The sequence below is a fragment of the Cornus florida genome, unplaced genomic scaffold, assembly GCF_030987335.1.
Source record: "Cornus florida cultivar Cherokee Brave unplaced genomic scaffold, ASM3098733v1 CherokeeBrave_3.0.0_Hap2_Chr10, whole genome shotgun sequence".
Taxonomy (NCBI): domain Eukaryota; kingdom Viridiplantae; phylum Streptophyta; class Magnoliopsida; order Cornales; family Cornaceae; genus Cornus; species Cornus florida.
In genome coordinates this window covers 97445331-97517419 of record NW_026775580.1, presented here as the reverse complement: position 1 = coordinate 97517419, position 72089 = coordinate 97445331, and the positions used below count along the sequence as shown (strand labels likewise).

The window sequence follows — 72089 nt, the reverse complement described above, 5'->3', positions numbered from 1 at the left end:
GGCAAAGGCTTCAATTTGTTTGAATTCTCATTTCTTGTTTTGCAATTATCTTAGGAAGTAGAACCTTTAATTAATCTTCTTATATGAAAAAATCAAGCTGATGATTTCCCAGGAAGAAATGGGGATGTCATGCTTGATAATCTAAGACATGTTAAATGGACTCGGATATGTGAGTCAGGGACGGGTATGTATCCACATGTCAGACGTGTCAAATCCCAACCAAAAGGACACATGGACGCTACTAAATTTTTATTTTATTCTTTTAGAGAAAAATAATGTTTTCATATAGGCATTTCACTCATTTGAAGTTATAATATAATAAAATCAAACTATTGGACATATTATTTAGGTGCATGTCCAACCAAAAGTGTTGGACACATCCCATACCCATGTCCAAATAATGTCTCGGATACGGGTGCTTCACCTACTTTGGAAGAGTCCATGTAACATAGTATCTAAGATCTAAGGAAGTGCAAACTCTACTATTCTGATACTAAATTTAATTGTCTAATAAAAATTTTCCAAAAATACCTGTGGATTCTGAAGGAAATCAGAAATGTCATTTGAACAAGACGGGCATTTCATAATATTCTTCTGTGCTCGTAATGTCCGTCTCCCTTCACATGTCCTCTGTTTTATGAAAGTTTGACCAGAAAAAGCAGCCTCCAAACAGGCCTTGCAAAAATTATGAGCACAAGGGGTGGTGAGGGGGGAAGTCATCACATTTTGGCAGATAAGACAGCTGAACTCTGCATGATCAAGTACCTAGGTTACATAATCACATGTATTTGGATTTTTTCGCTACATATAAATAGATATCTTACTGAGAAAATAATCCAACAAAAGAACAAAATTTATTATGGTTATCAGAACAGATCAGGCATTAGAAAAGGTGAAGGAATTGCCTCTTATAAACAAGGTCAAATAAGTATAATAACCTTTCAAAAGCCTCTCCGTTATGGACATAGGTTGTGTTTGACGTCTAACTTTTGTTCTCTTTCCATCCTCTAGGTTTCCATTGTCTGCTCGTTTCCTACTTTCTGGTGGAGATTTTTTCCACATCCAGCAACCTTTTTCCTCCTGCATATCAAAAACTGGGCACGTGAGTACATAAGAAATTCGGTAATGAGTAACTTATGGTCTGACAGTACCACAAATGCCCAGGAAGGAAAGATAAAAAGAAGACAAAAATTGGATATTTCAAGTCTGACTAATTTCAATAGTATAGATCTTTCTTCTTTTTTCCCCATGAAGACGATTATAAGAAAATTGTCTCCCAAAAGGTGGGTGAAGCAGCAAAATCTGTACAGCAAATAAACAATTCTCTCCCAGTGTAAAAAGTTAAAAGTAGCTCACATCATAATCCCAGGAGGGAGTTCCCTTTCTTTCAGTAATATCTGTTGCATTCTTCAACTCCTTAATAATGGGCAAAGGTCTCGGAAGGTCCCCATGGTCATCACTTCAGATTTATATGCAAAAGGTTAAACACCAGCACATGACACACATAGGGAGATGAAAATGACGGTGCCAATAACAAACCTTGTCCATGGGGCAGGATCATTGTCACATCGCACAAAAAGATATCGGCACACCTTAAATCCCTAATACAGCAAAACAATTAGAGGTCATACTTTCTTTTTCTTTTTTGATAAGTAAAACAATTAGAGGTCATACTTGGCAAGAACTAGGCCTAAGCATCATCTCTATGCATATAACTACAATTTTTAGCAACTACCCTACTTGAATTCCAACTTTGCGCCAACACTTTTCAATCCTGTAAACCCCGTCGTATCGAACCCCTGTTTCTGGTGCATAAGAGGAACGTTTTTCCTTATGAGACCTGCCGATCAAAAAAGGGCTAGTTAAGAACAGAGAGTAATGTCCACATAGAAGCAAACAAAAAAACTTAAAATCCCTCCAAGGAACAATTAATAAGTTTTCACCCCAATTTATTCATCATTAAATCTTTGGCATATCTATAGCCAACACACAATATGACATTGTTCTAATTGCGAGTTATACTTCCCAGTAACCTATAAATATTTGGGGTGTCATTAGAAGGATGAAAGAAATAAATTGTTCATCACACATATATCAAGCATTACAATACCAACCTTGATCCTGAACATTATATAGAGGTCAAGGAAAGAAAGGAAAAGAGGAAGGAGAAATTCACTGAGCAATATTCTTTTTCATGATTGAGCAACTAAAGGATTCACTGTAGTATGTGCTACTTATTAAAAATACCTTCAATCTGAAGATTGATAAACCAGTTACAGGAAATGTAGCACTCCCACTTCGGGGATCTAACCCTGGTACTTACAACTTTTATCTTTCATAAACGAAAGAAAAAAGTAGGAGGAAAGGTGAAGAGTTTCCTTTTGTAAGGGAAACTATGTTAACATCCAACATCTCACATTGGAACATATAAGCCTCAATTTTGTGCCACACTCACTCAACAATATGAGATGAATTTTATAAAGCTTCACTAAAGATATTTAACATGTTGGCGCTTACCTAACAACGCGGACAGGATAACCTTTTCGACAACTAACTCGTAACGCCTCATTGAGTTTTTCAAACTTCTGATCATGTGATTGTGTCTTGTTTGTCCTTTTATTCCCACTGAGGTCTCTTCCACCACTGTCCATTACCAATCAAGAGGCAGAGTGAGAGAAGGCTAGAATAAGAACAAGGGATTAATCTGAACACATATAAGAGAAGACCAACAAACAATAAGTGTTATTTGTTGTGGGGAAGGTTGATCATAAGAATAAGTATAGTCGTGCTTAGCCATTCAAATTAGACTGACTCAAGGCAGACAATTTATGTGAAACAAAATTCGGGGTGAATCTTGTCACCAAGCATATGAACAAAATTCAGAAGATAAAAGAATTATGTAGAACAAAAATGCAAATAGAAAAATATCAGAGGCAGTGCACTGCACGATTAAATATCATGGAGACCTTAAAACAACAATTATTAATTAAAAAAAGAAGGATTTGAAACTTTTCTGATGATTGTACAAATGGTTGCAAATTTGCAATCCATGCAATCATTCATTTAGCTCCTACCAACAACTAGAAGGTTTACCAAAGATCAAGCTACTTTTCTTTTCATTTTCTTTTCTTCTCTTTTTTTTTTTTTTTTTTTAATCCTAGCAAACAAGGGGAAGGGGGGGACTTGACAGGGGCACACCCGCTCCCTGATCGAATGCTAAACCAACTAGGTCACTGGGTAATGCCCCAAAGATCAAGCTACCTTGAACTGCAACCTGTCAAGTTATTTTTCTTTTTCACTTTAAATTTTTCATTTTGGTAAGTTATTTCAGCCATCAATTCCCTTCATGAGGAACAAACCAAATCTGTTTAACTTTAGTCAAATTACTAACCAGTGCTTTTGTTTTACAGATTATAGAGAACAAGCCAAAGCTGCATTTTATAAATCCTCCTTCCATAACTATTTTAACTTTGGTTAAATAACTGAAAAAAAAAGAAAAAAAAAAACCCTACTATGATTCAAATCATGCAAATAATTATACAGAGTAACATCTTTAACCCAAATCAAATTAGCTTTGTTTCATGACGATGCTGGTGATAAGTAAAGACATTGCATGTTAAGGACATCACTCTAATGTATCAAAAACACACCTTCCTGTGTAGAGAAACCACTCGCCATGGTCTTCATCATCTTGATAGCCTCCAGAGAGCGCAACCGACTGGGCGCCATAATCACACTGCCCAGCAATCCCTGCAACATGAGGTAGGTGAGTCCCCCACTGCCTGCACTCCATCCGATCCTCCCAAGACTCCCCCACCAAAACACCCTGCTTTCTCTCTGGATCATTCTCTGCCAGAATCGGTCCAAAATGATCAGGCGGGACCGTGACAAAGATTTTTCCACTGCAAGCATTAGCCTTTCCAGCCTTCTTTGCCCGGTCAGTGGTATATGCTTTGTCAGGTCGGTTTTGGTTGTGAACAAAATGACAGACCTTTGGTGCGCCCCCAGTAGCAGCTGATTTTGATAACTTAGCCATTCTGATGGCAACGACAAGCGTAGAATTGATTCGAGGTTGGCTTGCCATCTTGGCTGGGATTGCAAAACGGCAATTTGCACAAGTGCGCTTCCCTTGCCCTATCCATTTCTGGAAGCACTTGAGGCAAAAATTATGACCGCATGGTGTCTGAAACAAGAACAACTAGATATTTTCAAGACTTGGCTAATTCAAAATCCCTTGAATTGAAATACCACTCTATTGAATTTACAAACACACCAAATCAAAACCCACAACCTGTAATAATCAACATATTTTTATGTTTCATTGTTATGCACAGATTAAAGTCTTTTTTACATCAACACATCAGAAGTAATAAGGCACAACGTGTATGCCTGGGCATAGCACTATAACAGTGCAACATGATTAACAATAAGAAATGGTTGAGAATACACAAAGATGAAAAATATGAACGCCTTCATGAGAACTTTAGGCATACTAAAAAAAGATACAAGTTTTAACAATAAGCTATGAATTTCTAGTTGAAGAATCATTGATACTGAGGCATTATAGAAGGCTTTTAGTCTTAGTGAAGTACCAAAACTGATAGATTAGGGCTAAACATGAAAAATAATATTAGCATATTATTATTTCAGCTTTCCATAAGCTTGTTGAAAAATTGAGGAAAGAGATGATAAAAATACCGTAACAGGTCTGTCCGGAAGCAGCATACAAAATGAGCAGTTCAAACTCTCATCAAGCAGATTCAGGACATCATTGTTATCGTCTTTCACCATCTTCTCCTTCTCCTCCATAACCGTTGACTTGGCGCCTCTGCTCATCAGGTCTTGGCGCCTCTTCGCCTTATCTTGCTCGGTCAGCGAATCGTCGGACTCGATCGCTCGAATCGCCGCTATCAGGTCGCCTGAAGACGATTCGGAACCCACCGGCTTTCCCGGCTGTGGATCCGAGCCGGCGACGGGAGAGCAGTCGGGACACTCCCATTGGACGGCGAGAGCTAGGGTTTTGGGACGAGAAGGAGCGGAGAGGCAAGTCACGTGCCACGGTGTGACGCAGGTCTTGCACGTGAGGGTTTCGTTGTCCGCCGGCTTCGTCTTGCAGACCATACAAATGCCCTCGCCGTCGCAGGGAAGATCGCTATCGTGCGCCATGGAATAGGATAAGATGGGATAGGTAACACCGTAACACTTTGACTGAATACTAATTCGGTGTGGAAGACGATTGAATATGAGAGATTTGAGTTGTGAGATTTTTTGGATAGAATAAATTGCAGTTGGAATTTGGAAGACAGAGAGACAGAGAGAGAGAGAGAGGCGGGGGTTGTTTGGAAACTAATTTTGGGGGAATTGATGAAATTTGAATTTTCCCTCCTCTTTCTTTCCACTGTCTAAAAATGGAAAATTTCCCGGCATGGTTTTAGGGTACCCAAAAACCTGAGACTGAGTCAAGACTTGGACACTACTCCAACAAAAGAGGCTATATTTCCAACGATTGCTACGCCACCAACCTCCAACATCCCCTGTACACACGTGTACGATGACAAATTGGAGTTCGTCTCAACCTAAAATTGATATTTTTACGATGAATATCCACGTTTTTCTTTAGATCATTTCGAACAAAGATTCTTAATTAGTGATGAATTATTATTAATTTTTTATTTTCAAAGGTGTTTAAAACGATACACTTGGCTGTTTGGCTAATGGGCTCGATTTGTGCCATTGACAAGCACTTTGATGTGTTTGAAAGGATGCTTGGCTTAGTTTTGAAATATGTTATGGTTTAAATTTTTATTAATAAGTATTTTTTATTCACAATCAAAATTTAGCCCTTACAATTTTCAGGTAAGACAATATGGAATATCACAATCTGTCAATCACAACGTTTTAAATGAAGAATTTTGTTTAAAAAATAAAAAATAATTCAGGTTAAGGTTTTTATATAGAAATGTGAAAAGTCACCTAGTTAATATTGAATTTATGTACCTGTTACCTTCTGTTTGTTTTAAGTAACCTCTTCAAGTGTGTGAAACGGATGGAGTCATTCATTTCAAATGGTGGAAAATGATTACAAATAAAGTAAATGGCATTAATAGTGTTAGGTAAAGCATTGGTCCATAAAAAATGATTTTGTGGTTGACTTTAAGCAGTTGATGGAGTGGACCAGTGACAAAAAGAATAAATGAAAATTGAATACATATCATGAATAAAATAATTCAAATTATTCAATAGTTTAATTGATAGAATATTCTAACTCTCCAACTAATATTGAATATATAAATTTCAAAACATTCATTCAAATTTATGTGTTTTATCACTTTAGGAATATTGCTCAGGAATCTTCTATAGTGAATTTTTTTTTTTTTATTTATAAAATAAAATAAAAAAATGAAAGAGATTAAGCAAATTGTGTAAAAATGTTAAGGGGCATGTACAAACAGGCCATTGGCCGAACAAGCCCACACAAATATTGGAATGACACAATGGGAATAAGCCCAACAAAAAGTAGGACCCTGGCCCAAAGAGTCATACCTAATTTTTAGGATCGAGGAGATGGTGGTGTCACAGTGTATAACTAGTAAATCTTTTCTTAATGGAGTTGTGGACATCGTCACAAACGACGACTTTATTTGTTTAAAGTTATGACTATAATTTCTTTTAATTTATCACCAAATTTTATTCTCATCAATTTTGATTTCAAACTTAATTAAAAATTATATCGGGTTTGAGATAAAATTTAATTAAATAAACCTAATTCTAAAGTAGTTTCGAAACCGAAGACACGACTTGTTTGTACCACAATTCTCGGCCAATTACTAAAAAATTGAAATTTTGCCGATTCCATTACTACCGGAAATGTGGCCCTGATTATCGGCAAAAATGTGGCCAGTCACGCTTAGTCAGAATATATCTCACATTGTCAGCACAATTAAAAAAGTCCTGAATCTAACAAGTAATGTAAAAGGGACAAATGGAGTTCTATTATTATTAGGAGGACTGTTAAACATAATTGTACTTGTGACCGTGAATTCACAGTCGCAACTCATATTCGTTAATTTTAAGGGGATTTGACTTCTTTTCTTTTTACAATTATTTCAAGTTAGGTGTTTACCGGCAACGTATTGGATTTCCACTTTTTAGGGACTCTTCATTAACTGCTGTTTTTTCTTATTATCTTTCTCTTATTACCTTACAGACTAAAATACTTTTAGAATCTGTTTTTATTTTATTTTATTTTATTTTATTTTTTCTTTTAAAGGGTTTTTCAACATGTAGTGCGTTGTTAGTATTTTTTACTTTTTTTTTATTCATCTTACTTTTTTTAATATCATGAGTTTTGTGTATATTAGTATTACAATTTTTTTTTTTTTTTTTTTTTTTTTTTTTTAATGGTGGATCAATAATATGGGCGGCTTAGGCCTCTCCAAACAAAGTCTAAAAGCATTCTAGTCGTTAAGGTAATGAGAGAAAGATACTGGGAAAAACAGCGGTTAATAAAGAGTCACTAAAAAAAATAGAAAACCAACAAGTTGGCTGTAAACATGTAACTTGAAACACTGAAACAAAACAAAAAAAAATGATTTCAAATCCATTTAAACAATGGTAAAAAAAAAAAGAGGAAATCAAATTTATTTAAAACTATCCAATAGAAGCTGCGATTCCACAATCGCAAGTGTGAGTGTGTTTAGCAGTCCTTTGATATTAGAATTCTTCGACTTGATCAATAACATATGCCACAAGTTTTAAGGAACAAAGGAAACTACTTCATTCTTTGTTTTTTGGATAGTTATTTTCAAAGATGAGGTGTTTAGGATTTGTTTGGTTAGTATCAAGTAATCAAAAAAGAAATGAAATGAAAATGGAAAGATTTAAATTTTTTGGAAGTTTAATTAGATCGAAAGTGAAAATTTTGCGAAAAATTATTTGGTTTGTAACTATGGAAACAGTTTTTTGTTATCGAAAAACTGAAAAACATAAAATTGTATAAAAAATTATATTTAGTTCAATTTTTTGAAAACTCAGTTGTAAAAATGTTTTTCATATAACAGCCTTTTATAATTTTTTTAAAAAAATTATCTATTTTCAAAGTTTCTGAGAAGTGTTTTCAGAGTTAGAAACCAAGCATTGTAATTCCAATATGCTATTTTATAATTTCAAAATTGTAGTTTTTTAAATTTCAAAATTTATATCTAACTACAACTTTCTCACTAACAAAATTAAAAGTTTGGACGGATTGTGTAGACTATTTAAAAATCAATTATAATTTATTTCAAAATATTGTTTGATGTTATGTATGAAACGAAATGTGTTAGGATAATGAAGACTAATTTTCACCTAACACTCTTGCTATTAACAAATAGTTATGTATACATATAATAACTCTTAATTATTATCAATTATAGGAAAAATGTATATATCTTACTTATTTCAGACCTTTCAAAGAAAAAAATGGAAAAAAATAATTCAATAATAAAAGAAAAAAATAAATAAATAAATAAATTTTGGATTTATACATAAAAATACAAACAATTAAATTAGTAATACATGATTGTATAGACAAGCAATTTACATAAGAAAGAGATTCTCATTTTCGATGAAGTATGCATAATTAATTGAAGAATAATAGAGACAACTAATATGGAATAATGGAAAAGTAATATATAAAGCGCATAACTTTTGCGGGAAAGTGAATTTTATGTGTTTTATGCATTCAGATGCGGGAATCCTATCTCTATCCACACATAGTTGCACTTGCTCCTATTGCCACTATTTGTGACTTAATTTTGCCGCTTTAGCGTTCCCGCTCTCGAATTCGCTCTCGCTCCCGTTCCCACTTTATCCCCGTCCCATATTAGTAGTCCACTATCTCATTTTTAGATGTCTCAAATTAGTTTTTCGCTTTAAAAAGTCAAATCAAATAAACTATCTTTCCATTATTATCTTTTATATTTAAAAAAAAAAATCAAACTTGGTAACTATACATATCTAAACTAAAAGGGATAAATTGATAATTTTCAAATGGGCCAATACATTAATTGCATGTCCCTTTAAAAACTCCAATTTATAAACATGGCATCTAATATGGGACAGATGAAGTAATTTTTTTTTAATTAATGCAATCCAGTTTACTTTTTTCTATTTTAAAGCACTTTAATTCTTCCACCATTTTCATAGTAAGTCCTTGAAAAACGCAAAAAAGAACATGCAGATGGTGGTTATTCCAAACCTTTTTTTGTAATTGTCAGATCACTATTACTGCTATCACAATGTCTGGAATATTGTTTAACACAAATTGAATTGGCAAGAGTACAATGACAATTCACTCCAACTCGGCAAGTTTTCGCCTCATCTCGCGCCCTAATGGGGCGGATTTTGATGGCTTTCTAATTTGTTTGAGATTGATATGATAAAATAATTGAAAATCCGAAGTGGGTTTGGAGCGAGGGCGGATTTAGTGATGAATCCGCAAGTCCCCACTTGATACTTATTATTTTTATCAATTAATATATTAATATTTGTTACTTAATTGTTTAAAAGATTGACCAATTTTATAACGACCCAAACCTGGGGGTCCGGAATGTTAACCGGGTCCTTACACGAATCCGTAGTCACACAAGGGTAAAATAGTTAATTTATATTAAGGGGGATAAAATGTTATTCTAAGTAATTCAAATGAAGTGTATACAATCTATTATAGTCACTCCATGACATTTTAAGAGGTTTTATGAGAGTTAGTCACGGTTTCCCTCAAATACCCCTTCTTAGTTTGAAGGATTTCCCTATACTACTCCACTAAATTAGCTATAACTCTCAGTGTAGATGGGATATGAGAATTATATAGATATCATTGGAAAGCTAACGAAAATACTTAACTTTGGGCTAAAGAATGACCCCATTTGGGTTTAAAATGAACAAGTTATGACTGATACAAGTTCGGGTTGCAAAATTGACTTTTGCATGAACAGGGGTTGGGACCGGTCGCCTAAAACCTAACATTCTGCCCAAGTATTAAAATTAAGCCTAAAACTTGAATTTTTGACCCCTATTTGGCATGGTCCCTACTTCTGGACATAAATAAGACCATTATGACCATTATAACCCCATCCCAACTCAAGGAGGCGTGCAATTACATAATCAAAACCATCACAAGTCAGGCATTAACATACTCACATCATTATCGTCGTTACATTTCAAAAGAATTACATAGGTGACCAAATGGGAACATTGTCCTCCTTACCATCATAAACATATCTGAATTATAGGGCAACCCAATGAGTTACAAATACATGGCTAAGGTCCTTGAGACCAATTTACAATACTTTTTACAAAAAGTAACTGGATTAAAACCCTTATACAAAAGTGATCATGTCACTGGCATTGATTATAAAAATGACCAAGAGATGGTTCAGTTATCCTTAATTACATTTGTGAGGGTCCATCATCAACTATATCCTTATCATGACCTGAAAAATATTAAAGGAAGGGGTAAGTACGGAAGTTCAGTAGAAGTTGCCTAAGGCATCAACTTTAAACTCTCTTGAGCCACGAAACACGTAATGGGAGTAAAACGGAATCGGGGTCATACATTGGGGTTTTAGTCGCATTTTCATCACAAATAACATTTCACCAATAGCAAGTATACATTGTAATAAGTTTGTGCATGGAATGAAATGCAATGCACTGTGTCCCCCGTCTTTGGTCTCTATTAACCCTAACTCACACCGAATACACTAATCAACTTTACCGAGGCGAGATTGATTAACTATTCCTGACCTCTAAACCGATGGCCATTTAGGGCATAGTAATCAACTTTACGCGTCCTAAACTGGCACGCGCTCCCTCTAGGTCAAATTAGCACCGAACTCGCGAAATCCGGTCGCTTTTTACAAAATCATTTTTAAACCCTTATTATCATTCCCTTTCTCACCACATCATACATATGCATCATTTTAGTCCCAATTCCATTAAATTAGTAACAATAATACATGCATGACATTTTTTACAATGTAAACATAACATAACATTTTCAATAAATGAGCATGAGCACGGTATTTACTTCTACAAAACGGTTCCAAGCATAGCACATAATCCACGTCATTATTCACAAGCATGTTTTTCAAACAATTATTAATATACAATCATGCTAGCATTTAATCTCAACACATGTGACACAATTCCATCTATACAAGCATGCTTGTAGTGACCCGAGTTTTTATTCAACCCGGTACGTCAGTGATGACTCGTTAACGGATCCAGATGCGGAAGCAAGAAACAAAATGATGGTATTCCAAGGCACAAAACACATTTAAGACCCTAGGATGACCCTCCATGAGTTCACGGAACTCAAAGAAAGTATGTGCGGAAGCAAAAGATAAACCAAAGTCTTAAGAGATATAGATCATCTCTCAGACGCAAATGTGACCTTCCATGAAGTCACGGAACCCAAGGAAATAACCGGAAGTGGAAACTAGGATAAAAAGGTAAAATGGTACCCCATGGTACCAATGACAACCAAAAGAACAAAGTCTAGTTCAAACTAGACCATGTAAGCCATTAAATGGCTTATACAAGATCAACGAGGTCAAGTAGGAACGAATGAAACAAAGTTAACCTGTCTAGACAACAAACCAAGCAAGACCCACAAGACAGCTCCATTTCAGTCGACCGAAATGGAGCTTCGGTCTGTCGAAATGAGCCAAGAAAAGAAGGGGAAATGAGCCTTCAGTTCGGTTGACTGAAATGACAAACCAGTCGACCGATTTGTGGCTCTGAGACAAAAAGGGTGCTTCGGTCGACCGAAGTAAAGAACCGATTGACCGAAATGAGCCTTAAACAGTTAAAATGCCTACTGGAATTGGAGTTTTTGCTGAACAATTGAAATCCAAAAAGGGGTTCGATCGACCGAAACAAGCCACCAGTCGACCGAAACTGGTCGAAAATGTGCATATGAACCTGTTATGCACCGAAAATGAAGAAAATACCCTAAGTCTTATATGAATCCCCTATGGCATGATCAATTTACATTATATGCTAATGTGTGATGATGTGAACATACACACAAGTGTAATATGATATTTTAAACATGCTACAATGGTCTACAGCCTCGTTACATTCCATTTATAAGATTTGACATGCCAAACCTCTAAGGTTAGAAAAGTTACATTTCAAAGGCAAAACTTGAAGTTTTAGATATATACACTTAAACTTGAAAGTTTGTGACCTTTGACCTCATGTCATACATATCAAATAGGTTCTAAATAGTGTATCTAAGTACACTTTATATGTCATTAGGCAAAAATGGCATATTGAACCTGACTAAGCATTACATTTTTAAAGGTAAAACTTAAACATGCTAACACTTGCATATGGACAAGAAAGCATTAAAAAAAACTCCATATCTGCAAATCACCCAAGGCAAGTGCAAATCTCCGAGTCTTGAATCCTGTACCTGAACAAATCCCCCAATAACTTCGGGGTGAGTAAACAAGTTTACTCGTAGAGAATGAGCATGCATCGACTCGATTTCTTTCAGATTTTTAGACTAACATGAAACAGTTCAAAATGGACATGACACCTAATGTCTATGTCCAAGGTTAGACTCAGAGAGCATCCTAAGCTACCATAGAGTATAAACATCAAGAATCATGATATACATATATATGTGAAACAAGTCAAGATTGGAATAATCCAAAGAACACGACAAGTCTATAGTTTAACATGAATCATAATATCAATGTAATTGAACTCTGTAGTAGTTCATACAACACGGTAAGAGGAATGCTATAATACAAGGATTTCATTATCAATACGATTGACATGATTCGGACATACCAATTAACACGACATGAATTATACATGAAATCAAGAATAAGGCATAATATCTATGCAATTAAACAAAGATGGAATATTCCATACAATATGAAAAGAATCTTAAATCTTCAAGGAATACAACATTTGAAATATAAGGTATAAAATCACGAATGAAGCATAAAATTTATGCAACGAAACAGGATTGGAGTATTTCACATACACGACAAGGTTTAAATCTTTAAGGAATAACAACTTGAAATTTAAAGAGTGAAATCAACCAATGTGGAAACTCGGATATTGCCAGGATTAAAACCGTACTCTTGAGATCACTTTAGGGCAACTAACCCATGGGTACCTTTCCCCTAGTGCGCACTATAGTTATAGAGGGATATTCCCCCGTACTATAACCAAGTCCTAGCCATGTCAATTCTTGATTGATATCCCAAGTCTCAAAATCAACAAGTTGTGCAAGTCAAGGTTGTATCAAAATACAATAAATGAACCACATTTCATACACAATCAAAATTTTGGAACACACGAGTCATGCCCTAAGTTCATCAACTATGATAGCATATGAAATGTCAAGAAATCATAGTGTGCATCTATATAGACTAGAACCAAGATATATAGTACAAGAAATCCATTGAAGTAAATATATCACAAGTATAAGATACATGATTCAATTACTTACAAAACAACACATGTGTAATTAAACTATTCCAAGACGAATGTACATGTTTATTAAGTACATTAATGAAACCAAGATACAAGGGGTCATGATTAAATCGATGAAAGCATAAAAAGGGAGATTTAATCTACTTAAAAGATTAAATTATCAAGATTACAAGGCAAGTCCTAATGTTTTACGAACAAGGCATGTCAAGGATCATGTCAAGGGCAAGTTCAATTTCAAGTTACAAGTTCATTTCATACAAGACACAACTGTGTGAATTAAATTCCATACAAACAAAATAAATAAACGTAAGCCTCAAAACTTATCCGATTATTCTCAAATTGATACACGTGAAGGAACTTGTCAAGAAAATCATGACTACCTAGTTAGAAACTTAATCAATCATTGAATGGATTTTAATTAATTCTTTTAATTAAAATCTTTAGATTTTGAAACTAATCTAAATGATCTCAAATTTATATATGTCATACAACATGTCAAGACTTGATTTAAGAACATAATATAAGTACATTTCGTGTAAGGTACGGCCATGAGTATTAAACCTTAATACTTGAAAAATAATAATTGAAAGGTTTCAAAACCTAATCAAATATTCTAGATTTAATATATGTGAAAGCACATGACATGCATATCAATAAAATCAAATCGGAATTCTGATGGAGTGAATAGTACACCCAGAATAAATTAATTAATCAAATTAATTAAATATTACTAGATTTCAAAACATCTCCAATTACTCTCAAATTTACCTATGTTGAAGAGCTTACTATGGCCTAATATAATACACTAACACGTATTGATTTCAAACTAGTTAAGGCCACATGAATTAAATATTTACTCAAGATAAATATTAAATAAAATCTTCGTTACTTTTTCAAATGCTCTCAATTTAATATATGTCAATGAACATATCAAGGGGTAATATTCTATCATGCCATATGTTTAAACCAAGTTATAATTCACCGGGAAAATCAAATTCATACAAGGAAAATAAATAATAAATTCTCTAAATTTGATATCAAAGCAAGTAAACAAGTTGTATATGCATCAATAGCATGCAATATAACAAGAAAATAAATTATAACACCCCCTACCTCAATTTGAGATGAAAATCTCAAAAGCCTACCGAAAGAAAAGTGTTCCGAATCCGACGATACCGAAGGGTTTTGTCGGGGACAACACGGTGAACAAAAATCCCAAGGAAGCCCCATGAAAATCACAATTTGACTTCAAACCCGAATTCAAGAAATTGTCAGAAATGGGTTCTAATAAGGGGGAAAGATGCGCGTCGTCAAGGCGATCAATAAACACTAAGGCACGACGATGTTTCGCTCGAGGGAAGTGGCCGGAAAAAGAAGAAGAAGCATGGCAGCCCCTTGGCTGCCATGACTGCCGGCCAAGAGAGAGGAGGGAGAGAGAAAAATCTGATATTTTCTCTTTAAGTCCTCCATTTATAGAAAAACCCTAAAAGTGCCTCAAAAGGGTCCCGCCGGGTCCGGAAAAGTGAAATTTGAGCAGACGCGCTCAAACGGAAAAACTCTGTGAACGAAAAAGATTCAAAATGAGAAAATATGAATAACAGAAGAAACAGCGTTGAAAACTGAGTCCCGAGTAGAGAGATATGCCCCAAACAAGTTCGCTGGCAACTAGTGTCAAAAATTCCTAAAACTGGGGAATACGTCCGGGAGGAAATTTTAAGAGTCCATGACTCGACGAAAAGTGAAAATAAATCCCGTACGAGGATCTAGGCTCAAAACAAGGTATTTTGCAATAACTTTTGTTAATTGCACAATGGCCCCTACAAAAAGGGTTAACTGCAAAACTGCCCCAGAATGAAAATATATTCCAAAAGATATTTTCTTAGATACCCCTGAAATAAAATATCTTCAAAAGATATTTATGAAAAACACTATAAGAAAAGAAAAAGATTTTGAAGAACTGTGCATCCACGCTCCTATGGACACCGGGAGTAACTAGAGTACTTTCTTACAAAAGTAAATATACGTATTTCATGGAAACCACTTAGGATGAAGGCACGTGAAGTCAAAAACTAACTCCGAGCATGAAAAGTGAGGCTATGCCGACAAAGTGACAAACGGGGAAATAACAGAATAGGGAAAATGACGAAATAGGGAAAAGGACGAAAAGTGAATAGTGCCCGGAAAGTGAAAATGCGGAAATGATTCGGTCTTTAAAGGAAGTTGTCAATCCGAACGAAAGAGTCTCAGAAACCATCTCTGAGCACTCGAGGTGACACCAAGTGACAAGAAACAGAGCTCAGAAAAGAAAATTAAACGGAAAAAATTTATTCGTAAAAATTTGAAAAAAAGGAAAGGAAGGAAAATGAACGGGTCATTACAATGCTTTGAACACTTGAATACCAAATCAACACTCACATAACAACAACTTCATAATATAGCCTTCAACTAGAAATTAATGAAATAACTATCCAATAAATCTCAACAAGAGCCAAAATTTGAGGCATTAGAAATAAAACCCCTACCTAAAAATGATTAGCCAAACAAGCCTTAAAGCTAAGTCAAATTCGAAATCCTCCCAAACCCTCCAAATATAGGTGCCAAATGGAAGCCCTCTCCAAACTCTCCAACTTCTCCTCCTAGGTCTTCTTCAAAATCTCCTTTTAAACCCTCCAAATCAAGGCTTGAACAATGGAAGACAAGGATTATGTATAGATATAGAGATGTAGGCCCTGTTTGGTTGGTGTTTTGTTTTTGGTGTTTATGTTGCAAGCCTGCTACAGTAGCCCAATTTTAACCCAAAACATATTTGGCTGGCCTGTTATATTTTAAACAGTTGTAAAAAGTGGCCCAAAATCTGAAACACCATTTAAGTGTTTTTACTTGTTTCGACACTATTTGGCCCATACTATTCACTGTAGCGGAGCAAACAAACCCCTTTATTTTACTGTAGCGGAAGCAACAACTGAAGCACATATAAAGGTGAATGTTCCATTTTATAAGGTTCGCGTTTGCTCTCCTCCTCTCCGGTGACTATTGGCGACTGCGTATGTTGGCTAAAAACGAACACCTATCGAAGCTCCTATTACTGTTTTCGATCGAAACCTTAAACGATCTTCATTCCTTTGTTGTTATCTTCGACGACCTCGACGGGTTTGACGAGTTTCTTCTAATATCTACAAATTGTGGGTGCGTTTGAGTTATTTATTTATTAATTTATTTTTTTACGGTTAAAAATCCACATATGGAGTTCGAATTTGGAGTTTCATTGGAAGTTCGAAGTTTTTGAAAACCCTAATATTTTCATTTTTTAGTTTTACCTTCTGATTTCTTCAACTTTTGTATTTCGGAATTGACATATTAGAGGAATATTAGCATTTATTCGGGCTTTCTTTAAACCGAAACCAGATTTTGTTGAAACCCTATATATATATATATATATATATAATTTTACCTTTTGTATACATGATGATTACTTTTTTCGAATTTATATTCAAAATGGACAGAATTGAGTATTATTTAAAAATCGATGGAATTGAGGAAACCCTAATTTTAATTTTGCATACTGTATTTATGTGTATGACAAATTACTTCCAATCTTGTGTTCAAAATCAATGGAATTGAGGAATATTACAAGTTTTTACGTACTGAATTTGCGTGTATGACAGATTACGTACTTTGCATACTGTATTTATGTGTGTGTTAATTTTGTATAATATGTTATCGGGCGTAATTTTTTTACAGATTTAATTTTGTATAGTTTTAGCTTCTGTAAAAATTATAGAGATGTAAAACTTTATAAATTTTTCTTAACAAAGGCTATCAAATTCTGACAGTAATACCTAAAGTTCTAGGTAGGAATATTTTGATTATGATAGTACCGAGAGCAATAGAGAAATACAAATAGAAACAAAATATGGTCTTTGACGAGCTTCTTCTCTTCCAGAAAATATTTTTCTAACCTTTCTTTATATTCTTTGATAATAAAAAGATTCTACGATTGGACATACAATGGGATACCGAACCAATAAAAAGTTGTCGTTCTATTGCAAGCTAAATACTAACACTAAATGAAGAAAGATAGTCCATACAAAAAAAAAAAAAAAAAAAAAGGCCTTTTAGAAACTTAGTTCCACTTGTTCTATTTGCAAAAGAAACCTCAGCCCTTTGTGCTGATTCTAAAATTATTAACCAAAAAGAAATTTGAAAATAAAAGTAAGGAAACTCCAAATCAACAAGACACTAAAGCAAAATATAAAATACTACCTTTCCTTCGAGATCGTTGGTACTTCACTGATTAAACGCCTCTGCTTGAGATTCCATGGCCATAACTATAAGGGAAAGGAACAAAATTTTTTGTCATCCATTACTATAGTAGTTGCAAATATTTCTTGGGACAACTTGAATGTAATTTCACTTGGTTTCGATCAATGCCAAAACTTTTAGTTTAGTAAACTGCTGTGTATTACTTCTACTTGAGTTGGGTAATGTTTTTATGTTGTTGTGTGCATATTTGGTATATTGGGTGATGTTGTGCTCATCTTTTGCATATGGTTGCTGCTGTATAATGGATTTATTATTTGGGATACATTTCGAGGCCATTTTCTAAATTTTTTTAAATGAGCTTGAAAAAAAGTAAGCATATTTCATACTTGGTAATTCATTTCTTGCTATTATATGTTTCTGTGTACAACTGGGTGATGTTACGTGCTCATCTTTTGCATATGGTTGCTGCTGTGTAATGGGACTGCTATGATGGAATTCATGTTGAGGTCATCTTCTCAAAATATTGAGAAAGCTTCCATATTGAAAGTTTCTTCAAAGATATCCATTTTGGTTGAAAAAAAGGCTTTGATGTTGCTGTGTCTCAAGGATGCTCTTTCACTTGTATTATCCTTGTATTTTCATTGCTATAAAAGTTAGAAATGGCATTCTGTACACTTGTAACATCCTTGTAATATTCAATCTGTATTTGTATTTCCATCCTTGTAACAAGGGAGGCTAACTTCCATTAATCTGCTATTATTTGTGTAACTTGTATCTTTTATGCAGTGGGAATTGATAGAAGGTTGACATTAGTTTTTTCCTTTGAAAATTTAATTGCAGTTTTGCTTTAATGTAACTTTTAGAGAATATTGATTGCAATACAAGTCTTTGTAGATATTAGAATTTATTTGTCTTGAATGCCTTTCGTTTGTGTTTTTTCTTTTCTTTTTGTAGGACGTTGTCTGAATTCAGGTTTTACTTAAATAGGTTATGTGACTGATTTAATGTAAGTGTTATATAGATGCTATGCAATTCAACAATGGACAATGGAGTAAAATCACTAATGAAAAATGGATTAATATCACTAGGTAGATGCAATTCACAATCACTAGGTATATGCAATTCACAATCACTAATGGGAAATGAGCAATATCAATTTTCAGTAGTTTTCAATTGCAAGCATTTATGAAAATGATGCTATTAATCACAATGATATATTCTTAAAAATAAGAATAAAATTTTTAAAGTCTTAAGTCATAATTTCTAATTTTATTCCAAATGTTTAAGGGAAAAAGAAGAAGAAGTATGTGTAACAAAATTTTCAAACCATATATAGAATATACTTTTATATAAAATATAAAATATACTCTTTTATATAAATATAATGTATTAATATATTTAAAATTTTTAAAAACAAATTAAAAACACTCTTTACCAAATATGTTTCTTATTTTTTATTCAACAATTTTGGTAACAGTTTGACTTCTGTCAAACATGTTTTGTTTTTAAATTTCTTGAAATGAAATACCTCGCCAAACATGTTATACATGTTTCTGTTTCCGAAATTCCCACTGCAAATTTTCATCCCAAACATGCTTCAATTTTCAACTCATAACACTTCATAACAAAACACTTGTTTTGTTTTAGGCTAAAACAAAACGCAAAAAACACAACGCATACCAAACAAGGCCATAGAGAGAGAAAATAATGAACTAGAGAGAGGGATGTGGTTGCCAAAAATGGGGGAGGAGGGTGTGATGGCTTGTCTTGCAACTTTGCTTCCAAGGCTAATAGTGTGCCACTTGTCACCATCCTATGGTTACCAACTTATGTTTAAGTTATTAACATGCCCTTTGTGACGACCTTGGATTTTTACAAACCCAGTGTATCCTATGATGACCCGAAACGGATTCAAAATGCGGAAACTAAACTTAAACAAGTCTAAAGTGAGTTATATGCAAATTACTATTAATTATTAATTTCTCAAATTAATATAAGACATGCATACAAGTTGTATAAGTTTCTAAAATCATCAATACAACTCAAAAATAAACATATGACATCCCCTACCTCACTAGAGAAGTGTCTCTTTAGAATCCAGGGCAAGCAAGCTCAAAAAGGTAAACCCTTCTAGGGTTATGAAGAGGAAGGTGATGCAAAGCTTTTGTATTCTAAGCTTTATAGTCAAAGGTAAGTGGAAGGGGACCAAAATGAAGCTTAAAGCTCTAGGCCAAGCTTTGCTTCAACGGTGGCTAGGTTAGGGTTTGAGAGGAAATAGATGAAATGAAATTAAAATGAAAACCCTAAACTAATTTTGGTGAATTCCTCCACTCATTATGTGCTCTTACATTACCTTTCACACATATACTAATGCAAGACTAAATTTGGAGCCTACACTTGTCACTCATCCAAGTATCCATTGTAGGGTTAATCCTAAACCTACACTTGTCAACCATCCAAACCAACAAGTGCACTTATCCTAGATCAACAAGTGGGTGAATCTCCACCCTCCACATGTCATCATCCAAGGTATTAAAGTGTCTCCACACAAATGTCAACAAGTGGACCAATGAGAGTATGATTTTCTACAAAAGTAAAAATACATATAGCATGGAATTTAAATATCGTGAATGCATACAAAACCGGAATCAAATCCGAACACGAAAAGTGAGGTTGTGCCAACAAAGTGACAAACGGGAAAAAGACGAAAAGTAAATAATGCCTAAAAAGTGAAAATGTGAAAATGACTCGGTCCTTAAGGGAAATTGTCAATCTTAAGGAAAGAGTTTTGGAAACCATTTTCGAGCACTCGAGACAACACTAAGTGATAAGAAACCATACACATGAAATAAAAGACAATGGAAAAAATTTATTCGTAAAATATGAGGAAAAAGGAAATGAAGGAAAATAACCGGGTCATTACAATTTTCCCATCTTAAAGGGATTTCGCCCTCGAAATCCAGCCTCGACAAAACAAAAGGCAAAGTCAGGGTAACTACGGAGTACATATCGAGTATCCCACACAACATGCTATAAAAATAATCCCAAAATTAAAGGAGAACCTATAAACCAGTGTTATTTGCACCACGTGCTCATGACGACCACTCTCAAATGAATGATGACCACACGGCCACACAATAAGTCGAAACTCACACACGGAACTCAAGGTCAGACAAAGGAACGAAAGACCACAACCGTAAGTATCCCTCATGACGAATCATCATACTGATCCAAAAACAACCACCAAAAGAACTCCAAGATAACCACGTATCTATTGGCCTAATCTAAGCACATTGGGCTAATAATTTTTTTACTAAATAATAAAAGTGGCATAACTCATTCGCATTACAATTAAACGAAGTACGCAGGGTGAAGTCAGTACTAGTGGCATAATATATTAATATTCACCACTTGGTAATTTATAAGCTGGACCAGTTTATTTATCAGCCCAATTTGAGCACATTGGACTAAATTTTTTTTTACTAAATAACCCGTCCCGACTCACAATTAAACGAAGTATGCGAGACGGAGTCGGTACTACGTCTTCTGAAATAGAGGCAAAAATTGTATACAAATTACAAACCTATCCCAAAATAGGTGCAAAATTAATATGACAATTAGTCAAAACCCCCCAACTCCGTTTCGTTACCAAAATAAATTATTTTTGGCCAAACAAGACTAGCTAAATGGTGACAATTTGAATTCAGGAGTAGTTTGGAAATGGAATGCTCCACTCATGTTAAGCTTAATTGGATTACAGTTAAATGGTGACATATAATTTAGTTTAACCAATATTTTAAAACTTTATCAAGGTGAACAATCTAAGATTGATATTAAATTTTAAAATAAAAATAAAATTACCTAGTTTGTAATAAGGCATACTAGAATTTGTTTGAATTTAGAACCAACTTTTCTCTATATCAATTTTAATTTCTAACTTTACCATCTAAGTTTCGGATTAGAAAATGATTAAAAAGTGAAACAAATTGAACATGAATAATGATAGGGAGACTGATGAATTAATCACGAATAAGTATCGAATTTGATGTATTTTTGTCCACCTCATCTACTTAAACAGTTTTCAAAAATAATTGTTTAACACGTGATAAGAATGATAAGAATGACCAATCACGTCTAGGGATGGCAACGGGGCAGGTTTGAAGCGGGTTTTCCTAAATCCCACCCCACCTCTTTTAATTTTTGTCAAGTCCATACCCGCCCCGAGACCCGCGACGGGTTGGATTTTAATGTCCAGCCCCGCCCCGTTGAGAAATGCTGTGCCCCCGTGCCCGCCCCGCTAACAAAATTTTTTTTCTTACTTTTTAGAATTTAAGCTCCTGCTATTTAAATGTGGAAAGCCTGAGAATCGCACAACATAAATGAAATTATGTATCCCAACAAAATAAAAAAATAACATACACATAACATAATTCAGATAACATAATAAACAAAAATAAAAGTTTAATACAACCAAATCACGAGAAGTTCTAAATTCTAACTTCTATCATAATCAAAACAAAAGTAAATTTAATGCCAAGTTTACATCACAAATTAGGATTGTAAGAGATGGGTAATAGGGTAAGCCGCTAAAATAAGTTATTAATATTATATATATATATATATATATATATATATATATATATTAAATATAGTTATAGGCTTAGCGGGACGGGATGGGACGGGGCCTTTAGGATATATATACTGAATCTTTACCCGTCCCATGACCCGCGATGGGTATAAAATTTATATCCATACATGCCCCCAACGATATAAAAAGTGATCTCATATCTTTTATTAACTGCGCCTGTAAAAATTGACATCCCTGATCACCTCAAATTCGATGACTATGAGTCTATGACTGTTGTATTTATGCTCAACTGGGCCAACTGGCCGACGAGCTTGAATTCGACGCGCTCAAACAAGCTTTTGTTTTGATAGGTGTCCCACCACCAAAACAGTCCCTAAAACCCTTGTGGCGGACACACAATACGAGTGGGTTGGGCTCGCATGCGTTCCTTATTCGCTCTTATTTCGTCGTCAATTTCGATTCGTCGCCGTTGCGTAATCTCTCCACTCATCACCCCTCGTCGCCGTTACTCACTCTCTTCATACATCACCGGCCGACCCATGGACGCCACCGCCGAACAACCACTCCGCACAACTCTCGCCGACAAAATCGCGCGCATCGAAACCCAAGGCAACTCCGTCCGTCAATTGAAGGCCTCCGGCGCGGCCAAGCCGGAAATTGCCGCCGCCGTCGATGCCCTAAACGCACTCAAACTCGAGAAGGCTTCAATCGAGAGCCAGCTCCAAGCCGCCATTTCCGGCAACGTCGTCAACAGGGATGCTTTCCGTCAGGCCGTCGTCAACACTCTTGAACGCCGTTTGTTCTACATTCCTTCCTTCAAGATATATCGTGGCGTCGCTGGTCTTTACGATTACGGCCCACCGGGTTGCGCCGTCAAGTCTAACGTTCTCGCTTTCTGGCGCCAGGTTAGCTCCTCTTGCATAGCTTTCTGGTAGTCTCTCTCACACACACCTCTGTATTGTATACACATTTACATATGTATGTGTAACTATACACTTTAAATGTTGTCCATTCATAACAATTTGATACATATGCACACTTTATATGTATGTATAATTATACACTTTTATTGAATTTATGCATTGATTGTCAATTTATCACAATTTGATACTGCACATGTAAATTGTGAAATGGGTATTTATAAAAAAAGAATTCAAAGAGAATAATCTGATTTGATACATAATGCAGTGTGATACAAGTATTGATAGCTATAGGTTTAGACAGAGAGGAAGAGGTGAATCTTTTGCTATTGGAATCTCACGGAATAAGATTTTTTCTTTGTGCTGAATTGGTAAAATTTATCAAGTTCATAGCTCTTCGATTTTGATATTTTATTTGTGGTTGTTGGTATAGCATTTTGTTTTGGAGGAGAACATGTTGGAAGTCGATTGCCCCTGTGTCACGCCCGAGATTGTTCTGAAGGCGTCGGGTCATGTTGAAAAATTTACTGACCTTATGGTGAAGGACGAGAAGACCGGGATGTGCTACCGAGCAGATCACTTGCTCAAGGATTTTTGCAAGGAGAAGCTTGAAAAGGACCTAACTATGACTGCAGAGAAAGCTGCAGAATTTAAACATGTTCTTGCGGTTTTGGATGATCTCTCTCCCGAACAACTTGGTGCAAAGATCAAGGAGTATGGTATAACGGCTCCAGACACTAAGAATCCTCTTTCGGATCCTTACCCATTCAATCTGATGTTTCAGACATCAATTGGTCCATCTGGCTTGAGCACTGGGTAAGTATTCTATCTATTAATCTATTGCCATTTTTATAAACTAATTATCTTTTTCAATATTCATGTAATTGATTTTAAACATAACTAATTAGCTTTGAGAATTGTTTTGATTGAAGCTTAACGTGCCTGTTGTTAGCCTGTCAGAATGTCATATTAAGCATTATATTCTTACATTGCGCAGTTTGATATGCATATACAGCTAAAATCTTTCATTTGACATAATGTAGGTATATGCGGCCTGAAACAGCACAAGGCATATTTGTAAATTTTAAGGACTTATATTATTATAATGGGAACAAGCTCCCTTTCGCTGCAGCTCAAATTGGTCAGGCCTTTAGAAATGAGGTCCTTAGCTATCTCTTGCACTTAAATCTTTGTGAATATGTGATTTTGTGTGAATGCACTCGTGTTTGGCCAAGTGCTTGACTTATATGAAGATTGTTATATTGTTTAGCAGTGAGGTATCCTTTCTGACATGCCCTTCATGTGTTGTCAACTTCTTAACATGCATAACAATGTTGAGAATTGATTTTACTGGTTTCAATTACTCCACGAATTAGACCAAATACCTTATATGATCAAAATGTTTGCACGTACACTCACAATGTGCCTCTGGGAGGTAGGAAAGGAGGATGCTTCTAAATCTGACAATTAATTCTTCATATGTTTAGATATCTCCTCGACAAGGACTTCTAAGAGTCCGGGAGTTCACATTGGCGGAGATTGAGCACTTTGTTGATCCTGAAGATAAATCTCATCCAAAATATTCTGAAGTTTCAAACTTGGAATTTCTTATGTTTCCAAGGGAAGAACAAATGTCTGGGCAATCGGCAAAGAGATTTCCTCTTGGTGAAGCGGTTTCCAGGGTTGGTTGATTTGTGTAAATTTATTTTGTTTGTTTCTCTCTCTGTTTCTCTCCCTCCCTTCTATGTGTATTTGTTTGTGTGTGCATATATATCAGATTATTTTTTTGATTCAATGTTATCCAGGGGATCGTCAACAATGAAACACTCGCATACTTCATTGGCAGAGTATATCTCTTTCTAACGCGCCTCGGAATAGACAAAGAAAAATTACGTTTCAGGCAGCACCTTCCAAATGAAATGGCCCACTATGCCGCTGACTGTTGGGATGCTGAAATCGAATGTTCTTATGGTTGGATTGAGTGTGTCGGAATCGCTGATAGATCTGCATATGACTTGCGTGCTCACACGGTTAGAGTTTATTGATTTATTTATTGGATTTAGGACATTGTTATGGATGGTCAGCTGTGTTTTGATTGTCATTGCCCATGTCTTCATGGGTCTACAGCATGCCAAGGTAGATTTTTTAAAATGAGCATCATTATCCTGGCAATCATCAATTTTAAAGGAAAAATTCAGCCCAAGTGTTTTGATATTGTGAAAGAAAATTTTGTACAGTTATTTAGGAGTAACTTGGGAACCTTTTTAGGTCACAGCAAAAATGCATTTGCCTTGACATCAAGATATGAATGTCATTACACTGCACCCTGACAAGTTGGTGTTGTTGTATAACAGGAAAAAAGTGGTGTCTCCCTCGTAGCTCAGGAAAAATTCTCAGAACCCAGAGAGGTGGAGGTAAATCGTCACGCCTTCATATCTTTCATTGTTAGACTGTTAGTTGTAAATATTAGTGCTTGACTAACTGTCAGTGTATAATATCAGAAACTGATTATAGCTACGGTGAAGAAGGAGCTGGGTCTCGCATTCAAGGGGAACCAAAAGATGGTAGTTGAAGCTTTGGAGGTAATAATGGAATAAAGATTGCTGAGACAAAATTCCTTCCCTCTCTCTCCCTCTCTAACCAAAGAATAGAAAAAAGTTGAAAAGAGAAAGTTCTTTTAAGATGGTCAATGACTATATCAATAATGATTTGTGATTAAACTTTTGTATTCCTAGAAAGAATTGGTGAAGAAAGAAAAAGAAAAGAAGAAAAGTAGTAGCGTTTTGTCATTTCTGATTGATGGGAGAAAAAGAAGAATTTAGTGGGTAATAATAACTTCACCATTTGTGAAGAGGTTGAGATACTCTAAAATAAAAGAATTTTATTCACCTTCTTACCTCAGGTCTCTCTACCATGGATTTTCTGTAGTTTCTTACCCCAACAATCAACCGGAAGTGTTCTCTTAGCAATCTGTTCGATCACTCATCCTAAAGCCTAGTAGAGTCTTACCTGGTCTTTTTTTTTTTTTTTTTTAAATAGGCCATGGATGAGAATGAAGCTATGAATATGAAGGCTACTTTGGAATCCAATGGAGAAGCAGAGTTCCATGTCTGCACCCTTGGGAAAGCAGTCACCATCAAGAAAAACATGGTCACAATTTCGAAGGAGAAAAAGAAAGAACACCAGAGAGTTTTCACACCTTCAGTGATTGAGCCTTCTTTTGGCATTGGACGGATAATATATTGTCTTTTTGAGCATTCTTTCTACACGAGGCCAAGTAAAGCTGGAGATGAGCAGCTAAATGTGTTCCGTTTCCCACCTCTTGTGGCGCCTATCAAATGCACCGTCTTCCCATTGGTACAAAATCAACAATATGAGGAAGTTGCCAAACTTATCTCCAAGTCACTGACTGCAACTGGAATATCACATAAGATCGACATTACAGGTTAGCAGCACAAACGGTGTAATATTTAAAATTTTGTGGTGCATCATCTGCTTGTATTTAACATGCATTGCTGCCTCTACGGCCCACGGCTTGTGGAGATTTACAAATGGTTGCGAATATTTTGATTTGCGTGCACTAATTACCCAAATTTAAGAATTTTTTAAAAATTTTTTTTTTACTTTTCTGGGTTTTTTTTTTCTTTCTTTATTTAATTTCTGTGTGATATTTAAGTACTCTTCATTTATATAAGAGTTGTTAATATTAACAAATTACAAGTTACTCCAAACAACTATCATCCTAGCTTTAATTAGAATCCCTTTATCAGATTTTTTACATCTTAGTCCAGTGGCCAAACTATTCACTTATGTTTACCCCATAGGAGGACATAATCTTTCAGGAATTAGTATGACGTAGTTTTCTTCGTTCTTGAAATAAGTCTACAGAGATTTTAAACTAGCATGGATATAGGTGCATGATTCATATACATTCTTGGGTGGAGATAAGTTATTTGCACTCCTCTATGCATGTTAATTGCTTATACGTTTACATGTATGATTTTCAGTTACCTCAATATCCTCTATGCATGTTAATTGTTTATATGTTTACGTGTATGATTTTCAGGTACCTCAATAGGGAAACGATATGCAAGAACAGATGAACTTGGTGTACCGTTTGCCATTACCGTGGATTCAACATCATCCGTAACAATCCGGGAGAGGGACAGTAAGGATCAAATTCGCGTGGGTGTGGAAAAGGTTGCATCAGTTGTGAAGGAGGTGACTGAAGGACAGAGTACATGGGCAGATGTTTTGAACTTATACCCAGCTCATTCATCAGCATCTGCAGATGAATAAATGAGTGACTTTGGGTAATCAAGACACTGAATCAGGGGCTAAAATATGCTTTATTTAAAATAAATATATATACAAAAAAAAAGAAAGTGGACATACAATTTTTGAAATTTCTGTTTTCTGACACCAAGCAGCAGACCAACTCATTTTCGTATGCAAGGACACTTTATTTTTTTCTTATATGGAAGTTATTGTTTTTCAATGTGCCGGTTAGAAATTCATCAGAGTCAGAATTTAGCAGCTTGATGTCCTCCTGTCAATTTTTTTTTTTTTTTAACTTCTTATATTCGTTGCTAGTTTTAGTTGGTTACTGTCTCACTAGGTGAGAAACAATACTCGCTCAAAAAGTACCGTTGTGTGAAATTAGAAATTTTCTCTACGGCTAGCCAGTTTTTATTTATTTATTTTTAAATCTTTTTTCAGAAGGAAGATTTTACATAGAAAATTGATTAAGCAGTCCCTTAGGCTATGTAATATTGGCTGTTATTTGTCCGAGTATGAATAAGATTGCGAGTCTAGAGCGTGTATGAATTAGATTGTGAGTTTAGAGCGTGTAACAGTATGAATACTTTTTAGTTGTAGAATTTTTGGCTTTTTATTATTATTGTTTTTTCAACACCAAGAAGCAAACTAGATTAAGTCGAAGAAAAGTTACAGTCACACACTGAGAAGAACATCTAGCCAAGGAGCAAAATCATCACACTCAGCTAACAGAACCTTCTTGCTCAACATATGAGCTACAAATTTTTATCCACGAAGAAACTAAGCAGGGAAGAACCTACACACAATTTTAAGAGAGATGAAACATCATTGAAAACAGCAACGCTTCAATAGATGCCTTCCACCGTTCCACGACAACATCTTTGTAACCACAGTTTCTGAGAAGGAGCAAAGACTCGAAAAGAATAAGGGTATTCTGCAAGAGGAGTGCAACTAACATTCTCCACGAAAATTGAAGCAAGTTTGGTTGGATGCCCAGATGGTCTTGTTGCAAGTAGAGGTTAAGAAATATATAAAAATGGAAAATGATATTTATGCCGACAAATTTCACCGATTAGCTAGGCAGAATCCTAGGTGGCAGTCCAGCTCGCAAAAAATTTTGCTTGCGTTCAATTCATCTTCCTGTCTCTCCACTCTCTATCTAACCTCTCAGGCCAGGCAACGTCGCATGGGTCTTATTTCCCCCCTTCTCTCCTCTTTTTCTCTCTCTCCAGCTTCATCTGTGTATGCAGGTGCAAGCAACGGTGGCCGTCATTGGGTGGTGTTGGTGAGAAAAACGGTGGCTAGAATGCCAGATTTGAGCTCAGGGCGTCAAAGATCAATCGATGGTGGTGTCGGCAACGGAACTCCGACCAATTGATTGTGGTGTCGGCGCCAGAGGCTTGTTCGGTGACGGAATCCTATCCTTTGAGTGAAAATCGGATCTCTCTCTTCCGATTTTCACCCAAAAGATCTCTCTTCCAAAGTGTTAATTTCGCGGTGGTTGGAGCACGCGTCGACGCCAACGAGAAGTAAGGACTGATCGGCGGTAATCAGCGAAGAGATCGGTTGTTGTTGCCGGTGTGTTGAATAACGGAGAAACACTAAATTCGCTTTCACCGTTTCATTGAAAACTAGCCACGGATATGGAATTTTAAATTCTTGTGCATCTACAGAATTCTGGGAGGAAAAAGAAAAGAAAATTGCAAATCCATAAATAAAATATAACTCTTAAGATCTCAATTTCATGCTGTGTCAAAAAGTAAGAAATTTATACAAAAATTATTCATGAAAAACTGCAGCAATAAAAGATGGAACTTACCGATTCTCGACTCCAAGCAGTCCTTCGTCGTGGTAGGTTGTTGCAGCTGGGGTCAAGCTTGTCGCCGTGTGTTTTGGTCGCCGTAGTCGTTGTTTTCGTTGTTGGTTGGAGCTTTGCCCGTTTGTTTTCGCCGGCGTAGGATGATGTCAACGTCCTAAAGTCAAACTTAGGATTAATTTTTTTTTGCCACCTGGACGCCACATGGATCCTGCCTAGTTAATCCGTTAGATGTTTATGCCTAAGTATGACGACTCTATAAAAGTTAGTCTATTTATGAAATATATTTATATATCGACAATACTCAAGATCCTCTTTAATAAGGATGCACACCATCCTGTCTATTAATTTAGACTAATAATATATGCATACGTTATATTTTAATTACTAAATTAGAGATGATGATTAATTCATTATTTCTAATGGTGAGTGAGGATGTAGGTGAGTAGGTTATTCTCATCAACCACATGAAATCGTAGGCATACGTTACAAAAATAAATGTCTACCTTTTCATTTTTAGTTGTTTCAAAATAAATATTCCAATTGAAAGGTTAAAGTACTGCACAATTTTTTATTTTACTTTTGTAACATTTTCAATTTCATGTGGAACCTAATTCATTCACTATTAATATAGTAAAAAAATACTAAAAAAAGTTATCATCTTAAAAAGATAAATTACCAAAAAGAGACATTTATTTTATAGCTCCAAACAAGCCCTTGTTATTTATTTTAGAGCATAAAAGAATCATTCTAGAGACAACACTTGTTTTATAGCTCCAAACAGGCCCTTGTTGTATTGTCTAAATTCTTTTTCAAGTGCTACAAAAATATTTTTTTAAGAGCATAAAAGAATCCTTTCTAGAGATAACGCTTGTTTTATAGCTCCAAACATAAGTGCCACTAAATGACAGATAAATTTGTCTATATATAGAATCCACCACTGAAATTCTCAAACCTAGCGGTGGAGGCCTCATACGGCGTCGTGTGGCAAACGGTTCGTAGATTTATTCGCCTCTGTACATTTGGATTTCGTTCCTTTCGAGCTCTGAGATTCTCTCTCTCTCTTTCCTTTGGCTCTTCACTTTGAAAGAGCAGACCCTAATCAAGCTATCTGAGCAAGCAAAAGGTAGAAGACGATGCTGAGAGTTGCGGGTAGGAGGTTAACCTCTCTCTCATGGAGGTCCACCCAGACATCATCGGCCTTCGTCAACAGAAATCCGATCAACGGCTCTGATTCGCCATCATCCGATTCCAGCTGGTCCGCCTCCCAGCTCCCCTACACATTTTCTGTCTCTTCCCAATTTCTGGATCAAATCAGAGGTCAGCCCTCTCACCTTTGTTGCTCTCTCTCGCCTTTCAGATCTAGGGCTCATATGTTTTTGCCTCCTACGCATCTGTTCATGGCTTTAGGTTTTCTTTTCTGATCCATTTGATTTCTAGCAAGATATATAGGAACACATATAAAAATTAGATTCCTTACCTGTTGGTTTATTTTTTTTTTCATTGTATGGTGCCTGAAACCTTCATGATTGATACTAGTTACTAGTATTTGGTTTTGTTGAATTGAATTTCTCACTTTTTGGATTTGAAAAAAAAAAAAAAAAAACTATACCAGGCCCGACTTTGAATTAAAATATGTTGTCACCTATAGTTCCATATCCTTCCCCTCTTGGTTTCCACTTTCCATTTTCGAAAAGGAGTTTTAGGTCTCTGTATTGTTCGTAGTTTAAGTGAGGGAAACGAAAGAGGAAAGGGTTCCATTTTTTTCCCCCTACTTAAACAAAGATAAATAGACAAAATTTTTGGTTGGGAATCAAAAAGAGATATGGCAAAATAAGGTATAATTTTCTCCCTCTACGTTTCATGGTAGCTAATAAAGGGAGGTGTACCCCCCTCCCCCCTCCCCCAGAAAAACACACAGACACACACACTGTGATTTACATGTTATAGAAGTTATGAATTATAATATTTATTTATTTATTTGGGTTCTATTATAGTTTTACTTTTTATTTTCTAATTTTTTGTTTTATATTTATTGTATTGTTGGAACATGGAATTGTTACCCAAATCTATGATACGACAGAGTGTGAGCAGTGACTCAGACCTAGGGGGTGAATAGGTCTTATGGATATTAATTTGCCACCAACAATCTTTTTGAATTACTGTAAAGCTTGTTTAAATTTAAATTTGTTGTATATGATGATTGAGATTTGAATTTTTTTCCTAACCCCCAGAAGGAATTGTTTGCACCCAAGATGGTGATTTGAATTTTTGTTTATATCTGTTAGGTTTAGAGCATAATCATGCATCTATAAAAAGTAAAGCAGTGCAAAAACACAATGTTTATACATGAAAAACCCTAAATAGTGAAAAATCACGGTTCCTAGCCTAGTTAGGAACAATTTCCTATATGAGAAAGAAGTTACAACTAGGTCAATAGTTCCCACACGCTATAACCCTTAGTTACATCTTGGCACAGGCTGATGTCAAACTTTTCAGTCAAGTCTCCATACCATTCATCCACTCATTACATACTTTTGCTTCTCGTGAATTTGCTTCTAAAATGATTTGTCTGCTCTTTTGTCCAGAAATCTGGTCAGTTGATTTGTATTGTCTTGATAAGCTTGATTAATTCCTCTTTTGATGAACACTCAATCCCATATAGTGGTGTCTAAGAAAACATAGATTGAGTAATTGGGATTTCTACTATCTCAAGGATTCTCAGTTGGTGATTAGAGGCTTCAAATCAAATCTTTTGACTGACTATAATCCCACATATATAGCTAAAACTGGTAGTTCACACATTTTGGTAAGTTGAATCATTGTGCAGATATGTTTTGTGAGAGTTTTTGAAAATATAGGTATGAATTGTTTGATCAATTGAGATTTTGATATGCACTGGACAAGCTTCAATTAATCAACTTATCGATTTACTGGAAACTATTAAAAACAAAACTTTGAGCCTCTACCGGGTCAATCTAGGCCAATAAGGTCTTCATAAGGTCAATTTACATGTGTCCTAGATATGTGATTGAGATTATGAATTTCTTGCCGTGTTCTTCGCAGTTCTCGTCTTCAATGGTTGTACTTATATGACTCAAGCGTTTTGACACATTACAATTCAAAATTTGAGTAGGATATTGCCAACACTTGACTTACATACCCTTTTTTTTTTTGGATAAGTCACACTGGACTTGCATACTTAACATGCATATGTATTATAACTAACCAAAATGCACTATGCACGTGATTAAATATAGTATTATATATGTAACTAAAATTGAAGTTTTAATGTTGGGTTTCATTTAAAAATCCATGTATTTCTTACCAACACTCCTCCGGTTTGGGCAAAAGCAGCAAACACCAGAAGTAAGGGCTTTGGTCAATAAAAAATTAAAAAGAAATTTAAACAAAAAAATAAAAATAGATAATAGTGGAAGGGTCAATAAATAGTGTTAATACCTTAACAATCACAATTTAAAAATCACTCTTTCATGTAAAAACAAAATGTAAATATTCAATATTGCAACAAAACTAAAAGCTATTATAGTATGTTATGACTATTGTTATAGATGTTTAGATTTATTCAAAATGTTACATGAATCCTTGTACAACAAATTTTTTAGCCTTCCTACATCCCTCTACAACTTCACTATATTCAATATGGGTCTTCAATTTGTACATGCATTGACTCCTTGGAAAAAAAAGGGTATGTGCTCTTAATCAATGACATATATTGTCATGGATATTTAGAGCGAGAGAGACGGATATAGAGAGAGGACGGAGGATTTGAAATTGTGTTTGGTAAAATGGTAGTGGCCAACTATTATATAGAACGAAAAGTCTTTGGTGTCTGTTTAGACTAATGACATTACGATTCAATCGTCACTAAATGGATCTAAATCTTATTACATTTCCTTTTGAAAATCCTTATGACGATTCTTCTTGAAATGCCAGTTTATGTAACACCCGTAATTTGTCCATATATGATTTTTTCTCCGTTCTCAGTTACAATCACAGACAAGCAATTGAACATAAACAATACAACCATAAAGTTTTTCTGTTGGAAAAAGTGAACAAAAATCCACATCGTTCGTAATTTACTCTAATAGCTTGAAACATTTACAATTGTAATTTATTTAATTGGAACTGATTCAAACCAGGTGACCCAACAATGGGCAACAAGTACATAACCCAGATAAATATACTAAAAACTGTCACTTATTAAAATAAAAAAAAAAATATACTAAAAAGTGCAATACAAAAACTAACACATAAAACATAAAAATAAATAACATAAAAGAAGTGTTATAATATAATATAAATCAGAACGTAAACGTCAATGATAGCCAAACATCGTCTCAAAGTATCACAAGAAAATAAACGTCAATGGGTCACCTGGGTTCCTTACTTCAGTTGTCAAAGTATTGTCTCAAATAATAAAGTTTTTACTCTTTCCTCATTTGGTAACTATCAGGAGTATCTTATGTAAATTTATGTTTTTCCATGAATCTAAGAGTTTAATTCAGGGGAAATTAGCTGAAGTAAACTATCACATAATTCAGAACATAAATGTCAGATGTAAATTCTCAATCAATACAAATTCATGTGATACAGAAAGAGAAATGGAAGAGAAGAAAGGAAAGATAAAATTGAAAATATATTGAATAAAAATGAGAGAAACAAAATGGAATAAATTATATAAGTAAATGCTTAAGTTCAAATAAAGTACTGAGAGCAACGAAATCTAACCCTGAGAAATAAAAAGTAAAAAAATGCTAGTCAGAGAGAAAAACTTAAATCAGATTGGTTGATTAGTGCTGCAAGTTTAGATCTCGTCATCAAAGAAGGAAGATACACACACACACACACATGTATGTAATCTATATCTAGAGAGAAAAAAATGCCTGAGAGCATCAAGAAAGATGATGATGAAGCGATGAACGGTATTTCAAGAATTGAAATTTTAATTAGTAGGGGGAGAAGAAGGATAGTTTTAAGAGAATGTAGGAATTGCTGTATAGATATTACCTTTGGAAATAACTGTTGGATTTCAACAACCCTAAAATGATAACTGTTGGATATTGAGTTAACTAACTTTTTTTTTATAATTTTTATTTTGATAAGTGAAGAAATATAAAAGACGCTCAAAAGGGGAGCGCTCCCAAAGGATTTGTTTTTTTATAAAAAATTGAAAATATTATTTGATAAAAAATAATTAAAGCGTATATAAAATTCTGAAATTCTTACACTTTTAATGGTAGTATAGATAGATGGATGTATTAGTATAGGGATGGATAAATATCGTAGTATTAATTGTATAATGTATTACTTCCTCCGTCTTATTTTAATTGTTCCTTTTGGGGATTCTATTTTTTTAGAGGGACATGCATTTAATGCATTGTTACTTTTTGAAATGAGTAATGCTACATGTTCCGAAAATCGACAACCGACTGTGAGAGAAGTGAGGTGTGAGCCCTAGTGCTCCACCAGCTTACACTTCACTTATCTCACACTAGGTTGTCGACTTTCGGCAAAAAAATAATTACTCTTTTTGAAATTTCCAAACTATGCTTTAAAGTTTAACTTATATTTTCAGTTTGAGAAAACTTTCAAAAATGAAGGATTCTTTTGAAAGTTCTAATCTTTTACTTCGATTTTTCAAATGGGACATGAATTTTGGGACATATAAGATGGAAGAGGGTCATTATTTTGGGACAGAAGGAGTAATAATTAAATATGTTAGACTAATTAATTAGTAATTACTGAGTTCCTAATTACTTTTGAGTATATGTCTCCCCCACCCAAAAATAAATGTCCATTTTTCTCATTTGGTATGTTCCAAAATTAGTGTCCCTTTTGGAAGTCAATGTACAAGTATTTTAACTTTCCTAATTATTCTTAGGTTTTGAATTTTTCTCAAAAATAACAATATATGTTAGTTTTGGAAGAGACCATGCATCAAATGCATGTTCCTTTTAAAAGTTGGAATCCCGAAAAGGGACAGTTAACTTGGGACAAAAGTATTACCTATTTATTTTGACGACTTGAAATCTTGATGCATTGCCATTGCTCATATTAAATCATCTTTGATTGTTGAAAAAGAAATCGACTAAAATCATCTAAAATGAAACTTATGGGATTCTAAGCGCGCTAGGTATATAACAATCCAGGTCAGCGACAGAAGCTATAGTTACATAACCTTTTCTGCGTTTTTTTTTTTTTTTGGGTTTTATTCTCGTAGTTTCCATGCATTTTTCATCGATTGACTTTTCACTTTCAGTATTTTATAAAAATATCTTGCATCCGGGTCTTGTCATTGTGCTCAATGCAACTCTAGTGCTTGTTTATCTGAATTGATCAACTTTTCACTATTAATATTTTAAAAAAATCTTCTGCATCCGGATTTTGTCTGATAATAAAAAGAATGTAAAAAGGGAATTCCTGTGGCCAACCTTATTCAGATGGGACTAAGGTAAGGATGATAATAATGATGACCAGGGGACATTTCAGTTGTTTTACATATTCGTCTTGAACTTGGTCCAAATTAAGCTTTAAGGATTTGTAGGTTGTACACAAACTTTAATTTTAATTATCTTTGCCGAATAGTTCATCAAAATCTATAAGTAGGAAAATAGTCTCTTTCAGGGATAATGAGTGATGTGAAGGCCCAGATTAATAAGTGCCTTCTAATTTCATGCTAGATATGCTTTAACGGACCTGTATCCGTGGAGAATCTGAGGGTTCAACTGGATTGAAGTTGTTGAGGTGTTGGGTCTTTAATGTTCGATTGTTTTTTATGAGGCTTTGAATAATGCATAGAGACTAGATTTAAGGTGGATGTATATATGGTGTATTAAGGCCTTCCTTAAGGTGGCCTTTTTGCTGGGTTTGTTTCCTTGGATAAGGTGGCATTTTTGCTGCGTCTGCTGCCTTGGTTGCTATTCTCATGCTAAATGATCTGAAAAGAAGAGGGGATCGGGGTTGCTTCATGGTGTTCCATGTGTAAAGAAGAAAAAGGAGACAATTAGCCAACTTCTTTTACGTTGCTGTGTCGTGGTGCAATTGTAAGGCCATTCTCCTTCTTGTGATTGAGTGAACCGTGCAAGGGATAGTGACATGCATGTTGGGGGAGTTGGAGAGGGGATTATCAGCAGGAGACGGTCAGGATGGTGTTTGATACTGGCCCCTTTGTCATATGTGGTAGAACTCTTCGTCATACACTTCAACTTGGTGCTGCTTGGATTCTTAGACTTTATTCAATTATGGTTTCAATGCAGAGCATTTCAAAGCTGCATGTTATGCCTGAATTTCACATGTCTAATAGGTGGAGTCTATTGACAAATTTACCTACAGAATGGAGAGCGATTGGGTCAGTGGACACCAGTGACCTCCATGGATTTGGTGAGGAACTACACCAGTATCCATGGAGGTCCTGAGCTGAATCCATGGAGCCGAGACAAAAAGATAAAGGGATACAGAAGTTTATTAATGATACGGAGGTGGACGAGGTAGAGTGATTAGAGGATAGCATATGAAAAAGGATGAGGAAGAGAGATAGAAGGAAGAGACGAAATGGCGTGGGAGAGTGAAAAAGCTGCCGGAATCCTTGGAGGTTTTTGAATTATAGGCTGTAGAGGAAAAGAGGTTTGGAGAATAAAAGTACTTCTATGCCCCTGATATTTCAAACAAATATAAAAAAAGGTGTCACTTTTGTCCATTAGTCTTCTATGAAAATAGCTAGGTTATTCTTGAGTGTGAGACTTGCAAGTGATACTTGGGTACAATTGTCTATTGATAAATTATTGGAACTCTTTTTTTTTTTTTTTTGTTGAAAAGCTGTTAGTAAGATATGAATGATTAATTATTGATCCTCCTTTGGCAGTTTCAGTTTCTTAATTTGATAAGACAGCATTACTTGAATCACCTATGAGGACTTTTGATTTCACTGGTGCACTTGTCTTTGAGGCTTTGTTAGAAATGCTATGATGGTGCGGTATTAGGCTGTTGATTAGGTCATTTGGAGAGAGAGACAGTAGAAGCTATGAAAATTGATTTGGATTCGAGTCCTGTGATTGTGAGAATGTCAATGCATTGAAGTCTCCCGCGAGTATAGCATGCCTATTAGTTATTCAATTTCTTACTAAACCTCCTATTTTTTCTTGTGCAGTTGTCATATCCAGGGTATCAACTGGGCCTTGGCACTTCAGCAGTTCCATTGTCTTTTTTTTTTTTTTGGCTATATTGCTTTGGATAGAATTTTTTTCTTTCCGTACATTGATAATTGAGGTTTTTTTCGTGAGCGTGTGAAAGGTGGTCAATTATATCAATTTGTTGGCAATTTTTTGTTGGGGAATTTTCTTTTTGCTTGTCTATGTAGCTTGTCCTTGATCAATTTTCTCTTTGGCTGTCCTCCATTGATTTCGTTGGTTCTCTCTTTTCTGAAGAGATTTTTTTGTGGATGCATTTTTTTTTTTTTTGTTTCTCAGGTAAGTTTGGTTAAAAAAAAATAATTCCTGCACAAACCCTTTATTTTTGCTTCTTTAGCTGAGGAAGTTTAGCATAACTGTTGTGGTGCCTATAGTGAATATGTGCTCCCTTCCCCTTTTAGAATGTCAGTTGTCTTACCATGATGGAAACATTACAGTTCTATTTTTAATTACTAATGCCAAAAAAATAAAAAAACAAGGACCAAGAAGAAGAAAGAAGCAGAAATGCAGTTTTCTCCCCATGAATGCTGATGTATTTGATGTCTACCGCATGTTATGTTGTTTATTAATGGTTAATTGTTGCAGGGTTTTCTTCTGATTCCCTCGCTGCAGCACACGACATAGGTCTAGTCCCAGACCTCCCGCCTACTGTGGCAGCTGTCAAGAATCCCACCCCAAAAATTGTGTATGACGAACACAACCATGAGCGTTATCCACCTGGTGACCCTAGCAAGCGCGCATTTGCATACTTCGTCTTGACTGGCGGCAGGTTTGTGTATGCCTCCTTGATCCGTCTCCTGATACTCAAGTTTGTCCTGAGTATGTCTGCCAGTAAAGATGTTCTTGCCCTTGCCTCCCTCGAGGTAGACCTCTCCAGCATTGAACCAGGGAGCACTGTCACAGTTAAGTGGCGTGGTAAGCCTGTTTTTATCAGGCGTCGAACTGAGGATGATATCAAGTTGGCTAACAGTGTTGATCTTGGCTCCCTACGGGACCCACAAGAGGACTCCGCCAGAGTTAAAGACCCGGAGTGGCTCATTGTTGTTGGCGTCTGTACTCATTTGGGTTGCATCCCCTTGCCAAATGCTGGTGATTTTGGCGGTTGGTTTTGCCCATGCCATGGTTCCCACTACGACATATCTGGTAGGATCCGCAAGGGGCCTGCACCTTACAATCTGGAGGTACCTACTTACAGCTTTTTGGAGGATAACAAGCTGATGATTGGGTGAGAATTCAGGAGGGAGTTTCAAGGTGCAGTGGTGCAAGTGTAGGATCTGATATTTCGTTATTTTCCAAACCTGCACTTCGCATTTTGATCCTGTCTTCTTATGTTTTATATTTAGAATTTATTTCTTCATCGAGTTCTGGACAGAGGGTTATGGGGTTCTGAATAATTCATATGGCTCTTGTTGAGCATCTTGTAGTCTTAATGGTACTTGGAAAAGACATTTCTGAATAACTAGACTCAAAACACATTTTACTATTATTGGATTGTAAGTACAAGCTTATTGAATTGTATTGAAGTGCGTCGTGTCCATGATAGTTGGCACGCTGGATTTTTTTGAAGAATTGCTGTGCCTCGTGTTTGCACCAATATTTAAAGTTTGTTTTGTAAAAGAACACTGGTGGCATTGTTTATGGATCCTAACAGATCTATAATTGCCTTAGTTTTTGCTAGGGTTGCATTACTCTATTTGGTGTAGATCCTGGCGGAAGTAGTCAAAAGTTGAGATGTAATGTTGGATCACGTATATTATAAGAAAAGTTAAATTTCTTTCTTGGTTTGGGTTTGTATTATCCCCTACCGTGGTATTGTGGATCAATAACATGTTTCTCTGAAAACATGAATGTTTTTGGGATAACATGAATTTCTAGAAAAATTGGACTGAAACCGATTTCTAGTCACCGATGAATAGGTGCTGCATTCTAAACGCTAATGTGGTTCAATCAGATGCATTTTCACACAACGTGTGATTAAGAAGAATAAATGGTGGCGTGTTCAGTAATGGTAAACATCCTGGAGGCAGATGGTAGAACAATGCCTGCTTTGATACATGAATGTGATATCTAACTATCAAATCTAAGCTAGCAGTAGTATAGCACAAAAGTTATCAACAGTCCTGGATTGGAACTAATGGTAGTTTGCCTCCATATATATCTGGAAGTTGGCTCTCATCAATGTCGCCAAGCAACGTCGGTCTCAGTTTTTTGTTCTCAACAAAATTTATCTGCAAAAAAGGTGGTAAACATGATATTAGAATTTCTTCAATGCTCCACGTCGGTCTCAATTTCTTCTTCTCAACAAAAATTATAAGAATTTGATGGTAGTCTCTGTCTCGAAAGAGAAAATTACCTTCTTTCTGGTTTTGTTGTCGATGAAAGGGTAAACAGCTTTCCATGCAGTCATAAACATGTAAGGCGCGTGGACTATAAATATCTTGCCTAGCCTCTCTGGGTAACAATCCTGCCAATGTTAAAAATGGTGCGGGTCAAATTTGCACCCAATAATTCAAAACATATTTTCTTGATACTTAAATTCAATTTGCAGATACAGAAGAAAATTTTCACTAGCAGAAGGGTGCGTTGAGTTATGGTGAGAAGTGAAACCTGCAAGATGGATAGAGCTGCAAGATATCCGCGAATGTCACTATTAGAATATCCCCATCCTTCAAGCTCTACAACACCGATAAACTTTTCCTGTCCTCTCGGCATTCTGAAATATAAAGATGAAGTATAACAATCTCAATTTGCTGAAATATTCCCACATTAGAGAAATGAAAAATGAAAAATGAATAATCATGCATCTATTTAATTGCTTATCCCAATCAAGACTGCAATGATGTGCTCTTCATTCAACAACATTAACGTCCCATTTTTTAGATATCTGTTCAAATGAGCCAGAGAAATCAAATGAACGGTATGTACTCAAACAGATGATATACCTTGCACAAATTTTGTCAAGAGCATAAACCGCAAAACCTGTACATGAAAAAAAAAAAAAAAAAACCAAAAGAGAGAACAATTTAGCTTAGCAAACGAAAGATTGATCAACGTGGCTTTTGTTGAGATTTGAAATAGGATTAAGTTGCTAATGTGGTTTCAAACACTATATATATATGGATTAAATGCAATAACGTACGCTTAATTTCCTCTAGGTTCCCTTTGGTAGGTTTATGTTTGGAACCAAAGGCAACTACTATGGGTCGTTCCATCTTATCCACTCCTTGCATAAAAATCTTTTTATCTGCAAGTTGATTTGAAATCTGTGACGCAGAAATGGAGCCGTTAGGAACAAATGCTCGCCTCCAGCTTAGGTACTTTAGAAGAAGGCTGGAAGCCTTTTCAACATCTAGATCACGAGCTCGCAGAAATCTCCTGATCATCAAATCATCTACTTCCTGCCAGTGATGGACCCAAAAAATTTTGTGAGGGGGCGGCCTTTTAATTTGTTGGGACAAACTTATATAGTGTGGTCTTCTTCATAAATTCTCAAAAATTTGAAGTATAAAATGAAAAAAAAAAAAATCCAATAGGGGTGAGTTGTAATTTTAGTGAGAATATTTTCATAAATTCTTAAAAAATTAAAGTATTAAAATAAAATAAAATAAATTCTTAACTTTAGATTGGAATCGGAAGAAGTTTAGTTACAAATTTGTACTAAATTTTTTTCAATTCCAAATTCAATTCGCCAATTCAATGCTGCCAAACATAACATAAACAAATTTGAAACTATGCTCTTCTACATTTGAAGTAGAACAGTTAGGCAAGTTATTTTCCCACCGTCAATATATCCTATGAAAGAATATAAGTTTACAAACTAATATTTTCACAAAAAATGCATCTACTTAATTCTTTCATATTCAAATTTGTTTGTTAATTTGTGTCATGATTCATGAAGATATTGATTGTTACCTATAGTTTGTAAAGCACAATTAGCCAAAATTAAAGAGTAACTAGTAATCAAACAATCTAGTCCAATGGGATAACCTTCTTCCTCTGTGTTCGAGTTTGGGTGTCTGTACGCGCAAATAAGTGTTTTTTTTGTCAAGATTCAAAAAAAAAAAAAAAATCAAAACAGAGAGATAGAGATTGACCTTTGCAGAGGGATTTTGAGTTTGGATAAAGGCTCTCATGATTCCGATTTTGGTGAGCTCAATCTCATTGCTTTCCAACATTTCTTGTTCCCCACTTGCACTCTCAACCCCTGTAGACTCCATCACTGTACCCATTTGCTCCACAGCCGAACCCATTGATAGATTGATATTTTCTCCAATTTAGAGAGAGAGAGAGAGAACAGAGTCTAGAGAGAGAGAGAGAGAGACAATGACTCTGATGAGAATGGAAGCTATAAATAAATGCTGTGCCGACAAGTGAAGAAATAATGAATAGCCCTACTTGTCCCCTCACATTTAGTAAGTTTTTCGTATTTCCAAATAAGGGACACCATTAATGAACCTCCACTTCTTTCTTAACCTCATTTCCTTCTCTTTTCGTTGCAAAAGCATGATACACGTGCCACATTTCTGTAAACGTGTTCTAATCAGCGCGTTGACATCACCCAACAACCTTCATTATAGGGTATTTAAATACTACAACACGGAGTAGTATTTAAAGCCTAATGGTACAACTTTGGCTGGTTTGGTACAGAGTAATAGGAACAGCCATACTTGGTCCCAAAATTCTTGACCTGTTTCGAGAATTAATTTTTGAGTAGTGATATTTATATTGAATATTTGCAATGAATTATTTAATTAAATAATTTTTAATTAATTATTTTTATTAAATATAATTAGATGGAGGGCTTTATTTCTTATTTATTGCATAACAAATTAAAATAGTAAATTTAACAATCCACTAACTATTCGGTGCAATAATTATTTCTCTTAATTTTTTTTTTATTGTATTATTAAGAGTAAATTTTTAAAAGGCAAAATAGCAATTTGAGAATGTTATAAAAAATATTTTGTCCATTTTTGAAATGAGACATGTATTTTGAGATATTTCAAAATAAAAGGATAGACAAATATTTTGGAATGGAAAGATAACTATTTAATTATGGGATAAAATAATTTTTTGAGATATGTAAAAAAATCAAATAAAATATTTAATAAAATTAAATTAAAAATAAAAGAGAGATCATAGTTCTTCTCATGTGAGAAAAAATATCAGTCATAGTAAAATATTATCATTCATGTTAAGAGTAAATTGTTGTAATAATTTACTCTTTGGTGTAATAATCATTCAGGGTAATACTATTTGGTGTAATAATCATTTTTCTTAATTTTTTTTGTTGTATTATTAAGAGTAAATTGTTAAAAGGCAAAATAGCAATTTGAGAATGTTATAAAAAATATTTCATCCATTTTTGAAATGAGACATATATTTTTAAGATATTTCAAAATAAAAAGACAGACAAATATTTTCGGATGGAAAGATAACTATTTAATTATGGAATAAAATAATTTTTTTGATATATATAAAAAAAGTCAAATAAATTATTTAATACAATTAAATAAAAAATAAAAGTGAGATCATAGTTCTCTCATGAGAGAAAAAATATTAGTCATAGTAAAATACTGTCATCCATGTTACTTTTCAGTAGTGTAAAGCGTAAAAATGACTTTGTGTTACTCACTAAGAGTTGATTGGTGTTTAGAAAGATATTTCTATCCCTCTCCTCTCTCTCATTATTACATTGGCAAAATCAATTGACTGATTGTGTGGCCAAATCAATTTACTAATAATTTGAAATTTGAGAAAAAGGTGTAGAAGATCAAACTTGGGGTTTTTACTACCTCTGTTGTCGGTTTGTATTATTTTTTTGACAGGTAACTTGCTCCCTCTGTTATTACATCAAATAGTGGTAGAGATCACACAAGCCCAAGCAAAGACTAACAAGAACAAACACAAAATATGACAAAAAAAACAGAATAGTGCTTTATGATGCTTCTGCAACTACTCATGAAACAGATAGCAATCATAGCACTAACCAAAGGTGGGGTAATTTCTAATAATTATTTTGAGACATGAGTGAAAAATCGATTTTTCCAGGGAAAATGATTCACAACAATATATCTAATTGGGATAGGTGTGTGCATCTTAACTACTAAAAAGAGTCTTTCAAGAAAGAAAGAAAAAAATCCAACACCCAGAAAACTAGTTTTGCAAAAAATCTAAGCAGAAAAAAATGGTAAATCAAGATGCCAAATTTTCCACCATAAAAGAATCAGAAGATCTATTTCATTTTTCATTCTAATGGAAGTACCTACCGCATAATTGTTTTTAGACCGTGCAAATTTTCAAATCTGCCCTAATAACCTGATATATATGTATATATACATACTTTTTTTTTGGGTACTTAGATGCTGATGCAGGCTTGAACTCTTAAATTTCCTTTGAGGAGTAGGGATTTAATACTGGTGCCGGTTGTTTACATACACACTTTTTCTTTCTCTCCTCTCTCCTCTCTCCTCTCTCCTCCATATATGCATATCAAAAAATTTGACCTAACGAGTTGTGTATATCTTTGGTGGCCGCCTAGCTGGTGGTAGGTGAAGAGCATGGTTTGCAGTGTCGGTTATGGTTGTAATATCGGTCATAGTGTAACGAATTCGGACAAAGTTAGTATAAACTAGCCAATACAAATTGCATATGGACTTGAAAAAGAGTCGTGTACCTAACCATGGTGGAGAGAGAAGAAGAGGGTTTGGAAGACATGACATTTATTATTGGCATATTTTACTTTTAAAAATATAGGATAAAGTGAGAAAAACTCTATTGAAATTATGTTTCAATTTGTAGATAATTCTCCTGAACTATATTATGTGCATAATACACCCTAAATTATCACATTTTGTTGCAAAATACCTCAATACCTATACTTTATTTCATTAAATGACCATTATGCCATTTCTTATTGAATTACACTTAATATATTTTTCTTATTGTAATAAATTATGAAAAAATTCAAATTAATTTGAAGACATATTCTTCATTAAATTTGCATAAATTAATTTACCTTTAATTTTTAAAATTAATTGTTTAAATAAAAATATTCAGTAGAAATTGTTAAAAAAATTTAATTAATGATTTGATTTTTCATGAATGTATTACACGAAAAAGAAGGTATTTTTTATTTAAGTAATTTGTTATTATTTTTATCAATATATTATATGAAAAAAAGAAGATATTTTTCTACGGTAAAAAAGTTTAAACTGGTTATAATAATTTTTATTATAAATAATAAAATTTTAATAATGAGTTAATTATTTTAGAAAATGGTAGTTACAAATCTATTTATCTTTTTTTTTTTTCATTTTTATAATAAATTGATAGTTATAATAAAATTAAGATAACTAGTATATTTAATATTTAGATAAGAGAAAAGATAATAAAAATAATTTAATAAGAAATAAAAATTTTAATGAGAAAGGGCAAAATAGTCTTGTGTGACGTGTTTGTCTTTAATTACAACAAATCAATAGTTCAGGGAAATTTTTTTAGTTTAGCAGTATTTGCAAAATGACAATATTTCAAGGGAGTTTTTTGCACTTTACCCTAAAATTTATGATATTTTGGATTAAAAATGTATTACAAAAATGACCGTATAAATATGACATTTCGCGCATTTTTAATCTTGAAAGAGATGAAAAAATGAGTTGAAATACGAGTAATAATAATTTTCGAAAAGTATTTCTACATTAGATTTGTCTAACTACTAAAAAGATTAATGATTTATGTCTAAGATATAAAATTATGAGAGAGGAGAGCCAACAACTAAAATGAGTCATGTCATGTTATAAAATTATGGGAGAGCCAACAACCATATGTTATGTTATATAAAATTATTGGAGAGCCAACAACTAAAATGAGTCATGTCATGTTATAAAATTATGGGAGAGCCAACAACCATATGTTATGTTATATAAAATTATTGGAGAGCCAACAACTAAAATGAGTCATGTCATGTTATAAAATTATGGGAGAGCCAACAACTAATATGAAAAAGAAAGTGATTATTTTTTTTTTTTTTAGGGATTTGAATATGCGCAAACCCGCTTGAGAAGCTTGGCGTTCTACCAATAGATAATGCCCAAATGATATCCAGATTTGTAAGAGTGAAACAATTAAGGCAAGCAACTATTTAGCTAATTAATGCCCTTAATTTTTTAAATTTGACAAATAGGCTAACTGAAGGGCCTAAATATCATGACTCAAATGAAAATTGAAGTGTCAAAAAACTAGTTTGAATTTATTGCAGGGAGGTCAATGATACGAGAAAGACTTCTATGCAACTTTAATACTTCGTTATCTGTACTACAAACCAATTCTATCGTGTCACAACTAAAAATGCTTTATTTTAGTGAATTCTATCATTACGTGTCAATATTTAATAAACTGGTGACACCATGTCATCATTATAATTCGAGTGATTAAGTTTTTCTCAATGCGAGACTATCTTTAGAATGACTAGGAGGGAAACAAGCGTTTTTTCAAATAATGTATGCTCATATCAAGTTTCAACATTAAATTCAGTGGATGAAGAATCCATGGTGTGTTGAGTAATAGTAGAAAACCCTGGAGGCAAATAATGGAACAATGTTGCTTGATATATGAATGTGACATATCTAACTATTAAGCTAAGTTAGTAATAGTAGACCATACAAGAGGAAATCTAGACAACAGGGATCAGCTTATCAAGAGTCCTGGATTGGAACTAATGGTAGTTTGCCTCCATATGTATCTGGAAGTTGGCTCTCATCAATGTCGCAAAGCAACGTCGGTCTCAATTTTTTGTTCTCAACAAAAATTATCTGTCAAAAATGTGGTAAACATGATATTAGAATCAGCTCTTGATGACAAAAAAATGCTCAACGATTTGTAGACGAGATATGTTCGTTTAAACATGTTTGCCTTTTGCAGTCGTTACCATCCAATTTTGCTTCAATTTTTGAAATTCTAACATTTTGGATATGGGGCAACTATGATGTTCTTGACGTATTCAAACTTGCTCAATCTTAATTCTCTCTCTTAAACTTCCCTTCATTTATTTAAAAGGTATGAACAAACATTTTGTTATGGTTTGATTTCAAGGACCAAAACTGATGACTGAATTGAGGTTCCATAATGGCATTGACAAGAACCATATTTGTTTTAAGCAGATATAGTGTCATTCTGATCATATCAGAGACAAAGACAATATATGAATCTTTTTCTAGTCAATGGTCCGAAAACCACATGTTTTGATAATATTTTAAGTGGCAAAAAAGTTCTATCAATGCAATGCAATCCAGGTTTACAAGAATTTGATGTAGTCTGTCTTGAAAGAGAAAGAGTTACCTTCTTTTTGGTTTTGTTGTCAATAAACGGGTAAACAGCTTTCCATGCTGTCATAAACATGTAAGGCGGGTGGACTATAAATAACTTGCCTAGCCTCTCTGGAAAACAATCCTGCCAGATTACAAAAATAAGCATTTTATGGTTTGAGTCAAATTTGCATCCTATAATTGAAAGAGGATATATTGCTACTTCATATACAATATGAAGAGGCAGAAGAAATTTCACTAGCGGAAGAAATACTTTAGACAACCTACAGAGAGTGTTTTTCTTAATCTTGACATGTTCCGTAGTGAAATACTAAATATGGTGAGAACTCAAACCTGCAAGATTGATAGAGCAGCAAGATGTCCGCGAATGTCACTATTAGAATATCCCCATCCTTCAAGGTCTCCGATGCAGACAAACTTTTCCTGTCCTCTCGGCATTCTGACAGATAAAGATACCATAAAGTATTAATAAAGTCAATTTGCTGAAATATTCCAACATTAGAGAAAGTAGACCTTATTTCCACTGTATTCAACGAAAAATTAAAAATTAACTACTTGTACAGTCCAACAAAATGAAATAATGTGGCTTTAACATTAAGTTTCACAAGGCAGGTTTCCAAGAAATGGATAGGCCGACAACATCACATTCATCTAACAATCATTTATCAATTTAATTGCTTATCCACGTCAATACTGCAATGATATGCTCTTCATTCAAGAACACTGAGGTCCCATTTTCTAGATATCTGTTTTCCATTGGAATAAAGCGAGACAGAGAAATCAAATGTACTCAGACAGAAAATATACCCTGCACAAATTTTGTCGAGAGAGTACGCCACAAAACCTGTACATGAAAAAAAAGAAAAAAGAGGACAATTTAGCTTAATGAAAGATTGATCAATGAGGCTTTTGCTGAGATTTGAAATCAGATTAAGTTGCTAATGTGGTTTCAAATACTATATATGGATTAAATGCAATAACGTACGCTTGAATTCCTCTAGACTCCCTTTGCTAGGTTTATGTTGGGAACCAAAGGCAACTACTATGGGGCGTCCCATCTTATCCAGTCCTTGCATAAAAAGCTTTTTTTGGGCAAGTTCATTTGAAATCTCTGATGTAGATATAAAGCCGTTGGGAACAAATGCTTGCCTCCAGCTTAGGTAATTTAGAAGTAGATTGGAAGCCTTTTCAATATCTAGATCACGAGCTCGCAGAAATCTCCTGATCATAAAATCATCTACATCCTGCAATCCCAAGGAAAACACACACACAACACAAAATAAGCCTGTCAGAGTACTGATTCAAGTAACCATATGCCAGTGAAGCCCTTAATGTAGAATGAGTATGTGTGAGTTTCGGGATGAAAATTTATTTTACATATAAAGGGATGTTGATTTAACTACTAAGAAGTCTGTGTTTTCCGTGCGGTACATGGGCAAATTGAACGCAGGAGTTCAAGGCCGGTAGCCTGGTACACAGTGTTGACCTTTCCAATGCACTACACTTTTCCAATGTTGTGTGCAGGAAGGTTGGACCATGTACAGATCTAATGTTAGGGCATCAGCAAAATTTACATGAAGTGTCTGCCCTAGTCCTGACCCACATTCTCAGACAATCTTTTACATTGCGCTATACAGCTGGAATTTCAGTTGTGAGGAAAAAGAAAAGATAATACTAACTCTGAGGGAAAAGAAAAGAAAGGAAACGACAATGTAGTCCCTTTTTATCGTAAGGAGGGAAAAAAAACTGAAGGATAGAATCGACTCAGGCTCATGTTTGGGGACAAAAATAAATGGAAAGTATCTTAAAAATTTTACCATTATGCCCTTCAAAATTTGGAGTAGAATAGTTTAGGTGAGTCATTTTTCTACAATCGATGTATCTTGTAAAGGTATATATTTTTAGTTGTTTACAAACTAATATTTTCACAAGAAAAGCATCTACTTATTTTTCTTTCATATTCAAATTTGTTTGTTAATATATGTGTCTCTGTGCTTGTCATTTGAGCCGCAACCATATAAGAAGAAACACCTAATGCCTTCTCAGAATGTCCAAAAGCATATAAGAAGAAAAAACTTCATAAACCTAGCTGAGTTTGAGTAGGGATTGACCTTAATCATCATTTGAGTAAGCAAAGTATGGTCTTCATATAGACCCCTCAAATGTGTTTCGTAAATGCATTCAATTCTCAAAATACATGAATTAATTCGGGGAAAAAATACACAAATTAAGAAGACTCATATTACCAAAGGTTCTGTAGCCCAGTGGTATCTCCTTTACCTTCCAAAAGGGATGGTTAGCGTTCGAGTCCTCGTAAGGACAACTGGGTGTGTGAATTTTTCGCCAATGAATTAAAAAATAAATAAAAATATTCATGTTCCAAGATAGTGAACCTGGATAAAATTCATTTATGTATCACATTAATCAAAATGCATCTGATATATGCATATATGTATATACTTAAAAGTCAAAACAAAGGCAAAGGATAATGGTTTATTGCACAGTAGAGGATTCACATATCCACACACACATGTTGTGTCATGAAGATATAGTTTGTTCCTCATAGTTTGTTAAACACAATTAACCAAGATGAAAGAGTAACTAGTAATCAAACAAACAGAAACATTCAGAAGAAATTCAATTAATTTTGATTGTACAAAACAAATAATTCAAAACAGGAAACAAGAACATCAATAGAAAGAGAAAAAGAGAGAGATAGAGTTTGACCTTTGCAGAGGGATTTTGAGTTTGGATGAAGTCTCTCATGATTCCAATTTTGGTTAGCTCTATCTCATTGCTATCCAAGTTATCTTGCACCCCAATTGCACCCTCAACCCCTGTAGACTCCATCACTGTACCCATCAATATTTCTCCAGTTTCGAGAGAGAAAACACTCTGATTCTCTCTATATATGCATAGAGAGAGAAAGGACACTGTTAAGAATGGAAGCTATAAATGCAACGAGAAGAGAAGGGAATGAATGAATTGAACACAAAAGGGGTTTTAATTGTAGTCCTCACATTTGGGCAAGTTTTTAATTCCAAATCACGATCAGGGACTCCATTCTTGACTTGACTTCTCTCTTAACCTCCTTGTTTCTCTGGTTTCGTTGCAAAAGTCGCCGTGGGGGTGATAATACGACGTGCCACAGTAGCGTAGCTGATTTCAGATTTATGGAAAATTGAGCTTTGGTGGGTAAGAATAAGATGACCCAACCACCTTCCATTGGACTTGATTTTTTAAAATAGCGCGATTAATTTAAGGGAAAATTATATTTTGGTGATCAAAATTAAACATAATTGCTATATAGTGATTTTAAAGTCAAAAAAAGATGAATAATGACCAATTTTGAAACTTAATTGATATTAAGTGATTATTTGATAATTTATTACCTAAATAGCCTTCTTATAATATATTATTATGTAAGTAGACAAATTTACCCTTTATATTAACCTAAATAAACACTTACTTAAATTGACTAATAAAAAGACAACAAATTATTAAGGTGAGTCTCTGACGAGAAGATCAAGATGAGAGAGAACTGATGATGGATATTATACATCATTTTCTTCAAGGTTCTAAGAGACATGACGAGAAAATTGTAAATTTTCTTCTTATTCATTATTTTCAAGATATAGTTATTATACTTTACGAGTTGATTTGTCTGAGAGATCTTTCTTAAGATATAAGATTGTAATTTTTAGAAATTTTTAATACTACTTAGTTATAGTTCAAGAAATAATGACTATTGTTGATTAATTTCATAATTTTACTAACTGTTAAAGGGTGTTTCAAAAGTATGATTTGCCACTGTAAATGTTATGAGCGTTCATGTTGGAGAGACTTGAAAAATAAATAAATGATGGAAAAGAAATAATGCTGATAAAGAAATTTTAATTTTTTAATTGGTAAATTGTAAACTAAAAAGGAAAATATTAGATGGTTGAGAGCCTTGAAAAATAGATAAAGGGTGAAAAAAAGATAATGTTGGTAAAGAAATCTTAATTTTTTAAATTGGTAAATTATAAACTAAAAAGGAAAAAAAGAAAACGTTGGATTAGAGAGAGAGAGAGTAGGAGGAGGATGAATTTAATGACTTATTATTTATATTGGATGTCAATTTTATCATCTAAATTTTATTTTTAAAATGTTTATTAAACTTTTAAGTGTTTTTGACCAAATTATCCTTAAATGGTCACTAAATATCAATTAAGTTTTAAGATTGGTCACTATTCACCTTTTTTTGACTTTAAAGTCACTATATAACAATTATGTTTAATTTTGGTCACCAAAATATAATTTTCTCTTAATTTAATCAGCTTAAAGCTAGAATTAGAGTCAAAAGAGAAGGGCAATTCTGATATTTTAAATTTTTTTGAAAGTGAAGGGTTCAACTTTAATCAGTTAACAGCTTTTATTCAACCTCTTGTTTTTTTTTCAACGCGGTGTTTAAATGAACTAGTGATCGTATAAAATTCTCCAAGACGAAAAAAATATGAGCCATGTATGCCAGCTCATTCATATTTATATATATATATATATATATATATATATATATATATAATATTTAGATTAACTGAGAGAAATTTTTATTTGAGTGGCACTCATTTCATTGAATAATTGTAAAGTTTTTATTTTTATAGAGTGTTCAATAGTTAGATATATTAGATTAATTATGTAAATAAGAAATGACATTATAAGGAAATTATCATATTTAATGATATTATTTTTCACTAATATAAACTAATAAGATGCATATGATTTTTTGAGAACTTATCTTTATTGATAATTCGGTGAGCATATTTATACCAAGACATTGCCCACTCACCCAATATCTGCTCCGGACAGGGAAGAGAGTGACATAACAAGGAGTGAATTTGAAAGTCTTCAAAAACAAATTTGAAATTATTTTTAAGGAGGCCAACGATGGAGACTGTTTTAATAAAAAGATAGAGAGAAAAAAAGAAAAAGAAAAAGATTTTGATATAGTTTTTGTTGATTTTAAAGAAAATCTGCAACATGATGTTGGAATTTTTATATATATATTTAAATAATAAAAATTATTTTTTGGTCTTATGTACTACGTTTTCTAAAGTAGGATTGTAAGGTAATTATTCATACTTGATGGATTGGGTTGTACTTTCTAATTTGATGATCTAATTCGGAGTATGATTTTTATACCGTTGGATTGTGGTTTTCCAACTTATTTGGTGTAATTTAATTCTAATCATTAATATCTAAGTTTCCAGGATAAGAAGAGAGACTTAGGTATGCTTGTTTGTAGAGAAGTCGTGTCTCCCTATTGTTGTTATATATAAGGATTTTTAAAAACCCTTATTCAGACCTATCGTATCGACAATTCTCAGAAGAGGATAAAACACTCTAATTTTTTTAGATTTCTCAAAGAGTACTAAGGAATTTTCAAAAGTATTTAAAGTTTAATCTTCTAATCAGGTATGATATCAAAAATTTCTCTTTAATTCATGATTAATTTTGATTTCTATATGTTATTTATTATTTAAACCCAACAATTAGTGGGTTTGTAGAAATCAATATAGTAAAAATTAATTTATTATGTAGCATATTTAAATCGGTGTATTTGAAATCGCACTGATTACCTTTGTGTCCTCGATTTTCGTGAGTGATTAATCATCTGAAAAATTGTTTGTTTGTATTGGCATATGCATAATCAGTTGATTCATACCTATTTGAAAATACTTTGTACAACAAATTTATTGCACGTCAAACGAGAATTTGTTAAGCAATAAATTTGTTATGCTATATATCTATATATATATATATATAGATAAATTTGTTTGTTAAGCAATAAATTTGTGAGGTATGGTCCTTGATCTTGTGTTTTGAAGAGGAAAAAAATACGTACAAACAACAAATTGGTTGGTGCACTTATTAATTTTAGTCATGGTCATGAGTGTATATATATATATATATATATATATATTTTGCAACAGGAGTTCAAAAAGTAGTGTATATATATATATTTTGCAACAGGAGTTCAAAAAGTAAACTATTCCTAGGCACAAGTAATCTGCTGGTCTGAGGATGCCGCACAACCCACCCTAGAACAGAGAAGTCTATATCCCAAGCGTCGGTGCACTTGCATATTTAGTCAAACTTGATTTTCGTGCATTAGAAAGTATTATTATTATTATTATTATTATTATTATTATTTTAGATAGTATGCGTGGAGACGAACTCATTAGATTAAACTAGAGACTGATGCCTATATTTTTGGATCAATTTTGTATTCTCTAATTTCTTGCACAATCAAATAATTTTGTATGCACAATATAGATATATGTATATATACTCAATTGTGTATATATATATATATATATAGTGCATAATTGAGTGATGAATAGTATTATATTGTGCACAATTGAGTGATGAATGCTTTAAATATCATGGTAAATATGTATAAATGTGTACAGTAATTTAAAATTTACATTTTATATTCAGTATGTGAATATATGGGGCATAATTTACTGATCTGTGGTGAACTAATTAAATATTTAATCAATATGATATTCAATACAAGTTCTAATATGTGTACAGTAATTAGTTGATGTCAAAGAATAGTTGAATAGAAATTTTCTTTGAAATTTTATCATCAATTAGATTGTTTACATGACAATATTGTGAATAAGTGGTTTATTTATGAATGGTGAGAATAAATGTTGTAGATGTTCTTAAGATTGTATTACATATACAAGTCAGCTTTAGCTTGAAAATCTATGGGATTTGCGTGCTATAAGTAAAAGTAGTATTAACTTGATTGATTGAAAGAAGCTAGTATTTTAAATTGTTTACTGAATAAATAATATGCATGCATCAAGTATTTATAATTTTCTTTCAACTAAAGTATAGAAAGAACTAAGATTTTTAAATCTTGATTGATGTGCATGTTATTATATTGTTCACTGTAATTTCTCAAGATGTATGAGGAGGCTTTATTTTATTTGTATTAAAGCCATTTATATTAAAGTGAAATCAAGTGTTCCATAATATTTGGGTTTAGTTTATGTGCATTATAAAGAAGTTGTTGAACTTAAATAAATAAAACTTCTGCACTATAGGTCTTCCTTGGGGTTTAGGAAGACCGGTAAAGTGATCGTTTCAAATGTGGTAGCCAAAGTGGGTGATGTTTGCCAAAAGGTGACACGCTCATGGAGGTTATTATTTTTTGAAAACGGAAGTTATTATTTTTTTGAAATTTTAAGACATTGGTCTTATTGAGGTCTCACAGTACACTTACCTACATGAGGGCATTTGTTCTGCCAAAAGGTGATCAATGTCTTAGTGTGGAATAAGTGAGTAGAATATTTGAGAGTGCTTAAATTATAACTAAATAACCCTTTTCCCAGAAGGTAGTGAAAGTGTTTAGAAATAATTCAAATATAATCAAATAGGTCTATGTGCGATTTTATCGCAGGTTTGGGGGTAAAGTAAAAATCTAAAATTTTACCAAAAGGTGATTTTTAGATGGCATTTTATTTGTTCCCACAGGGTGGATGGTTTTTGCACATAGTAAAATACCGTGAGAAATTCGGTTTAAAACCACAAGTACGAATTAAAGTAATAATCCCTAAAGTTATGACATATTATTTTATATGTTGTTTATGTGGTATTATTCAGTATAACATTTATTCAGATTACAGACGCTTCCGCAATTTAAAGATAGCTCATAAGGATTGAACCATTGAATGGTTAAAATTATATTGCCCAGAAGACATGTTTTTGAGGAAGAAACCTATATGCCCAGTGCGGAGTCTTTTTAGGTGTAAAAATTGTTGCAATTTTAGGTGGACTAAAGTTACTACCATGCCATTAGGTTAATTTATGCTTCTATTGGTGATACTATTCAGGGTGGTATTCTAGTTTTGATATTGCCAAGGAACTTCTTGATTTAATCAAGAAGAGTTAATGGGTATTAAGAAGCAACTACAATACTATTATTTGACATTGATTATGTTAGTGAGATATGATGGCAATGGTTCAGTAAGGGAGTACATCTATAAGATGTGCAAGCTGGTTAATGATCTGAGGTAGTAGGGAGTCATATTTGATGATAAGTTATTTGTCCACTTGGTAATCTATTCTCTACTCAGGTTTTTTCAACTTTTTAAGGTGAATTATAATTCACAAGAAGTTAAATGTGGTATTAATCAACTGTTAGCACTTTGTGTGATAGAAGGGGAGCAACTTAAGGGTGTTAAAATTGAGTCAGCTCTTTTTACCGTGACAGCAAGAATTGTTTCAAGAATAAACTAGGCGGCAAAAAAGTGTATAAGGCTAAACAGAATAAAGAAAGACTATTCAATACATGAAAAACCATTGATAATGGAATGATAAATGTTGGTTCTGTAGAAATAAAAGATATAAAAAAGAAAAGGCTATTGTAGTGAAAAAGAAAAACAAAGGAGGAAAGAAAATTTCCATGTTAATATTCGAGCCAAACTTGGTAAAAGTATAGGTATAGACATGGTAGATGGATCTGGACGTGATCATACCTGCTTCTTTCAATAGACTCGATACCGTCCAAATAAAATCGTATTTTGGTTAGAGATGATTTATCTATGTTATGCATAAGATATTGGGGATTGTCTCTCAAAAGGGACTTGAACGCTTGGTCAATGTTGAGATTATTGAGTCACGAATTTTATGCGTTGGTTGTGTTAAAGGACAGATGCAGAGAAACGCAATTTTGAGGCTAGTCGGTCATTTGGTCTTTTAGACTATATTTATACCGAATTTTGTGGTCCATTTCTTATTGTAACTCGTTTGTGGTAAATGTATTTTATTGTCTTCATTGATGGGTTCTCAAGGTATGATTGTGTACTTAATTCACCAAAAGTCCGAAACCCTGAGAAGACATAACAGGCTGTGGTGGTGGCGGTGGTCTAAAACTTGACTGAACTGTAGCCAACTGTGACGGCCTCTGTCGTGACCCTTTGCCACTACCGGTACCTGCTCCCTGACTAGGACAGTCTCGAATCAAGTGACCCTGCTAGCCACACTTCTGGACTGTCAGTTCTCCGAGGTATCTTTCCAGTGTTTGGTTCTTGGGCTCGTATTCTTTTTGACTCTGGTGCATCTCATTCCTTCATTTCAGCATCATTTGCATTTGCATCGGGGTTAGAGGTTAGTTTCATAGATCAGGCGTTGTATGTTGATACGCTAGTTGGGGTTTCAGTATCTTTGAACAGAGTTGTGAGAGATTATTCCATCGTGATAGTCGGACGGACTTTCATGTGTTGACCTTATCTTCCTGGAGATGACTAGCTTTGATGTTATTCTCGGGATGAATTGGTTAGCTTTCTTTCGTGCCACGATTGATTGTTTTAGAGGAAGAGTCACAGTTTGCACTCCTGAGGGAGATTGTTTATTTTTTTTCATGGGAGATCGGAGTGATTCTCAGCATTCATCATTGTATGGAATTCGAGAACAAAGTCGTGGAGACTATTTCTTGGCTAGTCTTCTAGTCGAAGAAGATGATGTTGTAAAAGAAGACTATCCGGAGGTACTTCGTGATTTTTTGGATGTGTTTCCAGAGGATTTGACAGAGTTGCCTTCACACCGAGAAGTGGAGTTTACAATTGACTTGATGCCCTGTACCACGTTGATTTCTATGGCACCGTATCATATGGCACCAGTTGAGTTGGAAGAGTTGAAGAGGCAGTTTGATGATTTGAGGATGAAAGGTTTCATCCAACCGAGTTTGTCGCCGTGGGGCGCGCCAGTTTTGTTTGTTAAGAAGAAAGATGGTTCTTTGAGGTTGTGCATTGATTACCGAAAATTGAATTATGTCACCATCAAGAACAAGTATCATTTGCCAAGGATAGATGATTTGTTTGACCAGTTAAGGGGAGCTAGTTGTTTCTCGAAGATTGATTTGAGGTCTGGCTATTATCAGTTGCGGGTCAGGGATGAGGATATCCCGAAGACATCATTCCGTACACGGTATAGACACTACGAGTTCCTTGTTATGCCTTTTGGCTTGACTAATGCGCCAGCGGCATTTATGGACTAGATGAATCGCGTCTTTCACGATTACTTGGACCAGTTCGTGGTCATTTTCGTGGACGACATTTTTGTGTACTCACGGACTCGGGAAGAGCACGATATCTATTTGAGCATTGTATTGTAGATTTTATGGGAGCACCGATTATATGCCAAATATGAGAAGTGTGAGTTTTGGCTACAAGAGGTGAAGTTTTTGAGGCATGTTGTTTCGAAAGGAGGAGTGTCAGTTAATCCATCAAAGATAGAAACAGTTTTGAATTGGGAGCAACCCAAGAATGTTTTTGAGATTCGGAGTTTCCTTGGCCTAGTGGGTTACTATCGGAGATTTGTGAATGATTTCTCCCGTTTAGCAAATTCTATGACCCGATTGACCCGAAAAGGAATCAAGTTTGTGTGGAATGAAGCCTGTGAGTCATATTTTCAAAAGCTGAAGACAAGATTGACTACAGCCCCAGTGTTGGTGATACTTGAGCGTGGCTTAGGTTATGTGATCTATTGTGATGCTTCACGTGATGAGTTGAGATGTGTGTTGATGCAGGATGGTAGAGTAGTGGCTTTTTGTAATACCCCTAATTTTCAAAAGGATAGTCTCGGTATTTTGTTTAATTGTTTTTCTGTTCATTGATTGTTTTTGGGTTCATTAATTGTTTTGAATTGATTTACTTGACTTATTTGTGTTATTTGAATTAATTAGTTGGTTTATTTGTTTTCTTTGGTTTAACTAATTATTTGAATTATTTACATAATTGTGATTATTTAAGTTAATTGTTTTAATTATTTATTTGGCTTTAATTTTCTGTACATTGTATGTTATTTTCTGTTTTACGTTAACTTGGAATTTTATTGTTTCTTTAATTGAATTAGTAATTACATGTTTTAATTTATGATTAGGTATAAAAGTGTGGTTAGGGTTTAGTTCTGTTTAGGTTTAATTTAATGCGCCGACAGGGTTTATAAACTAGGTTGTGTTTATGGGCCGCGTTTCAGACTTTAGATGTAATTGGACTTAGGGTTTTGGTTGCCTATAAATATATAAGATAAGTCTGCTTAGGAACAAAAAAATAATAAAACCAAAACACGTTTGTGGAATTAGAAACGAGGAACAGAGGAAGCTGTAGGAGGAATCGCCGGAGATCGTAGAAGACAACGTAGAGATTTTTAACAAAAATCTCAAAAGGCAAGTTCTAACCTTACTCTCTCCCTTATACTCGTGTTCTTTGCATACTCAATGGTTCCAGGATGAATTACATGTTTAAAAATAAAAACGCTATCTGTTTCATGTTTAGAGTGTAACTGAAACTGAATTTGGTTTAAAAATTGTAAACTGTTTAACTTTGAACTTTCTTGTTTAATTCTTGGTTTAATCCATATTAGTAGCATAATAAGGACTGAATTAAGGGTTGGAATCTTCTGGGATTAAGTTAAACTCTCTGAAAACCTATACTGTGAAGTATCGGAGGCGTAAACGGCGACCGGAGAGGAGAACACGAAGAAGAGGAGGGAGAGAGCCGGCTCCTATTGGATTGGAGCCGGCTCTCCTTGGACTGGAGGCGGCTCCAATGGTCTAGGAGCCGGCTCCAGGGCCATTGGAGCCGGCTCCAGGTTGTTTGTTCGTGGGTTTTTGGTTCTATTGGTTGTTTTTCCACTTTTCAGTGATTAGGCTTCCTAGTGATTGTTTTAATATGTTTTAGTGGAGAATGAATACTGTAATGGATGGTTTAGGAGTGGTCTAGGGTAAACATAATTATGCAAAGACCAGATTAACATAGAATTGGACACAAAGCATTAATCATTAGGATTACATGGAGTTAATTACGAATGTCTTGTAGACTGTGTGGATTTGGAGTTTCTAATTTCTTAATTATATTAGAAATTTTCTGTGAGAGCTTGTCTACTCGAATTATATGTTCATGGAAATAGAAATTATGCTAAAAATTTATGTTTCACTGAAAATTAGTTGATGATTAAATTTAACGGTTAGTGCATCAAGTTGTTGGACAGGAAACTATAAGTATAATAGATTACTTATATTTATTTTGCATGTTATAGATTTGAGTGGGAAAATATCTATTTAGGCTCTGTTAATTCTATGGAAACTGGGAATAGGTCATAATTACAAATAAAGCCCTGTATGATCAAATTATGGATTCTGAATTGGCTTACTTAAGCATGTTTGTTAATCTGTTCTAACATGTTTAGTTTTGAACTGTTGGTATTAACATTTATATGGTCATTATTTTATCAACTGTGAATGTAAATAAGCATGTTGATTATCTATTTCAATATGCATAGTAAGGAGTAGTTGACATTGATATTTATATTTTCAATGTGAATCAATTATTGGTATTTTTAAGAATGGTTGCTAATGCATTCTATTATGTTTAGTATGGAATTGTTGATATTGTTGTTATTATTATCGATGCTTTATCAACTATTGGACGGATTAGATTGTATGTACCGGTATGGGACGGTGACATACTAGGTTTGGATTAGCTCAAATTGCTAAGTCCTACCTATTTTGGAGTAAGGGCAGGGGTTATAAGATACAATCCTCCTTATATATATAAGTCGGTACGGTTGAATACGCCGAGTGACTTACTGGATTTCTTGTGGATGGATAGAAACGGAGTTTAGATATATTTTTTATGTTACCGTGTCATGAGCTTGAGTCTCAGTGTCGACGGTTAGGGTGCGTATATGCAGTTGGATGTGTAGCTGACTGTGAAGGTTGAGGTATACCCTGTTTAGGTTTAGGTACTCATACCCACTCAGGTGCGTATTGTGTGATGCCTTCTATCCAGGTTGAGACCCCCTTCATGGCCTAGCGAGAGTCCAGTAGTGTGGATATATTTATGTACGGATTATTAGTTATTGTTGAACTATTTAGTATGTACATGCGTATCGAGTCTCTGCTTGGATTGTAGTAGGTTAGAACTTGTTCGTGGGCCTGACCCACTCCTATTTTTCAGGTGTACGTCAGTTCCAGGCTTGAGCTTGTTCGTGCTGAGCAGAGACGATCTTCCATTCTACCGACGATGTAGGATTTCTTTCCAGATCTTGGATTTGGGTTTTATCTTTCATTTTACTTTCATTCAGTGTGAGATTTTTATTAGGGGTCTACTAGAGATGGATTCCCGAGTTGTTCAAATTATGGATAATTTGGTTTATCAAATTTAAGTATTTAATTATTTAAGGATTATCTTTTAGTTTCTTTTCAGCTTTAAACTTTCATTTCTTAATTCATTTTGTATTCCGTGTTCGTTATAAAATATTAATTGTTTGATATTCCCTCGGGGTTGGGCCTGGGCCTGATCAACCCGTGTCTCGGATCCGAGGGGTATCACACTTTTGGGTCTCGATAGTTAAAGACTTATTAGTACAACTGCCCTACTCATGATCTGGAGTTGGCGGCAGTCGTGTTTGCACTGAAGTGTTGGAGACATTATTTGTATGGTGAGAGATTCGAAGTATTCTCGGATCACAAGAGTCTCAAGTACCTTTTCTCCCAAAAGGACTTGAATAACAGACAGAGACGATGGGTTGAATTTTTGGAAGATTACAATTTTGATTTGCAATATCATCCGGGCAAGGCAAATGTGATAGCAGATGCCTTAAGCCAGAAATCTCGTGGAACTTTGACCGGATTAGCTATTTGGAAATGGAAGATGCTTAATGATCTGGTAGAGATGGGATTGTATTTTGTTGACGACGATGGTTGCGGTGAACCGGCATTCTTGTTTAGTCTTGTGGCTCAGCCTACTCTTGTTGTGCGAGTGATTGAGTCATAGAGACAGGATTCGGATTTAGATGGCATCCATACTTTGATTTCGGATGGTGAGGCAGTGAAATATTGGACCTTGCATGCAGATGGGGGTCTATGGTTCAGGGGTTTGTTGGCGGTTCCCACAGTTTGTCGGGAGGATGTTGTAATACCCCGATAATTTTAAAAGATTTATTAATTAGGATTAATTATTTTATTTTATTTTTCAATGATTTATTTTATTTTATTGAGTGCTAGATTAATTATCTTATTTTAATTAAGTTATATTTCGTGATTATGTATGATGATTGATTGTTTGTGTGGTTGATTATTGATTGAATTATTGGTGTGTTGATTTTATTGGTATTATATGACTTAGTTGTAAATTCTTGTTTGTTTATGTGCTTCATGTAATTAGTTATTTTAATTTCTGTATTTAATTAATTATCTTATTTATTTAAATTAATTGGATTGGGCTTAAGGAAAGTTGGACCAAAAGATGTGGTCTTGGGCTTGTATGAAACCTTATTGGGTTAATTAATGAAGGTCCGTGGTTATTTAATTATTTAAATGATCACTTTTGTATCAATTATATATATATATATATATATATATATATATAATTATATATAAATATAATTAATTAATAATTGTTATGGAAAGATATATATATAGATATATATTTATTGATATTTATAAGTATATATGATTTAATTAACTAATGAGTTAATTATGGAAGGAATATATATTTATATATAATATATGTTTATAGATATAAATTATTTAAAGGTTATTATTTTAATTCATAATACTAGTTGGAATAGGATTTGGAATTTAAGGTGTATAAAAATACACATAAGGCTTTAGGGTTAAAGGTTTTACACGTTAGAAAAATAAAATAGACAGAGAGAGAGGAAGAAGAAGGGCTGACAAGGAGGAGGTCGGATCTGAAAAGGAGGACGTCGGAATTGGAAGAGATAATTAAAGCTTAAAGCGTCGGTTTCGTTTCGAAACCTTCAGGCGAGTTTTCTCTAACTTTCCTCTTAGAACTCATAAGGATTTCACCTTGAGTATCAAGGCTTTAATTAAATTTATTTGTTTAAAAATTATGGTTAGATCGGAATAATTAAAAAGTATAAACTATTATATTTGATTTTTAGATTATTGGATTTTAATTGATATATATAGGTGTTATGTATATTTTAAAATCAATCTATCGGTGGATTTGTGACCCAAGAGAGTTAATTATGGTTTCTTTATTTTCTAGAATTGTTCTGTAATTTTCTGGAATTTTTCTGATATTTTTAGGAATTTATTAGGATTTATTTTCCTATTATTTGTTAGGAAAATAATTATATATATATACTAGGTAACTGGCGCATGTGGAGCGGCGGCACAATAAAGAATTGATCCAGTGCGGCGCGGTGTAGGATAATAGGGTGTATACGCCAATTAGGGCCATTTGATTAATTAAACTTATGTGAATTGATATGGTGCATCGCGGCGCATAAAAGTTTGGTGCGCAGGTGTATCTGGACCATAGAAGTGGTCTGGTCAACTATGGGATTATTTGGTGTATTGCAGACCATGAGAAGATGGTGCACTCGCTGATCTGGACCTTAGATCTATTATAGTTAATAGAAAATAATCTAGTGTGAGCGTGTTCATTTGCGCACTCATTTATGACCATTGGATGCGGCATAAAGGAAGTGATGGATTCAGTGTGGTGAGCTCACGGTAGCTGAAAGAGCTTAGCCAATACCAGCACACAAGGAGGCTTGAATCCAGCGCGTGCAAGTGCATAGTAAGCACGTGGGCGCGCGTGGGAAACTATGTTGGCCTAATTCGACACTAGAAATTAAAACGGTCATAACTTAGTCATTTTAAATCGAAATTGGGTCATTCTTGAGCTCAAATTCAAGGATTTTTCGTCTTCTTTCCAATGGTACCAATTTCATTATCAGATTCCCATCCTACTAGGAGATATTTATGTTTTAGTGAGAAAGTGTCGGAAAACTATTTAAACCAATATGGAGTATTTAAAGGAAACTATTTCTGACATATTTAGTTGCACTAATTTGTGTAAATATAATAAATTAATAATTTGTTATGGAAGGAAGTGTATATATATATATATATATATATATATATATATATATATATATAATTATTTATATATGTGTATATATAGTTTAATTTGTCTATGAGTTGTATGGAAAAATTATTTATATATGTGTATATATAGTTTAATTTGTCTATGAGTTGTATGGAAGGATGAATATATATATATATATATATATATATATATATATGTATGTATATTGATTTTAAATAATCAAGGATTATTAAAGAAGGTGTTAAACACATATATACATTAAATAACATATGTGTAGGTATATATATATATAAATCATTTAAGATGATTAATATTATCATTCTTATTTGGCATATCTTAATAGGCTGGTTGTTAAATTAATGATATGCGTATAATATGCATGTGATGGCTATGTATGATTTAGCGTATTGTTAATTTTAAAGTTAATTCATGGTTAAAGCGTGGGCATGGATGAATTGTCAAATGATTAAATATATTACCTAAATATTTGTATGAATAGAATACATATATGGAAAGCATGGATGAATTGCTAATTAAATGTATAAATAAATATACTTATGGAGGCATGGTTGAATTGCCAATATATAAATAAAAATATTTACAATGGTATGGTTGATTTGCCAAAGCATAATTACGTTGTTATGTGTTAGATGATTAAAATATCATCTATGGCTGTTGTATGTATGGATTGGATTATGGTTAGATATTCTTAAATGAGAATAGTTTAGTACTTACTGGTTAGTGTCTTATTTTACATTAATAAAATAATATTGGGGAAGACGTGGATGATTTGTCAAAACTTGGATTTTGGATATGTGATTTAAACAATTAAAATCATTATCGGGTTGGGATTAAATAGAGTATTTCTTTTATTATAATTTGTTGTTTAAATGATTAGACAACTGACTAGGATGGGATTAAGGTCAAAGGAGTTTTTATAAAATGAAATGGTAGATTGGTCTAGGTATGAATATTATTTTAATAATTATTTAATAGGTATGGAAATTTAATAAACCTATTAATGGATGTGATTAGTATAGTATATATAATTATATATACACATGTATATCGTGCTTTATTAAAGTTAAAACTTTATTAGGTTTGGTTTTGATCAGAGATGATCTGCTTATTGGTTTTCAGAGGCCTGGTAGAGTGAACTTGCTCGTAGGGTTTAACCCACGATTTATTTTTCAGGTTATTAGAGGTTCCAGTCTCGAGGTTGAGGATCCGCTGCTGGGAGACTGTCATTCGTCTATTCATCTTGTGTACTTTTAAATAGTATTGGATTATTGGATAATGTTTTAAGGGGTCCTTGAGTTATGGGATTTCCGAATTGTAATTGTTGGAGAATCATTAAGTAATATTTATTTATTAGTTTTCTTCAGCGGTTTATTTATTCTTTATTATTCATCTTTGTATTCTGTGCTTGTTAAATACTTAAATTGTTTTGATATCCCTTGATTTTGTGCGCGGACTTGATCAATCCGTGTTTCAAAATTAGGGGGTATCACAAATGTCTTACGGGAGTTTCACATTTCCCGCTTTGCAGTTCATCCAGGTAGTACTAAGATGTATCACAATTTGAGGCGTCAATATTGGTGGAACGGGATGAAAAAGGATGTTGCACAGTTTGTGGTTAGATGCCTTACCGGTCAACAGGTGAAGGCCGAGCATCAGAGACCGGCGGTTTTGTTGCAACCATTGCCTGTAGCGCAATGGAAATGGGAACATATTGCTATGGATTTTGTGACAGGACTTCCAAGGTCACGGAGAAGTAACGAGGCCGTATGGGTCATCATTGATAGACTGACCAAGACGGCTCACTTTTTGCCTATTAAGGCAACAAATGATGTAGAGGCACTTGGTAATCTTTACGTGAATGAGATTGTAAGGTTATATGAAGTTCCAATAACCATTGTCTCCGATAGGGATGCCAAGTTCACTTCGAAATTCTGGGAAGGACTTCAAGCAGCATTTGGTTCAGCGTTGCATCTTAGTACGGCATTCCATCCACAGACAGACGGCCACTCGGAGCGTACTATCTAGATCTTGGAGGATATGCTTCGGGTATGTGTGCTTGACTTGAGTGGTAGTTGGAAAGATCATCTACCGCTTATTAAATTTGCCTACAACAACAGTTATCAGGCGAGTATCGAGATGGCTCTATTTGAGGCGTTGTATGGCAGACCTTGTAGGTCTCCAGTTTGTTGGACTGAGGTGGGCGAGATAGCCGCCTTAGGACCTGACATAGTACTCGAGACTACCGAAAAGATTAAGCTGATTAGACATAAATTGTTTACAGCTCAGAGCCGGCAGAAGAGCTATGCAGATAGACGAAGACGACCGCTATCATTTGAGATGGGAGACCATATTTTTTTGCGGGTTTGTGATACCCCTCGAATCCGAGACACGGGTTGATCAGGCCCAGGCCCAAACCCGAGGGAATATCAAACAATTAAAGTATTTTAAAACGAACACAGATGACAAAAAGAAACAATAAAGATAGAATAAAGCTGAAAGAAATAATAATAATAAAACCCTCCATGTAACTGAAAATTGAAACTCCAATCCTCCAAAACTTCAAAGTTACAACTTGGGAATCCACTGATGGACCCCTAACCAAAAGTTCAACTGAAACTGACAACTGAAATTAGATAATGCTAAAAACATCGAGAGAAGTCCTACGTAAACAGATGAAGGTGAGACTGTCCTCGACAAACACGATCAAGCTCTAAGGCTGGAACCGTCCTGTACCTGAAAAGAATAATGAAGGAGTGGTCAGATCCACGAGCAAGTTCTAATCTAACTGCAATCCATACAGTGACCCGATACGCAAATACACCGTAGACACCTCACAATATCTATCTAGTCCATACGTATAAATATATCCACACTAAGGGACATTCACTAGTCTATAATAGGGGTCTCAACCTGAATAGAAGGCAATATGCGAATACGCACCCAGAGGTGGGCATGAGTACCTAGACCTAACAGGGTACACCTCAACCTATTATAACCAGCTACGCATCCACTGCATATACGCACCCTAACCAACGAGTTTGAGACTCAAGCTCAACTCGTGGTACCATAAACATATATATAAAGTCCGTCCAAATCCAGGGTATGCAGTTCAACTATTTATTAAACTGACATACAATAAACCAACTAGTTAGTCACTCAACTTACTCAGTTGATATGACTTAACTACCATCCGTTAATCCAGGAAGTCATCCAACTTGGTTACAACTGATCTGACTTAGTCACAATTAGGATTCGATATCTTTCAATCCATTCCATTAATCCATTAGGTTAGATTTATGCGTTTTGAGCTAAATCGTCCCTAGTATGTCACCGTCCCATACCGGTACATACAATCCTCCATATCCATGTAAATTACAACATATATAACAGTTCAATAATTTACAGACCCAAAAACCACCATCCAAATAATTGCAGAAAAATATTTAAAACTTCAGTAATTTAAATCCAAGCATTTAACCATATAGTTGCATGAGACGATTTAATAAATCAACAACTAACATCCAGAGCATACATAGACCAAATTTAATATGTTGGGGACTCCATCATGCATGTGAATAGGTTAAATAATCCTATTATTATCCAATAAATTGCTAAACAATTTCAGAAGATTGTTTAATATTTCAGCAATTTAAATCCAAGCATTAACCATATAGTTGCAGGAAACGATTTAATAATTCAGCAACTAGCCTCCTAAGTATGCATAGATCAAAATTAATAATTAAATGACCTTATCATGCACTTGAATGCATTCTAAAACAAGTTTTTTAAACACATTATATTCCATCAAATTGCTGAAATTTAATTCAACAGTTAATTTATCTTCCATTTGTTAACAACATAGGAAGTGCCTTAATTTTTACACTGTTTGTCCCGACAATTTAGAATTAAACCCTAATTAATTTAAGGTCCTAATAACACCCAAATTCAGCCTTCTAAACTCTCTGTGGAACCCCAAACCCAACAGATTTAAAACCCATGCTCCAACAGTAAACACAGTACGTAGAAAATTAAAAAAAAAACTTAAAACAAATCGTAAAATAAAAAGGGAGCTTGCTCCAAAATTTGGAGCAGGCTCTTTTTAGAGCATGGAGCCGGCTCTAAACATCATAGAGCTGGCTCTTTTAGATGGGGGAGCCGGCTCCTTCCATTGTGGAGCCGGCTCTCTCCTCTTTGAGAGCCTACCGTCCGTTTGTTCTTCGTTTCAGTTTCCCTGCGTCGTCACTGGGTTACTCCTATCACTCTGTGGGTTTTTAGAACAAATCAAGAAGCCTTATTTAAGCCTAGAATCATCTCCAAGATTTTTTTACAATATTGGAAACAGTTACAGAGTTTAAATTAAACTATTGAACTAGCATGCTTGAACAGCAACACTGTAAACAATTTGCAATATCCGTTATGATCCAACCCATCTGTTTCCCTTCACCCCTGCACCCAGGAGTCTTATATCATCCCAACAACATCTCCATGATCCGTTTATAGAAGATAAAAACAAGTATGATAATTAAAACTACAACAGAGTTTAACATGCTTTACTGAATAGAACTGAAACAAACATGCACCACCTGTAAACGTATTTGATTTTCAAGCAACCAGATCATCAACAGAGCACATAATAAACACGTAAGTTTCAATTATTAATTAGTTCATCCCTAGAGATAATCTAAGTGCACAGAACACAAGCCAAGGGAAGGAGGAAGATAAGAACTTGCCTGTACAGTTTTATAAACAAAACCTTGTTGCTGTTGTTCTAAGCTTTCCGGCAACCACTGACTACCTTCCAGCCTCCTCTGGTTCTGATCTAATCCACCAAAATCCTCCCTTGGTCCTCTCTGTTATTTACTCAAGTTCCCACTCTGTTTCTTTGCTCTCACAATTCTCTGTATCACTGTATACGGGAATAGAGTTTTATGTATTTTTTCCTCAAACTCTAAACCCACATAAGGTCATATATATAGGCATAGTAATCCAACCCTAATCCTTGTATAATTTGAGCCCTAATGCAACACTTAGTCGGCCCAAGAATAACCTATGTTATAACCTATGTCGGCTAATACGTGAATATACAGAAAAACACAATCCTAATTTAAACCAATTTAATTAAATAAAACCAATTATCAATTAAGTCAAATAAAACATCATAAAAACAATTTAATTTAAAATAATTTAATAAAAGAAAGCAAAACAATATAAACCATTAATTAAAACAAAATCAAATTTAAATAACCATGGAAGAAACACACAATTAAAATAACCAATTAATAGAATAACACGCAATTAAACAATTAAATAAAAGATTAAACAATTAAATAAATGCCAGGACTATCCTTTTCAAATTAGGGGTGTTACAGGGTTTCTCCACGGAAGGGTTTGATGAGGTTTGGGAAGAGTTGCAAGTTATCGCCACGATTCATTGGACCGTTTGAGATTTTGGACCGTGTGGGAGAAGTTGCCTACAAACTTGCTTTGCCACCACAGATGAACAGGGTTCAAAACGTTTTTCATGTGTCGATGCTATAGAAGTACGAACCGGATCCATCTCATGTGTTGGATTGGGTTGACGTGGACATTGATGAGGATGTCTCCTATGAAGAGGGACCAGTGCAGATCCTTGACACACGACAGAAGGTCTTGAGGGGCAAAACAGTACAGTTAGTGAAAGTTCTTTGGAGACACTACGAAGTTGAGGAGGTTACTTGGGAGCTTGAACAGTAGGTTCGCTCCATGTACCTAGAGTTGTTTTCTTCCCCAGGTTTGGCTTGATTTCGGGGACGAAATCCTTTTTAAGTTGGGGAGATTGTGACGTTTCCGATTTTCAGCATTTTTTTCATTTCCTGAAAATTTTGTTGCCGCAAGGGCATTTATGTCTTTTCACGTTTTGCGTGTGGGATTGTGGTTGGATCCAATTGCATTTCACACATTTTAATTTATGAGAATTATGTAGTATTTGAATGATGTTTATTTATATGTTTATATAGTGTATAATGGAGGAATAAAGAAAAAGGAAATTAAAAAGTTAATGGACGGCTCCACCACCAACCATTTAGTGGTCTATAGACCACTTCTTGCTTCCTCATTTCTCTCTCCCCAGTACTCTCTCTTCCTCATTCTCAAACTTCTTTTTTTTCTTCCTTTTTACTTCAAACCTTTGAATCAAGATCTCTCTCTCTATACTTGATCATTTAGGGTGCCGTTTGCGGCAAATCGAAGCCCATGACGAGATCTTTCATTTGATCGGAGCAATTTGGTGTTTGGTGCACTATAGGAATTTCGAAATTCTAGGGCACAATTGGGGGTTTTGCATAATCTTGAGGTAAGGGCTTCTTAATTCATATTTTCTTACTCTTTGGTGAATTATACCTTCTTTAATGTTGCAAGCATGCTCAATTTGAAAGTTAATTGTTTTTAAGATGATGTAATGTTGTTTAGAAAAGTATGTTTGGATGTTGTGTGGCTATGTTTATTGTGTTGATGAGTTACTAGGGATGATGAATATGAAACATGCTAAATTATATGATGTAAATCTCTAAATTTTATGTCATTGAAAGCACAGACATATATATGCACATCATGGGGTTGCATGAAGGGAATTGTTTTGAAATAAAATTAGGGAATTTTCGGGAAAGAGTTTTGATGAAATGGTTTGATGAAAACCCGGTCGCCGCGGGAGTACCAAAGGGCCGAAAGGTTAATACAGCCTAGAGGGAACTAGGGAGACTGCCCTAACGTGGTTGAGCTAGTTGGGCCCCATAATGACGCCGCGGGAGTACCAAGGGTCAGGGAAACTAGCCAATCCTTATCTCGTGTCGCTGCAGGGTCACTAAAGGGCGGGTTATATTAACAGTTTGAAAGTGACGATTTTTGAAATGAAATTGGGGAGCGACATCGACATGCTTTGCACTCCCATTGCATCATATTGTGTATACTTGTGATTGATCGTTTATTTTATTTTATTTTATTTTCTTTATTTATTTTTTTTTTATCTTGACATTGTATGATCCCTATTCCCATCGTTCTATTCTTTGTATGGATTTACAGGGACACAAGAAGCGTGTCTTAAGTGCTATCTGGTGAGCAAATTGCTCACCCAACATATTTAACATTTTCAGGGCTCGGAAAGGAAGTGGCGGATGATACTCCACCACAAGTTTGATGAAGACTTGAAAACTGCATTTTGTCATCTTTTGTATATTTCCCACTCTTTTGTAAAGTCCTGTGTTTTTAGAAAAGTGTATTCATTTTGTAAACCATGGTCATGTAATATAATTTAGATGCTTGATGATCATTTAGATGTAAATTTGATAGGATGTAAACACTTAATGATGAATGGGAATGGTGATCTAATTATAACCTATCATTAAAGTCATTTAATTGTGTCTTATCATGTATTGCTGTTGCGAATTCGGATTTTTAGTTCATAACAGGTTCATCATGGGTTTAGCATGCACTACATACAGACAGTATGCATTCCAGTGAGTTTAATCCTAGGTTTGCATGTTTCAACCGGCTGATCCTCTCCATCAACCGACCGAAACCCCAGGTTCGGCCGATCGAACCCTATCGTTAGCCGACCGAAATGCCTGTACAGTGAAAGTCCCGAGAGCCTTTTTCGGCCGATCGATCTTGCTTGTCGGTCGACCGATCCTGCCTTGTCAGCCGGCCGACTATGGGCCATCAGCCGGCTGATAGTCCCTCTTTGACCTGTATTGTTTGGACCTCTTTATAAGCTCGACTTGGGATATCTTTGGACCTTAGATTACCTTATTTATTGGTTAAGGATTCAAGAAAATTAACGGTGTGACCTAGTTGACCTCGGGTTCGGGTAAGGACCCGGGTAACGGACCGGATCCACGAGTTCGGGTCGTTACAAGGCATGTGCATTTTAACTACTAGAAATAGTCTTTAAAGAAATAAAAAAAAAAATCCAAGACCCTGAAAATAAGTTTTGCCAAAAAAAAAAGGGTAAATTAAGATGCCAAATTTTCCACTATAAAAGAATCAGAAGATTCATTTCATTTTTCATAGCATACTGGTTTTAGACTGAGTAATTCTTCAAATATATGAATATATACATACTCTCTCTCTCTTTTTCTCTTCTTAGTTGGTATTTACACGTGGATGTCTTTATTAAGAGTTGAACCCTGAACGCCCTTTGAAAAGTAAGAGAGTGCCGCTAAACCACTGCCCATTTATTACATACATACTTTTTCTCACTTTCCTCTACTCGATCTCTTTTACAGATATGCATATCAAAAAATTTGACCACATGAGTTGTGTATATCTTTAGTGGGTGGAGAGAGAAGAAGAGGGTTTGGTAGAGATAACATTTATTAGGGGCATTTTTACTTTTAAAATTGTAAAAAATCTATTGAATTATGTTTGAATTTGCAAATAATCCTCCTAATTATATTATGTGCATAATATACCTTAAATTACAACATTTTGTTGCAAAATACCCCAATGCCTATACTATATTTCATTAAATGATTATAATGCTCTTTCTTATTCAATTACACTTAATACGTTATTATTATTATAATAAATTATGAAAAAATTCATATTAATTTGATGACATATTCTTCACTAAATTTGTATAAATTAATTTACCTTTAATTTTTGAAATTAATTGTTTAAATAAAAATCTTCAGTAAAATTTTTTTTAAAAATTTAATTAATGATTTGATTTTTCGTGAATGTATTACATAAAAAGGTATTTTTTATTTCAGTAATTTATTATTATTATTATTAATATATTATTTGAAAAAAAGAAGAAGATATTTTTCTACTATAAAAAAGTTTAAACTGATTATAATAATTTTTATTATAAATAATAAGTTAATCATTTTAAAAAATGGTAGTTACAAATCTATTTATCATTTTTTTTTTCATTTTTATGATAAATTGATAGTTATAATAAAATTAAGATAACTAGTATAATTAATATTTAGATTAGAGAAAAGATAATAAAAATAATTTAATAAGAAATAAAAATTTTAATGAGAAAGGGCAAAATAGTTTTGTGTGACATGTTTGTCCTTAATTGCAACAAATCAATAGTTTACGGGACAATTTTTAGTTCAAGAGGGTTTTTTTACACTTTACCCTAAAATTTATGATATTTTGGATTAAAATGTATTAAAAAAATGAGTGTGTGTATATATATATATATATATATATATATATATATATATGACATTTCGCGCATTTTTAACCGTGAAAGAGACGAAAAAAT

The 72089-nt window shown here is 34.3% G+C and overlaps 5 protein-coding genes across 6 annotated transcripts in view; 2 read left to right on the top strand and 3 right to left on the bottom strand.

Annotated features, from left to right (window-relative positions):
- Positions 1–5474, bottom strand: part of LOC132276153 (E3 ubiquitin-protein ligase ORTHRUS 2-like) — a 6951-nt gene extending 1477 nt beyond the window's left edge. Inside the window, exons 1-8 of the mRNA XM_059777438.1 lie at positions 4699–5474; positions 3651–4183; positions 2518–2643; positions 1741–1840; positions 1540–1601; positions 1357–1459; positions 939–1080; positions 532–749 (exon numbers count right to left, since the gene is read on the bottom strand). Coding sequence (XP_059633421.1) covers positions 532–749; positions 939–1080; positions 1357–1459; positions 1540–1601; positions 1741–1840; positions 2518–2643; positions 3651–4183; positions 4699–5166 — 1752 coding nt within the window. The 5' untranslated portion in view covers positions 5167–5474. The remainder of the gene's footprint in view (positions 1–531; positions 750–938; positions 1081–1356; positions 1460–1539; positions 1602–1740; positions 1841–2517; positions 2644–3650; positions 4184–4698) is intronic.
- A 17243-nt stretch (positions 5475–22717) lies between these two features.
- LOC132276151 (glycine--tRNA ligase, mitochondrial 1-like) lies at positions 22718–27766 on the top strand. Its single transcript, XM_059777437.1, has 9 exons — positions 22718–23253; positions 23702–24084; positions 24312–24429; positions 24756–24950; positions 25074–25298; positions 25623–25682; positions 25770–25850; positions 26308–26713; positions 27335–27766. Exons 1-9 carry the CDS (start codon positions 22768–22770, stop codon positions 27565–27567), a joined length of 2187 nt encoding a protein of 728 aa, XP_059633420.1. The 5' UTR covers positions 22718–22767; the 3' UTR covers positions 27568–27766.
- A 2542-nt stretch (positions 27767–30308) lies between these two features.
- LOC132276149 (cytochrome b-c1 complex subunit Rieske-4, mitochondrial) lies at positions 30309–39356 on the top strand. Its single transcript, XM_059777435.1, has 2 exons — positions 30309–30682; positions 38158–39356. Exons 1-2 carry the CDS (start codon positions 30499–30501, stop codon positions 38799–38801), a joined length of 828 nt encoding a protein of 275 aa, XP_059633418.1. The 5' UTR covers positions 30309–30498; the 3' UTR covers positions 38802–39356.
- A 132-nt stretch (positions 39357–39488) lies between these two features.
- On the bottom strand, positions 39489–41990 carry LOC132276150 (uncharacterized). Its single transcript, XM_059777436.1, has 6 exons — positions 41667–41990; positions 40712–40970; positions 40515–40551; positions 40180–40285; positions 39926–40036; positions 39489–39800 (listed from the first exon to the last, which is right to left on the bottom strand). Exons 1-6 carry the CDS (start codon positions 41820–41822, stop codon positions 39684–39686), a joined length of 786 nt encoding a protein of 261 aa, XP_059633419.1. The 5' UTR covers positions 41823–41990; the 3' UTR covers positions 39489–39683.
- Positions 41991–46154: 4164 nt separating this feature from the next.
- LOC132276148 (uncharacterized) lies at positions 46155–50094 on the bottom strand. Of its 2 annotated transcripts, none has more exons than XM_059777433.1 (7): positions 49919–50094; positions 49626–49831; positions 47884–48142; positions 47706–47742; positions 47232–47337; positions 46912–47022; positions 46155–46385 (listed from the first exon to the last, which is right to left on the bottom strand). In XM_059777433.1, exons 2-7 carry the CDS (start codon positions 49758–49760, stop codon positions 46269–46271), a joined length of 765 nt encoding a protein of 254 aa, XP_059633416.1. In that variant the 5' UTR covers positions 49761–49831; positions 49919–50094; the 3' UTR covers positions 46155–46268. The 2 variants fall into 2 exon arrangements, with proteins under 2 accessions (XP_059633416.1, XP_059633417.1); XM_059777434.1 differs by having other exon boundaries at positions 49626–49803.
- Between the last annotated feature and the right edge of the window lie 21995 nt (positions 50095–72089).

Excerpts from the sequence above, each read along its gene's own strand:
- LOC132276151 (XM_059777437.1), top strand. The coding sequence starts at position 22,768 with ATGCGTTCCTTATTCGCTCTTATTTCGTCGTCAATTTCGATTCGTCGC. Across the intron at positions 24,430-24,755 it reads GTCAGGCCTTTAGAAATGAG|ATATCTCCTCGACAAGGACT; the intron begins GTCCTTAGCTAT and ends TCATATGTTTAG. Across the intron at positions 24,951-25,073 it reads TTGGTGAAGCGGTTTCCAGG|GGGATCGTCAACAATGAAAC; the intron begins GTTGGTTGATTT and ends AATGTTATCCAG.
- LOC132276149 (XM_059777435.1), top strand. The coding sequence starts at position 30,499 with ATGCTGAGAGTTGCGGGTAGGAGGTTAACCTCTCTCTCATGGAGGTCC. Across the intron at positions 30,683-38,157 it reads ATTTCTGGATCAAATCAGAG|GGTTTTCTTCTGATTCCCTC; the intron begins GTCAGCCCTCTC and ends TAATTGTTGCAG.
- LOC132276150 (XM_059777436.1), bottom strand. The coding sequence starts at position 41,822 with ATGGGTTCGGCTGTGGAGCAAATGGGTACAGTGATGGAGTCTACAGGG. Across the intron at positions 40,037-40,179 it reads CAGCTCTATCCATCTTGCAG|GATTGTTACCCAGAGAGGCT; the intron begins GTTTCACTTCTC and ends TAACATTGGCAG. Across the intron at positions 39,801-39,925 it reads ACAACAAAACCAGAAAGAAG|ATAAATTTTGTTGAGAACAA; the intron begins GTAATTTTCTCT and ends CCTTTTTTGCAG.
- LOC132276148 (XM_059777433.1), bottom strand. The coding sequence starts at position 49,760 with ATGGGTACAGTGATGGAGTCTACAGGGGTTGAGGGTGCAATTGGGGTG. Across the intron at positions 48,143-49,625 it reads CTCAAAATCCCTCTGCAAAG|GATGTAGATGATTTTATGAT; the intron begins GTCAAACTCTAT and ends TTGGGATTGCAG. Across the intron at positions 46,386-46,911 it reads ACAACAAAACCAAAAAGAAG|ATAATTTTTGTTGAGAACAA; the intron begins GTAACTCTTTCT and ends CATTTTTGACAG.